The 68,275-nt window shown below is 44.1% G+C and overlaps 4 protein-coding genes and 1 long non-coding RNA gene across 5 annotated transcripts; 3 read left to right on the top strand and 2 right to left on the bottom strand.

Annotated features, from left to right (window-relative positions):
- Positions 1 to 23,234: 23,234 nt before the first annotated feature.
- On the top strand, positions 23,235 to 33,111 carry lamtor1 (late endosomal/lysosomal adaptor, MAPK and MTOR activator 1). Its single transcript, XM_083772719.1, has 5 exons — positions 23,235 to 23,477; positions 29,951 to 30,096; positions 30,622 to 30,699; positions 31,183 to 31,306; positions 32,106 to 33,111. Exons 1-5 carry the CDS (start codon positions 23,436 to 23,438, stop codon positions 32,196 to 32,198), a joined length of 483 nt encoding a protein of 160 aa, XP_083628845.1. The 5' UTR covers positions 23,235 to 23,435; the 3' UTR covers positions 32,199 to 33,111.
- Positions 33,112 to 36,481: 3,370 nt separating this feature from the next.
- LOC310864284 (secreted frizzled-related protein 2-like) lies at positions 36,482 to 40,204 on the bottom strand. Its single transcript, XM_083772918.1, has 4 exons — positions 39,852 to 40,204; positions 38,178 to 38,434; positions 37,782 to 37,862; positions 36,482 to 37,121 (listed from the first exon to the last, which is right to left on the bottom strand). Exons 1-4 carry the CDS (start codon positions 40,118 to 40,120, stop codon positions 36,715 to 36,717), a joined length of 1,014 nt encoding a protein of 337 aa, XP_083629044.1. The 5' UTR covers positions 40,121 to 40,204; the 3' UTR covers positions 36,482 to 36,714.
- A 4,953-nt stretch (positions 40,205 to 45,157) lies between these two features.
- tomt (transmembrane O-methyltransferase) lies at positions 45,158 to 51,077 on the top strand (the record flags this gene model as incomplete). The annotated part of the gene is made up of 4 exons (XM_083773000.1): positions 45,158 to 45,419; positions 46,744 to 46,940; positions 48,484 to 48,606; positions 50,880 to 51,077. The coding sequence occupies 4 exons, from the start codon at positions 45,158 to 45,160 to the stop codon at positions 51,075 to 51,077; spliced, it is 780 nt and encodes a 259-aa protein (XP_083629126.1).
- Positions 51,078 to 52,259: 1,182 nt separating this feature from the next.
- Positions 52,260 to 54,359, top strand: triap1 (TP53 regulated inhibitor of apoptosis 1). The gene has a single exon (XM_083772622.1). The coding sequence runs from the start codon at positions 52,428 to 52,430 to the stop codon at positions 52,659 to 52,661; it is 234 nt and encodes a 77-aa protein (XP_083628748.1). The 5' UTR covers positions 52,260 to 52,427; the 3' UTR covers positions 52,662 to 54,359.
- A 2,864-nt stretch (positions 54,360 to 57,223) lies between these two features.
- Positions 57,224 to 59,887, bottom strand: LOC310863943. The gene is made up of 3 exons (XR_014569698.1): positions 59,748 to 59,887; positions 58,759 to 58,923; positions 57,224 to 57,473 (listed from the first exon to the last, which is right to left on the bottom strand). It is a non-coding gene; the product is annotated as an uncharacterized lncRNA (long non-coding RNA).
- Positions 59,888 to 68,275: the final 8,388 nt, after the last annotated feature.

Raw genomic sequence — 68,275 nt, forward strand, 5'->3', positions numbered from 1 at the left:
AATGCCATAAATCACGAACGGAATGTCCAATCCATCCCACATTTCAATCACATGTCCGGGGTGGTTCAATCAACCAAGTTCTAAAAGCAATTCCATTTTCATCCATAGGGGGCGCCGCAAATGCGAGAAATGTAACCGTTTGTCGCAAAAACATGAATTTCGGGGGTTAAATCCCCTCCGAATTACTTAGGCTACGCATGATCTAAGGCGTGACTTGAAATTGTAATTGGCTGGCAATACTAGTGGGAGGGGCATATGTAAGCCACTGCGGCAACCACACTCTGCAATTTTTTAAAATTTGTGATGCCTTTGACAGATGTTTGTAGAAGTCGTTCAGTTATTGTTACATCATTTTGTAATTAACCTCTTAAGTCCTACATAATATATACACTTAGTCGCACAACAATGTTCAATTGTAAAAATGGCTGATCTACAAACTCACAACACAGCATTGTGAGGCTGTTTTTGAACATTTGTAAAGGATAATTTCACATGTTTCAAGTGATTAAAGGATGGATGGCTTTGCCGGCATTTAATGTGAATCACCACCAGCCCAGGTGAAATGTATGCATAGTTCTTGTGAGGCTGGAATCTATTTTACAGTATGGCTCTAGATGCGGAACATAGAAATGTTATGTCAGATTTTCACATTCAGAACCGTGTTAATCAGACCAGTGTGTGTCCATGTGGAAACCTCGTATGAATCTGATCTCAGGTCAGAATGGGTTAATCAGACCAGTGTGTGTCCATGTGGAAACCTCGTATGAATCTGATCTCAGGTCAGAATGGGTTAAATACTACTGAAGTTTCACTTGTAAGTTTGGGTAAGAAACTGTTTTTTAACTTTTTGTCTAATCACGTGTTCTGGTTCTTTATTTTCTTTACTTTATACGATAAAGCGTCCAGTACAGGAGTTATGTACAATTTGTCAATTTGCAGGTATTTAGAACAAAATTATAGACTCAAAATCTATACATGCTGCAAGTGCTCCGTCTTCCAATAAATAAGGCTTATCAAGTAGAAATACATGTTTGGTTATGGTGACATACATTTTGTACATTTGTACATTTACATGACATTGGCAGTTATAAATAAAATTGATATAAATTAACATGTTTTGAGTACTGAGTTATTTCACCGAGCTGGTCAGTTCATGTGAAGAAGTTTAAATGGTTTAATGTTTGAAATTATGTTAATTAATTTATTAGCCTATAACTCCCCCCCCCCCACCGTACCATAACTAGAGACTGTCTCCTCTTCCCCACTCCCCCCCACCGTACCATAACTAGAGACTGTCTCCTCTTCCCCACTCCCCCCCCACCGTACCATAACTAGAGACTGTCTCCTCTTCCCCACTCCCCCCCACCGTACCATAACTAGAGACTGTCTCCTCTTCCCCACTCCCCCCCACCGTACCATAACTAGAGACTGTCTCCTCTTCCCCACTCCCCCCCCCACCGTACCATAACTAGAGACTGTCTCCTCTTCCCCACTCCCCCCCCCACCGTACCATAACTAGAGACTGTCTCCTCTTCCCCACTCCCCCCCACCGTACCATAACTAGAGACTGTCTCCTCTTCCCCACTCCCCCCCCACCGTACCATAACTAGAGACTGTCTCCTCTTCCCCACTCCCCCCCACCGTACCATAACTAGAGACTGTCTCCTCTTCCCCACTCCCCCCCACCGTACCATAACTAGAGACTGTCTCCTCTTCCCCACTCCCCCCCCACCGTACCATAACTAGAGACTGTCTCCTCTTCCCCACTCCCCCCCACCGTACCATAACTAGAGACTGTCTCCTCTTCCCCACTCCCCCCCACCGTACCATAACTAGAGACTGTCTCCTCTTCCCCACTCCCCCCCACCGTACCATAACTAGAGACTGTCTCCTCTTCCCCACTCCCCCCCACCGTACCATAACTAGAGACTGTCTCCTCTTCCCCACTCCCCCCCCCACCGTACCATAACTAGAGACTGTCTCCTCTTCCCCACTCCCCCCCCCCCCCCACCGTACCATAACTAGAGACTGTCTCCTCTTCCCCACTCCCCCCCCACCGTACCATAACTAGAGACTGTCTCCTCTTCCCCACTCCCCCCCACCGTACCATAACTAGAGACTGTCTCCTCTTCCCCACTCCCCCCCCACCGTACCATAACTAGAGACTGTCTCCTCTTCCCCACTCCCCCCCCCCACCGTACCATAACTAGAGACTGTCTCCTCTTCCCCACTCCCCCCCACCGTACCATAACTAGAGACTGTCTCCTCTTCCCCACTCCCCCCCCCCCCACCGTACCATAACTAGAGACTGTCTCCTCTTCCCCACTCCCCCCCCACCGTACCATAACTAGAGACTGTCTCCTCTTCCCCACTCCCCCCCCACCGTACCATAACTAGAGACTGTCTCCTCTTCCCCACTCCCCCCCCCCCACCGTACCATAACTAGAGACTGTCTCCTCTTCCCCACTCCCCCCCCACCGTACCATAACTAGAGACTGTCTCCTCTTCCCCACTCCCCCCCCACCGTACCATAACTAGAGACTGTCTCCTCTTCCCCACTCCCCCCCACCGTACCATAACTAGAGACTGTCTCCTCTTCCCCACTCCCCCCCACCGTACCATAACTAGAGACTGTCTCCTCTTCCCCACTCCCCCCCACCGTACCATAACTAGAGACTGTCTCCTCTTCCCCACTCCCCCCCACCGTACCATAACTAGAGACTGTCTCCTCTTCCCCACTCCCCCCCCACCGTACCATAACTAGAGACTGTCTCCTCTTCCCCACTCCCCCCCACCGTACCATAACTAGAGACTGTCTCCTCTTCCCCACTCCCCCCCCACCGTACCATAACTAGAGACTGTCTCCTCTTCCCCACTCCCCCCCCACCGTACCATAACTAGAGACTGTCTCCTCTTCCCCACTCCCCCCCCCCACCGTACCATAACTAGAGACTGTCTCCTCTTCCCCACTCCCCCCCACCGTACCATAACTAGAGACTGTCTCCTCTTCCCCACTCCCCCCCCCCCCACCGTACCATAACTAGAGACTGTCTCCTCTTCCCCACTCCCCCCCCCACCGTACCATAACTAGAGACTGTCTCCTCTTCCCCACTCCCCCCCACCGTACCATAACTAGAGACTGTCTCCTCTTCCCCACTCCCCCCCCACCGTACCATAACTAGAGACTGTCTCCTCTTCCCCACTCCCCCCCACCGTACCATAACTAGAGACTGTCTCCTCTTCCCCACTCCCCCCCACCGTACCATAACTAGAGACTGTCTCCTCTTCCCCACTCCCCCCCACCGTACCATAACTAGAGACTGTCTCCTCTTCCCCACTCCCCCCCCCACCGTACCATAACTAGAGACTGTCTCCTCTTCCCCACTCCCCCCCACCGTACCATAACTAGAGACTGTCTCCTCTTCCCCACTCCCCCCCACCGTACCATAACTAGAGACTGTCTCCTCTTCCCCACCCCCCCCCACCGTACCATAACTAGAGACTGTCTCCTCTTCCCCACTCCCCCCCCCACCGTACCATAACTAGAGACTGTCTCCTCTTCCCCACTCTCCCCCCCACCGTACCATAACTAGAGACTGTCTCCTCTTCCCCACTCTCCCCCCCACCGTACCATAACTAGAGACTGTCTCCTCTTCCCCACTCTCCCCCCCACCGTACCATAACTAGAGACTGCAAACGCAACTACAGAAAGCCCCACTACGGTACAATATGCAAGAAATCTACCCCAAATCTCTTCACCGAAAATAGCACAATGTTTATCCCAGAATATTATACCAGATTTCATACGGTTAAACTGACAGATTTTAGTATGAATTTTGACATAATGATCTTTTCCTATAAAGAGAACAGCTCTCATCATAGCCAAGAATGAACTTGTCTCTGAAGGCCCCATCTGGTTTGTAGCCCCTTGAAAGTCCTCCCACTAGCAGTAACCCTGCTAGCTGTTCAATAATTCTGTCTGTTATTAATAACTACTGAATCTGATTGTACATTTACTTTGGTAGAATGTTTGTGATGGCTGCACTTTCACAACGGCACTAATCAATGTAAAATGAATCTGTTACCAGCCTAGCTGAATCTGCTAGAAGAAATGTTACAAACTGAGAAAGGAGTTCATGCTGTACACTTTATACCTGATGTATGTATCTCTTTTGAGAGTGCATCAATCTTTTTTGTATTTTGTATCTGGAAACCTGGAAGCTGATATGGAAAATAAAGTATGTTACTTTGTGTCTTTGTTTTATTGTATTGACAAATGTCAGATTCAGTGTATAGCATATTTTCTGTGCTGGCCTTCAAAACCACAAGTCAAAATTCAAATATAAAAATGTGTATATCCCATTGCATTTAGAAAGGCGATAAAAGCAAAAAATACCATACATACATACCATATACTATATGGTATGTTGTCTTTCATGGTTTAAAAAAGTGTGCCCTGGGACAAAAAAGTTGGGAAACACTGCCATATAGTATGTTGTTTTTCATGGCTTTCGACCATAAAAATAAATGATGAAAAACAACATTGTTTTTCATAGTTTTAGAGTAGACGATAAACTACGAGATAAATGGTTTTCGATAACATACTATGTTGTTTGTATGTCGTTTTTCATGGTTGTCATTTCTATTATCCTTTTTGAGTGATGCAACCACTATATCTTACAGAGGTATTTGTGTAGGGTGACCAGATCAAAAACTGTCCATTTGAGGGACAGAAGTATCACTTGTGTGGGACAAGTGGGATGGGACGGTGTTAGCAACATATTACTTCAATGCTTTGATGTCATATTCTACCATAGGCCTATTATCTATCATTTTGTTATTAAACCTCCCTAGTGTCATTTTGTTTAAAAATTATCATTTCGGTCATGGGTGGTATGGCGGACTTGGTACTGTAGCCTAGATAAACAATGACGTTTGCCTGAAAAGGAATCTTTGAAATGTTTCATAGTTTCAGAAATATAAGGCTTTCAAATTTGAGACATTTATAAATATAAGCCTTATATTTCTAAAACTATGAAACATTTCAAAGATTCCTTATCAGGCAAACATGTATATAGGTTGGAATGGGGTTTCTATAGGTGTAAACCTACCAACCCCATTCTAGCCTACTTAGGTTCATCACGGTGGACATGTTTGCCTGAAAAGGAATCTTTGAAATGTTTCATAGTTTTAGAAATATAGTGTGAATATAGTGCATTTTTGATTTTTTTTCAAATCCTCAAAAATGATGAAAAACGGCGTGCTATAGTATGCCGTACGATATGTTTATTACCTCTCTGTCAGCAGTATGAGAATGAAACAACAAGCCCGCGCTCTGTCTTCCACCCTGAGCATGCAGTAAGTACCTACCAGTGTATAATATGGTACAACATGCAGTAAGTATCTACCAGTGCTTTTTTTGCCTCTGCAACACCATGCCTTTACTTGCATGTGAATTATTTTGTTTTGACGGTAGGCCTACTTCTACATTTTTTTATAAAATATTAATTTAATCAATCAATCAAACCCATTCATTATAACACAGATATGCTAAGCTATTCATGTCAACATGCTCTCTGAGTCTCAATAATAAGTATAACTGCTGTTTATTGTAGCAGAAGAGGCAATTAATTGAACACAGTTTGGCACAATTTTAACATCCCAGATCGATTGAAATATGAATCTACTGTGCTGACTGCTACAGCAGGTCCATATATAGTTCTAATGCCCATTAGAGCTATGGACCACCGCCCCCCCCCCCCCCCCCTTTCCCCTCACTGTATATGTATCTTTTCCCTTTTTGCTTCCTATATGATGAATTCCTGTTCTGTTCTTTAAACTACATAGAAGTGTCTATTTGTATGTCTCTAAATGTTTTGATGAATTGAACAATGTGGACCCTGTTGTAAACAAGTGTAATGCTTAATTGGGTCGTCCACTCACAGTTAAGTCTTTGTATTGAGTTTGTGCTTGAAATGTACTGTAATTCTACAAACTGTTAATAAATATTTCAATCAATCAATCAAACCAGAGCTAGACTACACCATGATATATTATTAGGAGTACAATAACTTTGCATTGTGAATAAAAAGGTATAGCCACAGTGGGGTTGCAGTGTAATGCTGAAGGTTTAATCACAGGGCTGTCTGCTTTATGTACTATGATTAAACGTGCATTCTGGTATTGTGAATCAATGATTGAGAAAAACATCAGAGGGGTTTGAACCCGTGAAGTTCTATAAAGTTTAATTCAAAGTCGGGTGTCTAAACCGCTAGACCACTGAGGACGCTGCCAGGAAGGGGACTCATGTCTGTATTGACTATTTATAAGCCGTGACGTAACCCGCTTCCGGGTCTTACTCAAGAAAGCTCCACGTCCTCGCGGGCGTGGCCCCACGTCATACCCGGAAGGAAGTGCCGCCCCCCCTCAAATCAAGAAAGCTCCACGTCCTCGCGGGCGTGGCCTCACGTCATACCCGGAAGGAAGTGCCGCCCCCCCTCAAATCAAGAAAGCTCCACGTCCTCGCGGGCGTGGCCTCACGTCATACCCGGAAGGAAGTGCCGCCCCCCCTCAAATACGGAAGAGACGCGTGGAGGGGGTTTTGCTCAGTGTTGTTTTGCCACGTCACCATGTCGGTCGTCGTCGTGTCCGCCGCAGCAGCAGGTACGTTCAATGTTATTTAATACTTAACGTTGTTGTTGTTCAAACATCTGTGATCACTTTATATGTTAACTTGTTGTGATGTTTATATATTATGTTCGTGCCACTCTGTAAAACCGTGTTCCAGTAGCCCAATGGTTACTCTCGGCGCCTAGTAGACAACAGGGCCCGGGTTCGAGTCCCCATCGAGGACTGAGAGTTAGCTTCATTCTTACCAAACTAGCACAATTGTTTTAGCTTTTCTCGTCGAGGTCCATTATTCATTCAGTATTTGAGCCTAAAAATGGTGGTCCCGTGGCTCAGATACGGAATGAATAAAGGACCTCGACTTGATGCAAACAAACAGTGTTGTGTTTGTTAAGAAGAAAATAAACTCGGTCATCGACTGGGAAGTGAACCCGGGCCCAGATGTTCACATACCATCGGCTTAACCATTCGGCTACTGGATCATGGTTTTATAAAGTAGTAGTAGTAACATATATGAACACAACACAGTAGGAACAGAGCATTCTGGGATGCACGCTAGTTCGTTAGCTAGCTAGCGTGCTGCCGTCGTGAACGTGCACAATGATAGTCAACGGACCAGCGCGTTCATGTGTTTGGGGCCAGGCTGCAATACCTTCATTCGGCCACTATGTCCATTTCGCCTCAGGGTTTCCTCTGGGTGCCTTCTCTATTCATAATATACTCTATGCTCACAATGGTGGTCCGTGGCTGAATAAATAATCGACTAGAGGTGAACAGAGTAGTGTTTAGATGGTTCTGTTATGACTGCATGCTGTAGTGTTTAGATGGTTCTGTTATGACTGAATGTTGTAGTATTTAGATGGTTCTGTTATGACTTCCCCTCTGCATGTTGTAGTGTTTAGATGGTTCTGTTATGACTTCTCCTCTGCATGCTGTAGTGTTTAGATGGTTCTGTTATGACTGCATGTCGTAGTATTACTATTTAGATGGTTCTGTTATGACTTCCCCTCTGCATGTTGTAGTATTTAGATGGTTCTGTTATGACTGCATGTCGTAGTATTTAGATGGTTCTGTTATGACTTCCCCTCTGCATGTTGTAGTGTTTAGATGGTCTGTTATGACTTCTCCTCTGCATGCTGTAGTATTTAGATGGTTCTGTTATGACTTCTCCTCTGCATGCTGTAGTATTTAGATGGTTCTGTTATGACTTCCCCTCTGCATGCTGTAGTGTTTAGATGGTTCTGTTATGACTTCTCCTCTGCATGCTGTAGTATTTAGATGGTTCTGTTATGACTTCTCTGCATGTTGTAGTATTTAGATGGTTCTGTTATGACTTCTCCTCTGCATGCTGTAGTGTTTAGATGGTTCTGTTATGACTTCTCCTCTGCATGCTGTAGTGTTTAGATGGTTCTGCTATGACTTCTCCTCTGCATGTTGTAGTGTTTAGATGGTTCTGTTATGACTTCTCCTCTGCATGCTGTAGTGTTTAGATGGTTCTGTTATGACTTCTCCTCTGCATGCTGTAGTGTTTAGATGGTTATGTTATGACTTCTCCTCTGCATGTTGTAGTGTTTAGATGGTTCTGTTATGACTTCTCCTCTGCATGGTGTAGTGTTTAGATGGTTCTGTTATGACTTCTCCTCTGCATGCTGTAGTGTTTAGATGGTTCTGTTATGACTTCTCCTCTGCATGTTGTAGTGTTTAGATGGTTCTGTTATGACTTCTCCTCTGCATGTTGTAGTGTTTAGATGGTTCTGTTATGACTTCTCCTCTGCATGTTGTAGTGTTTAGAATGGGGGTGGGCAACTTTGACGATAGAGACTATATTTCCACAGTCCACTATATTTCCACTCTCACTCCAGAGGGCCACGTTGCATATTACTGTTGTAGCAAAAATAGCTGATGTACAAGCTCAAAACGCGTCGCAGTGCAACGCGTTTGGGGCTTATTGATCAGCTATTTTTTCCCCAAGACGGTGGATTGTGGCCCATGCCTTCCTGCTGTTATTTGTCATGTTGGTGTTCTCTATATCTTTTCGTCCTGGGCATGACGTTAAACTGTTCCGTTCGAGAGGACCGGCGACCCTCGAATGTAAACAGCCACGAAAGGAAACTATGTGTGTGTGAGGTGTTCTCTATCATTTCATTCCAGTACTACTACTTTGGGTAGTGGCTGGACGTTTGTGTAGATATTGAAAAGGAGGGGGCGAGCAGGCTACCTTGTGGTAGGCCGTTCTTTTGGGCTTTCCATTTACTCCTCTGGTCATTTAACTGGACATAGAAGCGCCTGTTGTTGAGGAGGCTTTTCCTGACCATTGTGCGGTGTTGGACAGTGTCGTAGGCAGCAGAGAGATCTCTGAATGCTGCTCCAGTTATTTGTTTTCCCTCAAACCCATCCTCAATGTGTTGGTTGAGGTTGAGCTCTGTCCAGCACAGGAGCGGCCAGGACGGAAACCACCTTGGTCTTTAGTCAGCTTGGTGTCTATGAGTGGCATGAGGCGTTGGAGTAGCAGCCTCTCTTCTAGGTGATGCAGAGGAGGGAAATGGGTCGGTAGCTCTTTGTGGATAATGGGTCTTTGCCAGGTTTAAGGATTGCAACCACTTTGGCCTTTTCCCAGACAGAAGGGATGGTTTTCTGTGCTATGCATGTGTTCAGCATCCCCACAAGCCAGGTCTTTGCGTTGGGTCCCAGGTGCTGTAACATTTCTGCCAGTAGGTCATCAATCCCTGCTGCTTTTCCGGGTTTCAACTTTCCCATTGCAGTTTCAAGTTCTTCTAGGTCGAAGGGTTTGGTTTGAGGGCTGGCTGATTGTGCTTGGTCTGATACCACTGCGCAATGGTATTCTCCTGTGGGTCGGTGGCGGTCTTGGTCACAACTGGTGGCCAACAGTTGTAACCAACACTGCCACCGACTCACATAGAATACCATCGCACAGTGGTATCAGACCAACCACAATCAGCCAGCCCTCAAACCAAACCCTTCGACTTAGAAGAACGTGAAACTGCAATGGGAAAGTTGAAACCCGGAAAAGCAGCAGGGATTGATGGCATACTGGCAGAAATGATACAGCACCTGGGACCTAACACAAGGACCTGGCTTGTGGGGATGCTGAACACATGCATAGCACAGAAAACCATCCCTTCTGTTTGGAAAAAGGCCGAAGTGGTTGCAATCCCTAAACCTGGCAAAGACCCATTATCCCCGAAGAGCTACCGACCCATTTCCCTCCTGCATCACCTACAAGCTCTATGAGAGGCACTAACATTTCTGAACAGACTATATTTACATCAATATGTCTGGGTCCCCACCTACTCACTCAGGGTTGACGTGTCACACCTGCAGTGATGGGAGGGGCACCAAAATGTGGTGTTTTGATTGGTTGATGGGGGCACTCCCTTAGTATAAAAGTGTATGTTTTGTGTACACATGACCTGATGAAGATCAAATAGATCGAAACGTTGTCAGTATTTCAATACAGAACGTTTTTTTTATACCTGTGAAGTGCGGGCTCCATCCAATACCTACACCAGTTGTGATGCAACAGAGTTTGCTGTGACCGTTGTGAATTATGGGTGGTGTGGTTTTTGCCAAGACGGTGGATTGTGGCTCATGCCTTCCTGCTGTTATTTGTCATGTTGGTGTTCTCTATATCTTTTCGTCCTGGGCATGACGTTAAACTGTTCCGTTCGAGAGTACCAGCGACCCTCGAATGTAAACAGCCACGGAAGGAAATTATGTGTGTGTGAGGTGTTCTCTATGGGTTGGGTTTCAGGTGGTTGTATTGTAGTAGCTTGACATTTCTTGGAGGGCACTTTCAAGGACAGACTCAATCTTCTGGAAGTCTGCTTGTTGGGTCGTAATGCAGAGGTTGTCGGCGTAGATGAAATGCTGGCATTAGGCATTGGGTAGTGGCTGGTCGTTTGTGTAGATATTGAAAAGGAGGGGGGCGAGCACGCTACCTTGTGGGAGGCCGTTCTTTTGGGCTTTCCATTTACTCCTCTGGTCATTTAACTGGACATAGAAGCGCCTGTTGTTGAGGAGGCTTTTCCTGACCATTGTGCGGTGTTGGACAGTGTCGTAGGCAGCAGAGAGATCTCTGAATGCTGCTCCAGTTATTTGTTTCCCCTCAAACCCATCCTCAATGTGTTGGGTGAGGTTGAGCTCTGTCCAGCACAGGAGCGGCTGGGACGGAAACCAGCTTGGTCTTTAGTCAGCTTGGTATCTATGAGTGGCATGAGGCGTTGGAGTAGCAGCTTCTCATATAGCCTTGTAGGTGATGCAGAGGGAAATGGGTCGGTAGCTCTTTGTGGATAATGGGTCTTTGCCAGGTTTAAGGATTGCAACCACTTTGGCCTTTTCCCAGACAGAAGGGATGGTTTTCTGTGCTATGCATGTGTTCAGCATCCCCACAAGCCAGGTCTTTGTGTTGGGTCCCAGGTGCTGTAACATTTCTGCCAGTAGGTCATCAATCTCTGCTGCTTTTCCGGGTTTCAACTTTCCCATTGCAGTTTCAAGTTCTTCTAGGTCGAAGGGTTTGGTTTGAGGGCTGGCTGATTGTGCTTGGTCTGATACCACTGTGCAATGGTATTCTCCTGTGGGTCGGTGGCGGTCTTGGTCACAACTGGTGGCCAACAGTTGTAACCAACACCGCCACCGACTCACATAGAATAATAACTACACCAGTTGTGACGCAATAGAGTTTGCTGTGACCGTTGTGAATTATGGGTGGTGTGGTCTTTGCCAAGACGGTGGATTGTGGCCCATGCCTTCCTGCTGTTATTTGTCATGTTGGTGTTCTCTATATCTTTTCGTCCTGGGCATGACGTTAAACTGTTCCGTTCGAGAGGACCGGCGACCCTCGAATGTAAACAGCCACAAAAGGAAACTATGTGTGTGTCAGGTGTTCTCTATCATTTCATTCCAGACTTTCCTTCGTTCATTCCCAACTTCACTGTCTATCTCCTGTGTTCTCCATTCATCTTGAGCGATACACAGTCGTCTGATGTGCGGGGGGAGGTGCCGGCTAGCGCATAAAGGCACGGGACAGGTGTTGTCTTGACGCATCCCGTGTTGATGCGACAGGTGTCATTTAGGGCTGTGTCGACCAATTTGGTGTGACGTGATCGGCTCCAGCTTGAGCAGGCATACTCTGCTGTAGAGAAAGACAGGGCCATGGCAGTTGCACAGATTGTTTGTGGGTCTGCGCCCCTCTTGGATTTCACTAGTTTTCACAGGATGTTATTGTGGGTGTTGACCGTGGCTTTTGTGTTCTCCAGGTGTTTTTTGAAGAAGAGTGTCCTGTCCAGTGTAACTCCAAGATACATGGGGTGGGTATGGTTGGAGAGTTTGTGACCATCCCAAGTGACGCTCAGTTCTTTTTTCGCGTCTCGGTTCCTCAGGTGGAAGCTGCATAGTTGGGTTTGTGTGTGTCTTTCTTTTTCTGTCTTTCTTTCTTAGGACGGAGATCAAGGTAGACGCCGTTGGAAGGCTCAACACAAGCCGGTGCCCCTAGAGATCCATCCCAAAGCTTCCCTCAGGGAGCCCAGCAAGCCAGCTAGCCAGCAAGCCTGCCCAGTCAGCGAACGCAGCCAGTCAGCTCCGCCAGTCAGCCAGTGTAGATAGTCAGGCTGCCAAGCCAGAGCATATCAGCCCTTGCAGTCAGCCACTGCAGCCATGCCAGCCTTGCTCAGTCAGCTCAGCCAGGCCTCTCTCGAGGCCTGGCTCTCTGTCTGCCTGGCCCGGTCTGCCCCGCCCTGCCTTGCAGCAACAGAACCAGCCTTTCTGGCAAGCCAGCCAGCTCAGAATGCGAGCTGAGCAAGCCAGTGCAGCAACAAGCCCAGACTAGGTTACTGCAGCCTTACTGTGCAGCCACAGCCACTCAGCGGAGATCAGCAGGAGCTGGCCAGGCTCCAACCCTTGCAGCGCAGCCTTAGGCCGGATAGTCCCCCTGCCTGCACTTTGTTGCCTTCCTGGCCTGTCTGCCTGCCTAGGCGCCTCGGTCTTCCTGTCTGTCTGCCTTGGCCTGCCTGTCTGAAACTGGTTAAGACTAACTGCGTGCTTGCCAGCTGCGCTGGCTTGCTGAGCTCGTATTCTGAGCTGGCTGGCTTGCTAGCAAGGCTGGTTCTGTTGCTGCAAGGCAGGGCAGGGCAGACCGGGCCAGGCAGACAGAGAGCCAGGCCTCGAGAGAGGCCTGGCTGAGCTGACTGAGCAAGGCTGGTATGGCTGCAATGGCGGACTGCAAGGGCTGATATGCTCTGGCTTGTCAGCCTGACTTTCTACACTGGCTGACTGGCGGAGCTGGCTGGCTGCGTTGGCTGACTGGGCGGGCTTGCTGGCTAGCTGGCTTGCTGGACTCCCTGAGGGAAGCTTTGGGATGGATCTCTAGGGGCATCGGCTTGTGTTGAGCCTTCCAACGGCGTCTACCTTGATCTTCATCCTAAGAAAGACAGACAGAAAAAGAAAGACACACACAAAGTCAACTATGCAGCTTCCACATGAGGAAGGCAGGCAGGAAGGCAGGCACGCAGGCACAAGCTGCCTGCGTGCTTGCTTCGCCCTCCAGTTGCTGCTCCAGTTATTTGTTTTCCCTCAAACCCATCCTCAATGTGTTGGGTGAGGTTGAGCTCTGTCCAGCACAGGACGGGACGGAAACCACCTTGGTCTTTAGTCAGCTTGGTGTCTATGAGTGGTATGAGGCGTTGGAGTAGCAGCCTCTCTTGTAGGTGATGCAGAGGAGGGAAATGGGTCGGTAGCTCTTTGAGGATGATGGGTCTTTGCCAGGTTTGGGGATTGCAACCACTTTGGCCTTTCTCCAGACAGAAGGGATGGTTTTCTGTGCCATGCATGTGTTCAGCATCCCCACGAGCCAGGTCTTTGCGTTAGGTTCCAGGTGCTGTATCATTTCTGCCAGTATGTCATCAATCCCTGCTGCTTTTCCGGGTTTCAACTTTCCCATTGCAGTTTCGAGTTCTTCTAGGTCGAAGGGTTTGGTTTGAGAGCTGGCTGATTGTGGTTGGTCTGATACCACTGTGCGATTGTATTCTCCTTTGGGTCGGCGGCGGTGTTGGTTACGACTGTTGGCCACCAGTTGTGATGCAACAGAGTTCGCTGTGACCGTTGTGAATTATGGGTGGATCCCTGAGGTCCTTGATCCCCATGGGGTCCAACAGTGGTGAAGCGTGCACACACACATGCACACATGCACCTACACACGCACAGGCGCACATGCGTATGCACACCTGGACCTTTAAATGAACAACAACACAAAAACTAAGGCACTGGTGTCGGACCTCTGGTTTACCGGAACGGGGTTCAACTCCCTGCAGTGCCCTGCTCAAATGTGTTGTATTTCATTCATTGGTCCATGGTCTCAGGTCATTGAGCGGCGCGCTATTGTGCGCGATTCTTCATCATTTTTGAGGATTTTTTAAAGGTGAAAATCAAGGAAAAGCAAAAGGCTATAGTCCATGGTCACGGACCGCATACTGGTCAAGGTCATTTATACTGGGGAAGATCATTTACTAGTCTTATAAAGGTCATTTACACTGGTCAAGGTCATTTACTAGTCTCATGAAGGTAATTTATACTGGTCACAGTCATATACTGGTCACGGTCATTTCTACTGGTGAAGGTCATTTATACTGGTCAAGGTCATTTGTACTTGTCAAGGTCATTTATACTGGTCAAGGTCATTTACTAGCCTTATTGAAGGTAATTTATACTGCTCAAGGTCATTGATATTGGTCAAGGTCATTAAGTGGCACGCTATAGTGCGCGATTCTTCATCATTGTTGAGGATTTGAAAAAAGGTTAAATCGCAGAAAAGCGAAAGGCTAAAGTCCATGGTCACGGAGGGCATACTATAGTATGTTGTTTTTCATTTTTTGGTGGTGTGCGGGCTCCATCCAATAACTACACCAGTTGTGATGCAATAGAGTTTGCTGTGACCGTTGTGAATTATGGGTGGTGTGGTCTTTGCCAAGACGGTGGATTGTGGCCCATGCCTTCCTGCTGTTATTTGTCATGTTGGTGTTCTCTATATCTTTTCGTCCTGGGCATGACGTTAAACTGTTCCGTTCGAGAGGACCGGCGACCCTCGAATGTAAACAGCCACAAAAGGAAACTATGTGTGTGTGAGGTGTTCTCTATCATTTCATTCCAGACTTTCCTTCGTTCATTCCCAACTTCACTGTCTATCTCCTGTGTTCTCCATTCATCTTGAGCGATACACAGTCGTCTGATGTGCGGGGGGAGGTGCCGGCTAGCGCATAAAGGCACGGGACAGGTGTTGTCTTGACGCATCCCGTGTTGATGCGACAGGTGTCATTTAGGGCTGTGTCGACCAATTTGGTGTGACGTGATCGGCTCCAGCTTGAGCAGGCATACTCTGCTGTAGAGAAAGACAGGGCCATGGCAGTTGCACAGATTGTTTGTGGGTCTGCGCCCCTCTTGGAGTTCACTAGTTTTCACAGGATGTTATTGTGGGTGTTGACCGTGGCTTTTGTGTTCTCCAGGTGTTTTTTGAAGAAGAGTGTCCTGTCCAGTGTAACTCCAAGATACATGGGGTGGGTATGGTTGGAGAGTTTGTGACCATCCCAAGTGACGCTCAGTTCTTTTTTCGCGTCTCGGTTCCTCAGGTGGAAGCTGCATAGTTGTGTTTGTGTGTGTCTTTCTTTTTCTGTCTTTCTTTCTTAGGACGGAGATCAAGGTAGACGCCGTTGGAAGGCTCAACACAAGCCGATGCCCCTAGAGATCCATCCCAAAGCTTCCCTCAGGGAGCCCAGCAAGCCAGCTAGCCAGCAAGCCTGCCCAGTCAGCGAACGCAGCCAGTCAGCTCCGCCAGTCAGCCAGTGTAGAAAGTCAGGCTGCCAAGCCAGAGCATATCAGCCCTTGCAGTCAGCCACTGCAGCCATGCCAGCCTTGCTCAGTCAGCTCAGCCAGGCCTCTCTCGAGGCCTGGCTCTCTGTCTGCCTGGCCCGGTCTGCCCCGCCCTGCCTTGCAGCAACAGAACCAGCCTTTCTGGCAAGCCAGCCAGCTCAGAATGCGAGCTGAGCAAGCCAGTGCAGCAACAAGCCCAGACTAGGTTACTGCAGCCTTACTGTGCAGCCACAGCCACTCAGCGGAGATCAGCAGGAGCTGGCCAGGCTCCAACCCTTGCAGCGCAGCCTTAGGCCGGATAGTCCCCCTGCCTGCACTTTGTTGCCTTCCTGGCCTGTCTGCCTGCCTAGGCGCCTCGGTCTTCCTGTCTGTCTGCCTTGGCCTGCCTGTCTGAAACTGGTTAAGACTAACTGCGTGCTTGCCAGCTGCGCTGGCTTGCTGAGCTCGTATTCTGAGCTGGCTGGCTTGCTAGCAAGGCTGGTTCTGTTGCTGCAAGGCAGGGCAGGGCAGACCGGGCCAGGCAGACAGAGAGCCAGGCCTCGAGAGAGGCCTGGCTGAGCTGACTGAGCAAGGCTGGTATGGCTGCAATGGCGGACTGCAAGGGCTGATATGCTCTGGCTTGTCAGCCTGACTTTCTACACTGGCTGACTGGCGGAGCTGGCTGGCTGCGTTGGCTGACTGGGCGGGCTTGCTGGCTAGCTGGCTTGCTGGACTCCCTGAGGGACGCTTTGGGATGGATCTCTAGGGGCATCGGCTTGTGTTGAGCCTTCCAACGGCGTCTACCTTGATCTTCATCCTAAGAAAGACAGACAGAAAAAGAAAGACACACACAAAGTCAACTATGCAGTTTCCACATGAGGAAGGCAGGCAGGAAGGCAGGCAGGCACGCAGGCAGGCACAAGCTGCCTGCGTGCTTGCTTCGCCCTCCAGTTGCTGCTCCAGTTATTTGTTTTCCCTCAAACCCATCCTCAATGTGTTGGGTGAGGTTGAGCTCTGTCCAGCACAGGACGGGACGGAAACCAGCTTGGTCTTTAGTCAGCTTGGTGTCTATGAGTGGTATGAGGCGTTGGAGTAGCAGCCTCTCTTGTAGGTGATGCAGAGGAGGGAAATGGGTCGGTAGCTCTTTGAGGATGATGGGTCTTTGCCAGGTTTGGGGATTGCAACCACTTTGACCTTTCTCCAGACAGAAGGGATGGTTTTCTGTGCCATGCATGTGTTCAGCATCCCCACGAGCCAGGTCTTTGCGTTAGGTTCCAGGTGCTGTATAATTTTTGCCAGTATGTCATCAATCCCTGCTGCTTTTCCGGGTTTCGAGTTCTTCTAGGTCGAATGGTTTGGTTTGAGGGCTGGCTGATTGTGGTTGGTCTGATACCACTGTGCGATTGTATTCTCCTTTGGGTCGGCGGCGGTGTTGGTTACGACTGTTGGCCACCAGTTGTGATGCAACAGAGTTCGCTGTGACCGTTGTGAATTATGGGTGGCTCCCTGAGGTCCTTGATCCCCATGGGGTCCAACAGTGGTGAAGCGTGCACACACACATGCACACATGCACCTACACACGCACAGGCGCACATGCGTATGCACACCTGGACCTGTAAATGAACAACAACACAAAAACTAAGGCACTGGTGTCGGACTTCTGGTTTACCGGAACGGGGTTCAACTCCCTGCAGTGCCCTGCTCAATGTGTTGTATTTCATTCATTGGTCCATGGTCTCAGGTCATTGAGCGGCGCGCTATTGTGCGCGATTCTTCATCATTGTTGAGGATTTTTTAAAGGTGAAAATCAAGGAAAAGCAAAAGGCTATAGTCCATGGTCACGGACCGCATACTGGCCAAGGTCATTTATACTGGGGAAGATCATTTACTAGTCTTATAAAGGTAATTTATACTGGTCAAGGTCATTTACTAGTCTCATGAAGGTAATTTATACTGGTCACAGTCATATACTGGTCACGGTCATTTCTACTGGTGAAGGTCATTTATACTGGTCAAGGTCATTTGTACTTGTCAAGGTCATTTATACTGGTCAAGGTCATTTACTAGCCTTATTGAAGGTAATTTATACTGCTCAAGGTCATTGATATTGGTCAAGGTCATTAAGTGGCACGCTATAGTGCGCGATTTTTCATCATTGTTGAGGATTTGAAAAAAGGTTAAATCGCAGAAAAGCGAAAGGCTAAAGTCCATGGTCACGGTGGGCATACTATAGTATGTTGTTTTTCATTTTTTGGTGGTGTGCGGGCTCCATCCAATAACTACACCAGTTGTGATGCAATAGAGTTTGCTGTGACCGTTGTGAATTATGGATGGTGTGGTCTTTGCCAAGACGGTGGATTGTGGCCCATGCCTTCCTGCTGTTATTTGTCATGTTGGTGTTCTCTATATCTTTTCGTCCTGGGCATGACGTTAAACTGTTCCGTTCGAGAGGACCGGCGACCCTCGAATGTAAACAGCCACAAAAGGAAACTATGTGTGTGTGAGGTGTTCTCTATCATTTCATTCCAGACTTTCCTTCGTTCATTCCCAACTTCACTGTCTATCTCCTGTGTTCTCCATTCATCTTGAGCGATACACAGTCGTCTGATGTGCGGGGGGAGGTGCCGGCTAGCGCATAAAGGCACGGGACAGGTGTTGTCTTGACGCATCCCGTGTTGATGCGACAGGTGTCATTTAGGGCTGTGTCGACCAATTTGATGTGACGTGATCGGCTCCAGCTTGAGCAGGCATACTCTGCTGTAGAGAAAGACAGGGCCATGGCAGTTGCACAGATTGTTTGTGGGTCTGCGCCCCTCTTGGAGTTCACTAGTTTTCACAGGATGTTATTGTGGGTGTTGACCGTGGCTTTTGTGTTCTCCAGGTGTTTTTTGAAGAAGAGTGTCCTGTCCAGTGTAACTCCAAGATACATGGGGTGGGTATGGTTGGAGAGTTTGTGACCATCCCAAGTGACGCTCAGTTCTTTTTTCGCGTCTCGGTTCCTCAGGTGGAAGCTGCATAGTTGTGTTTGTGTGTGTCTTTCTTTTTCTGTCTTTCTTTCTTAGGACGGAGATCAAGGTAGACGCCGTTGGAAGGCTCAACACAAGCCGATGCCCCTAGAGATCCATCCCAAAGCTTCCCTCAGGGAGCCCAGCAAGCCAGCTAGCCAGCAAGCCTGCCCAGTCAGCGAACGCAGCCAGTCAGCTCCGCCAGTCAGCCAGTGTAGAAAGTCAGGCTGCCAAGCCAGAGCATATCAGCCCTTGCAGTCAGCCACTGCAGCCATGCCAGCCTTGCTCAGTCAGCTCAGCCAGGCCTCTCTCGAGGCCTGGCTCTCTGTCTGCCTGGCCCGGTCTGCCCCGCCCTGCCTTGCAGCAACAGAACCAGCCTTTCTGGCAAGCCAGCCAGCTCAGAATGCGAGCTGAGCAAGCCAGTGCAGCAACAAGCCCAGACTAGGTTACTGCAGCCTTACTGTGCAGCCACAGCCACTCAGCGGAGATCAGCAGGAGCTGGCCAGGCTCCAACCCTTGCAGCGCAGCCTTAGGCCGGATAGTCCCCCTGCCTGCACTTTGTTGCCTTCCTGGCCTGTCTGCCTGCCTAGGCGCCTCGGTCTTCCTGTCTGTCTGCCTTGGCCTGCCTGTCTGAAACTGGTTAAGACTAACTGCGTGCTTGCCAGCTGCGCTGGCTTGCTGAGCTCGTATTCTGAGCTGGCTGGCTTGCTAGCAAGGCTGGTTCTGTTGCTGCAAGGCAGGGCAGGGCAGACCGGGCCAGGCAGACAGAGAGCCAGGCCTCGAGAGAGGCCTGGCTGAGCTGACTGAGCAAGGCTGGTATGGCTGCAATGGCGGACTGCAAGGGCTGATATGCTCTGGCTTGTCAGCCTGACTTTCTACACTGGCTGACTGGCGGAGCTGGCTGGCTGCGTTGGCTGACTGGGCGGGCTTGCTGGCTAGCTGGCTTGCTGGACTCCCTGAGGGAAGCTTTGGGATGGATCTCTAGGGGCATCGGCTTGTGTTGAGCCTTCCAACGGCGTCTACCTTGATCTTCATCCTAAGAAAGACAGACAGAAAAAGAAAGACACACAAAGTCAACTATGCAGTTTCCACATGAGGAAGGCAGGCAGGAAGGCAGGCAGGCAGGCACAAGCTGCCTGCGTGCTTGCTTCGCCCTCCAGTTGCTGCTCCAGTTATTTGTTTTCCCTCAAACCCATCCTCAATGTGTTGGGTGAGGTTGAGCTCTGTCCAGCACAGGACGGGACGGAAACCAGCTTGGTCTTTAGTCAGCTTGGTGTCTATGAGTGGTATGAGGCGTTGGAGTAGCAGCCTCTCTTGTAGGTGATGCAGAGGAGGGAAATGGGTCGGTAGCTCTTTGAGGATGATGGGTCTTTGCCAGGTTTGGGGATTGCAACCACTTTGACCTTTCTCCAGACAGAAGGGATGGTTTTCTGTGCCATGCATGTGTTCAGCATCCCCACGAGCCAGGTCTTTGCGTTAGGTTCCAGGTGCTGTATAATTTTTGCCAGTATGTCATCAATCCCTGCTGCTTTTCCGGGTTTCGAGTTCTTCTAGGTCGAATGGTTTGGTTTGAGGGCTGGCTGATTGTGGTTGGTCTGATACCACTGTGCGATGGTATTCTCCTGTGGGTCGGCGGCGGTGTTGGTTACGACTGTTGGCCACCAGTTGTGATGCAACAGAGTTTGCTGTGACCGTTGTGAATTATGGGTGGCTCCCTGAGGTCCTTGATCGCCATTGGGTCCAACAGTGGTCATTGAAGCGTGCACACACACATGCACACATGCACCTACACACGCACAGGCGCACATGCGTATGCACACCTGGACCTTTAAATGAACAACAACACAAAAACTAAGGCACTGGTGTCGGACTTCTGGTTTACCGGAACGGGGTTCAACTCCCTGCAGTGCCCTGCTCAATGTGTTGTATTTCATTCATTGGTCCATGGTCTCAGGTCATTGAGCGGCGCGCTATAGTGCGCGATTCTTCATCATTGTTGAGGATTTTTTAAAGGTGAAAATCAAGGAAAAGCAAAAGGCTATAGTCCATGGTCACGGACCGCATACTGGTCAAGGTCATTTATACTGGTGAAGATCATTTACTAGTCTTATAAAGGTCATTTATACTGGTCAAGGTCATTTACTAGTCTCATGAAGGTCATGTATACTGGTCACAGTCATATACTGGTCACGGTCATTTCTACTGGTGAAGGTCATTTATACTGGTCAAGGTCATTTGTACTTGTCAAGGTCATTTATACTGGTCAAGGTCATTTACTAGTCTTATTGAAGGTAATTTATACTGCTCAAGGTCATTGATATTGGTCAAGGTCATTAAGTGGCACGCTATAGTGCACGATTCTTCATCATTGTTGAGGATTTGAAAAAAGGTTAAATCGCAGAAAAGCGAAAGGCTAAAGTCCATGGTCACGGAGGGCATACTATAGTATGTTGTTTTTCTTTTTTTGGTGGTGTGCGGGCTCCATCCAATAACTACACCAGTTGTGATGCAATAGAGTTTGCTGTGACCGTTGTGAATTATGGGTGGTGTGGTCTTTGCCAAGACGGTGGATTGTGGCCCATGCCTTCCTGCTGTTATTAGTGTGGTTGCCCGAATGGGCAACCAGACTCTAGTAATTGTAACACTTTATTATTAGTGTGGTTGCCTGAAGGCAACCATACTATTGTTTTAGTGACCTTTTATTCTTTTTATAGATACTTTATTTTGTCGCGTTATACCTCCCACAGTTTTCCTCCGCACCTCCGCACTCGAGCCATATGTCAAAACGACGGGCTACATCGGGAATCGTGTGCGTGTATTTTGCTAAGACATTTGTTGAATAGTTTAATTGATATGAATTAATTCGTGCATTAAATTGCCCCATAGACATGAATGGGAAAATGCAAAGACTCACTTTCAAGTATTTTTTCCTCTGAGACCGTAAGGGCTATACTTACAAGACTTGGAGGAGAGATTCATAATAATTACTAAAATTAATTACCTTAGAAGTATATCGGTCGGCCTCATGGTGGGCGCTATAACAGCCAACTTTACCTTTTGGGGTATAACTCTTGAACCGTAGGTCGTAAAATAAAAAATATTTTTTCCCGTCTAGATAGATTTCCCGCCATTTTGAATTTTGTTCAAAACACACTTTTTGCTCCTCCTCCTACAGATTTTGACCAAATCTCACACAAATCAGTACACATGATCTCGGGACCTATCCCATTAAAACAGCACAGACAGAATTTAGATCTTCTGTATCGTTCGGCCGTAATCGTCTTCCAAAGTTAGTGGGAGGGGCCTATTTTACAAAAAACGCCACAATTCACGCACGGAATGTCCGATCCATCCCAAATTTGAATCACAGGTCGAGGGTGGTTTCATCAACGCAGAGACAAAAGCGATTCCATTTTCGACGGGTGCGATGTGGGCAACCACACTTTGCAATTTCCCAGAATTGCCTCTTTCTAGTTACTACTTACTTTTCAGATTTAGATGACTAATAATAATAGCCATTTACCAGCTCAATGGCCTTGTGGTTAGAGTGTCCGCCCTGGGAGGGAGGGGCTGGAAGGAGCGCTGCGGCTTGTGAATGGGAGACGGGCTGTCAGTGGAGTAGGGACTCAGCGCTACGCTGTGTTCATTGTAGGGGGTGGCGAGGATTTACTATTCTGTGCCTATCGGGTCGCAACTTGGGACAGGGCTGAGTCGGCTCAAGTTCGCTTGAGATGGCGCCCCTCCGACGCAGTCTAAAACTATAAGCCAAAATCCCTCCCATTGCAGGGCAGAAATATAGTTCTCCCCTGGGACTGGGAGATCTTGGTTCGATTGAGGTAAGTCCCTGCGACATATACTAGCATCATGTCCAGGGAGTGTACTTGTACATGATCATGTCCACTGTCCAGGGGGTGTAGGCTACTTGTACATCAAGCCGCCTCATGCTACAGAAACAGGAGATGGGCTCCTGCCCCTAAAAATTAAAAATAAATGTTTAAATGGCAAAATTCTGATCAATCATTGCTATATATTATTGTCATTTGTCGTTTTGTTTTGTTTTATTCTTTATTGTGTAGCATATTATCATTGTGTATGTGATATGGACCCTGAGTCTGAAATAAAGATTGAATTGAATTGTCCCTGTCTCTCCAGCTCTTTAGTACACAGAAAATACATGTTCAGACAGTTCAGGTCAGGCCATTGATTGATTGATTGAAATATTTATTAACAGTTTGCAGAATTACAGTACATTTCAAGCACAAACTCAATACAAACACTGTTAACTGTGAGTGGACGACCCAATTAAGCATTACACTTGTTTACAAGAGGGTCCACCATGTTCAATTCATCAAAACATTTAGAGACGTACAAATAGACACTTCTATATAGTCAAAGAACCAGGGTGAGGTTACCAGTTTAATGTTCCGTTATGAGCCAGCCCAGAGATGGTTGTTCCACTGCCACGTGATCTGGGCATCTGGGCATGGATAAGGGCCCTTTTTTAAACTATCCACGCCACTCGCTCTACACACTTCCACTCTGTTTGAGCATAGATATACAAATAGAGACGGCACCGGGATTCCCCTTCCACCCAGTGCCATCTGCATTATTTATATATCTATACTCAAACCAGTTAACCAGAGGGTGTGTAGAATGTAGGGCGAGCTAGTTTCAAAAAGGGGGACGGTGGCTTCTCAAAGAGCGGACGTGACGTCGCAGTGTTGTTGCTTTATGCGTCCAGAGAGCAGCTGCTGTCATGTGACTGTGGCTCCCCGGCTCCATTCTGTGTGACACTCAGCTGGAAGAGAAGAATACTACAAGGAAACACACACTTTAAACAAACATACAAACTCTCCGTGTGTGTGTTTGTCGTGAAGCTGGAGTGACTGTAGGTTGTAGTGTAGGTGGTGTAGTTGTAGTGGGACGAGGAGGAGGAGGACAGACGCCATGGGTTGCTGCTACAGCAGCGAGAACGAGACCACAGAGCAGGTAATGATGGTGATGCTAACTATGCTAATGCTACCCATGTTCCTCCAACTTCTTCTTATTCCTTCTACTTCTCCTTCCTCCTCCAGTCCTCGGGTGTAATTTGATTTAATCGGAGATGGTATCGATCGATATCGTTGCGTTTTAGTGGTTCTTACGGCCCCTGAAACTGATATGTGATTGATTTTGGTTAAGATTTTTGGGAAGCTAGTTATTTTTTTTACATAGAAGATAGAAGCATCAGATTGCTAGTAGACGCTACAAGGGCCCATGCAACCACTTTGATTTGCAAGTGTTAATCTGTTCCTTTGACTCTGGGGGTGTACAAATGGAACAAGAAACCCTAATGTTAAATAGGCTAGTTTGCTGCTACGGCTAGCAGCAAACTTGCCTACAATATAATGAAAGGCCAGGCCTACAGTGTAATTAATTTAGCCTTGGGTCAAGAAAGACTATCATAGGTGTTTGACATCTGTTTTCAATGCACAAATGTCAAAATGTGTACAATACATGGTTTGATGATCTAAATTCAAGGCTATAACCAACTACTATTGGATTTAGTTATTGTACATTATAGTATAGTATTTGATCAGTAGAAATGTGACCCATTTCACGAATCTGGAGGTTTGTTATTTCTCACTCTTATACAGGTACAAGCATGTTCTGAAGAGACTGGCCTAACGCGACAGTACACATTAAGGATATAATAATAAATACAATTATAAACAAATAATACTGGGTGATAATAATATGGCTTTAGCTACAGTACCAAATGTGCATGATTCAGAAGGCAAGGCATACATGTCTACTTCAAAATCACATGTCTATTGGTTTTACTTTCAGGTCAGGTCATTCATAGTCTATAGTTGCAGCCCTGTGTCTGTGTGTCACATGACATGATGGTGGTGCACAAATGCCATCACTAGAACTCTGGAAATATAACTCATGCACCACCAGACTCGGGAGACATGTGAACATGAAATGCAATCATAATTATTATTCTGTACATTTCATTTCAGATCTACATCATGACTACATGTATATTACTACTACTACTAGAACTTACAGTATATGTTGTTTTTGGTGTTTAATGTTTATACAGATCCCCATTAATCCTCACTGCAGTGAAGGCTACTCTTCCTGGGGTCCAAACATTCACACTTAACAATCAACTTAATACAATGGAATTCTACCAATAGACAAAACAAAAAAACTGCATTCTATGAATTATTACTTAAGCATAATTACTCTTTGATTTAATGGCCACAAAATTACAAACTATCCAATTACACTTTAGTTCAAACATTAAACAAGCCAACTAAACAACTCTTTATTAATTACGGCTTCCTTCATTTTCTTTTTGAAGCTTTATGTATTGTCTAACTATATTATATATATACATATATAATGTTAAGAAGACACAGGAGATGGTATTTGACCCCAAGAGTATTGGTGACCACAGGCCTGTGGTCATCCATGACTCGACCATCTCACAGGTCTCCTCATATAAATACCTGGGGATCTGTATTGACAACTCAATGACTTGGAATACACATGTTGACAGTCTCTGTAGTAAACTACAGCAAAGACTGCACTTCCTTCGGCGTCTCAGGGTTCATGGTGTTGACCAAAGATTTATGTTAGTGTTCTATCGAGCAGTCTTGGAAAGCCTGGTCAGGTTTGGCATCACAGTTTGGTTCGGTAATCTCTCAGTGCAACTGAGGTCCAAATTGTTCAGATTGGTGCAGACTGCAGGGAAGATCATAGGGGTAAGACAACTCCCCTCTCTTCAGTCTATTTATGAGCAGGCTACATTAAAACAGGCTCAAAAAATTGTCAGTGATGTTACCCATGTTCTATATGGCGAGTTTGTACTTCTGCCCTCTGGGAGAAGATACAAAGAACCAAAGTGGAAGTACATTAGATTTAAAAAATCGTTTGTATCAGCATCAACTAAGATGCTGAACGAGGCTCTGAAACAGCGGTAACTACGTGAGGCCTGATTATCCACATCATGTGTGCAATTGTGTAATGTTGTGTCTTCCTCTGTAATGTATGTTTGTTGTCATTGATGATTTATGTGTGGCTGTAGCTGGGGTGAAAGCCCAAGACAAATTTCCCTTGTGGACAATAAAGTTTACCTTGACCTTGACCTTATATGTGGCTGGAGCCCATTCCAATGGGTCACTTCTCTATACATTACAGTTTTCTCAAGCTCATTAGTTCTTGATAAAGACGGAGGAAAGTGACCACCCATAGCCTGTCTGGTGGCATAGCCATATCTAGTATTGGTGGGTTGTATGTATCACAACAAATGTGCAGGTTTACCAGTATGATGGATGTTGAACAGAAATGTCACAAGGCTACAAGGCAGCCAACCTTTGATCCACTTTCACCCAACACAGTATGCTAGCAGCAGCATGCATCCACTCAACAATACTCCTCCCAGAGCCGCGCCGTAGAGCATAGAGCACCAAATTGTTGGGCAATAATCAAGACAGGATAAAACTAGATGTAGTTGGTTTGATTTTAGTAGTGTAATCAAAAATGGGAAAAGTCAATTTTATGTTTTCCTTTTTAAAGTCGCCCTAATATGTAACGAATATAATGTAATTTTCTCCAATCTTTATGGTAGAGTATGTTTATGTAGGTTAAGATTCAGTTTATGCACTGAGAAAACTATTAATGCCCGGCTACTTGATCATGCTACAGCGTCACAAAAGCATCAAGTAGATCCACAAGCGACGCGTTTTGTGCTTGTAGATCTGTTACTTTTTAATTTGAATCCTGAAAAGCAACCGTTTTGGACAAGCAAACGACAGAGACCATATTATAATTTTCTTTCAACTCACTGAATTTCAATGATACCAGAAGCATCAGAAGAGACGAAGGTGGTCTTTACACGAGAACGGTGTTCTTAGGAAACGGCAAAATAAAGTATAATTGGCTGGTGTCCCTTAAACGAGAACGGCGTTTTCAGGAGAACGCAAGTGTAACCACCTCCCAGAGTGGAAATCTTTGAGAACGTTTCCTACGGTTTCCATATAAACAGGCAAAACGGCGAATCCGCAAAACTTATGACATCATGGCTCATGTTGGCTGATGTAAATGAAATGCCTTGTGATAGGTGGCAGGCAGCAGCGTTTATGTAGTATTATAAAATATATAACCATCCCATGGCACGCTCTGCCTGTCAGCCTGTCTGTCACCTCTGGTCTGGAAGCATCATCCAAAACCCTGATGATAGGGTTGCGTGAAGGGGGGGGGGGGGGGGGGGGGTGACTGGTCTATTTGGCCAGCCACCTATAGCGTTTTCATAAAGTGTGTGTGTGTTCTCATGTAAAGGGTCAATAATAAATGAGAATGCAACGGGACTTTGACGTTTTATCTGGAGATGGTCACCGTCTAAAAGAGGCCTAAGACAGCTCTCTGATCATCTGGCTACGTAAGACCAAGAAATCTGTGATACCAATCTAGGCTCTGGGGTGCTGGATCAAAACTAGAACAGTGAAAACACAATAGATCCCATTGTAGATGTTTTTATTGATAGCGTTCGTAACATAGTACAGACAGCTTAAAATTAGGCAGTGTGTGATGATGAGCCACTCGTGGCTAGGGATGGGTATCGGTATCGGATTTGTGTGAGTCCGGTTCCGGTTCTGCTTATCGATTCCGGTTCATAAAGGGGATGCGTCCAAAAGTGTCCTGTGGCACTGAGTGAGTTAACGGTTCCCTATTTCGGTTCCAAAATGGTATAAAATAACTTAAATAAGAGGTCAAATGTTTATTTAACAAAAAAGCTCAATGTCAATTTAAGACATGTAATGAGTAGTGTAACATCCTCCTTTATTCAACAGTTGAGCCATTTGTGGATAATATAGTGAGCTATGTTTTCCTTATTTTAAATATAATATATTATCTATTCTGAATTTACCCAGGTCAATACTGTTGTAGGCTACTTCTCTTACTGCTATAACTACTGACAACAAATAAAAGCATGTTTGAGAGCAGCGCGCAAAGTTTGCAAACACACACACAGCGTTTAGCGTGGATTAAATGATTGACCTCCATTAGCATCGCTAATGGGGGGGAGTGCATCTCTGGCCGATAGGTGAGAACGGGTTTGCTGACGTGCGAATGGAGGGACCATTGTAAACAAAGGCATGCTGTGGTTTGCTACCAACAGAAATTTGCATGCACAAGGGCTGCCAAAGTAGGCTATCATTTGTTGTTTTTCTTGTTTTTCGCCCCCTCTCTTCGAACTTAGACTGGGCAAGCTGGGAAAGCTGTCCGTCTGTAGACTAGAGGAGCCTAGTTCCATGCAGAGAGAGCTCCGCCTCCGCCAATCTGCATTGCAAGCCCAGCCACAAAGCGGCGTTGATGCAACGCGGTGTAGGCTTGTAGATCTGTCCCCTGCGCGTCTATTAAAAGGGTAGAAAATAATTAAATGGCGTGTGACAGCGTGTCTGTGGGAACCGATGGAGAGAACCGAAATTGTAATGAGTACCTGGTACCCAAGCACTTTGGGTTCGGTACATGCTTGGTCCCGAGGTTCGGGACCCACCCCTACTCGTGGCCCAATCAACCAGTCTTAGCAATGCCCATTGAACACCTTTATTTATATATATATATATATATACTAGAATTTCGCGGCCGCTCATCCCAGAGTTACTTTGCCGCGCACTATGGGAAGAAGGAAATTGCGGGAGTTGACTCCACATGTAGTAACGGATGGGTTATTAGTTATTATTATGTGTCCTTATTAGTGTAGTGACGTGTAGTCAACACGTTATGGCTCATACACACTGCCCGGTATTTGCTCCGATTATGCTGTCGGGGAGCATTTTTGGCGCTGGCCGAGATCGTGATCTACCTTTTGGGCACCACTTAACTCAACCTTTTTTGTCCCAGGGCACACTTTTCATAGCCTAAAAATCTGGGGGCACACCTAGATATACGGTTTGTGTACACTGTATATATACCGGTGTGTGTATTATTATATATATATATATATATATATATATATATATATAGAATATTAGTGGTCCATGACATGAAAATGTTTGAGAACCACTGCTCTAAAACAACATTGGACAATGATGTTTGACAGTCAGCAATATTGTTGCTTATTCTAGATTTATTTTCTGACTTTTTCGGATTTTCTGACTTGATCTGGCCTGTTAACATTTTCATAGACCTGGTTGCTTGTTAACCTCTCAGTCAATGTGGCAACCCTGGTCAATGCCGTGTTGACTGTTCTGTATGATGATTTAGCTTAGCACAGGAGGATGCAGCAGGCTGATGCCGTCATGTTTAACAGTATTTTGCGCAATTTATGTCCCCGAATTTATGGATATGGACTTATGGCTCCATCGCTGCCTCTTTCTTTAGTAGAAGTAGAAATTTAACGTGTTGCTGACTGTTAACCTCCCTCTCACACGCCGCGCGCGCGCGCACACACACACGCACACGCACACACACAGCTGATGTCTTCTCCCACCGACGTCAGCTGTTCATTTATCTCCTTATTCATACACGCTTTGAGCTGAGAGAAGCTATAAAGCGCCTTTTAAATATGACAATGCTGTATCAGCTGCACAGGTAAGTGTCTGTGGCATATTTAACTGTAACAAAATAGGTTTGACAGCTTAAATCCGTGCGGCAGTGTTGTGTGTGTGTGTGTGTGGGACACGGGGTAGTGTTGTGTGTGTGTGTGTGTGCGTGCAATCAGAAGTACTGGCAGTAGCGAAATAACAAACGCGATCTGTCTAATCGTAGTAGTTAGGTACAAACCAAGTAGTTTATAAGAACAATGTTAATGTAACTAAGACATTCGCTGAGCGAGCTATATTTTAAATTCAGAGATTTAGAAGGAATAAGCGAAATGGTGAGGCGACTATCCGTGAGGTAAGGTTTCTCTGCGGAGTGCGGAGACGCCGGAGAGGGAGATCCATAGGGGAGATCACATTACAGCAGCCAAAGAGGGAGGGGGGTGGGGGGGGGGTTGCAAACTGTTTTCATGCGCACATCTTTTCATTGGCTAGTTCGCTTGTGCCACGTGACAACTTCTCACTTGTTAATATAGATATATATGTTTGATTATTTCAATATTACATATTTTCACAGAATGTTTCATTATTATACAGACATTTGGGATATACAAATTACCAAAGGATTCAGGCTGTATAACCGTTATAAAGCTACTGTAAAGAGACGGCTCTACTCTAATGAAAGTAAAAATAATAATAACGAGGACAAGAGATACCCTATGGCAACTGGCAAGGAGAGACTTCATGCTTTGGACACAACTCCCAAGGACAGATATGTCCCTGGCCTGTACACAGGCACAACGTGAACCTACTGTCAGAGACCACCATACTTCAGAGATCCATCCATATACACATAGTACACCCATACATCTAAAAACCTCCATTTTCTTTCACTGTAATATAAATAATGTTTTGTGGTTCGTGCAGGATCAAGACGATGAGCATAAGCGTTTGATCGATCCCAACCCCGACAGTAAACCCCCCAACGGGACCGACTGGAGTCCTGCCAACGTGCCCTCGGCACGCACAGACGAACAGGCTCTCCTGACGTCCATCCTCACCAAGACAGCACTGTAAGACATGCTCTCTATACCAGTGGTTCCCAAACTTTTTCATGTCAAGGACCCCCAAATTGACACTAATTAGCCCGCGGACCCCCATTTGAAAACATATGCCAGGGACCCCCATGAGAGAAGAATTTTACGGCTCTAGCAGTGATTCTCAACCAGTTTAATTTCAAGGACCCCCAGTTTGACATGTATTAGGCTACGGACCCCCCATTTAATGGCATCTCTGAGACCCCAGTTTATATTGTAAAATCAATGTGAATGTAACTCTGAGAGTGTACAAATGGAACCAAATGGACCCTAACTGGTCCATTTGGTTCCATTTGTACACTCTCAGAGTTACAGACCCATAAGGTGTCCATTTGGTTCCAAACTATCATTTAGCTGGGGACCCCCTGGAACTCCCTCAGGTACCCCACTTTGGGAACCACTGCTCTATACTGTGAATTCAGGGCCATGGTCTGTCCGTCATGTACCAAAAGAGTGAATAGACAATGTGATTGATTGATTGATTGCTTTCTCTGTCTGTAGGAACATCATCGATGTCTCGGCCGCAGACTCTCAGGGGATGGAGCAGCATGAATATATGGACAAAGCAAGGCAATACAGGCATGTGGATGCTCACTCATGTGGTCATTATTTTTAACCCATTAACACCGGGAAAGCATCTGTGTCATTTGGCTATTCAAAAATAGATATACAAGCTTGTAGATCTGCTATATTTGAAAAATCATGAAAATATACATGCAAAGAGTTTACAATGTGCACTTTAAACAAACTAGGTTAACCCATTCTGACCGGGCACCCATTTTGGTGTCAGCATCATGTTATGCCTTAGCTATTTAAAAATAGCAGATCTACAAGCTCATATCGCGCCACCGAGTGGCGCGATACGAGCTTGTAGGTCTGCTATTTTTGAAAAATCGAAGAACATTTTTTAGAATCTGATCTCAGGTCAGAATGGGTTAATCAGACCAGTGTGTGTCCAGTGGAAACCTCGTGTGAATCTGATCTCAGGTCAGAATGGGTTAATAAAAATAACATGCCGGTTCTGTTTGGGTAAAGCTTTTGTTTTGTATGTTTGTCTTTCAGTACAAAGCTGGCAGTGCTGATCAACACTATGCCGCAGAAGAAGGCCCATGCCCTGCCCTCTCTCACCAGCCAGCCACACCAAGTGCTGGCCAGTGATCTGGTGCCATATTCAGATGTTCAGCAGGTGAATGTTAACACGTTTTATAAATGCAGACACTGTCAGTTATACTTAACCCATTCTGACCTGAGATCAGATTCATACGAGGTTTCCGCCGGACACACACTGGTCTGATGAACCCATTCTGACCTGAGATCAGATTCTAAAAATGTCAGTCGTTCTTCGATTTTTCTAAAAATAGCAGACCTACAAGCTCATATCGCGCCACTCGGTGGCGCGATATGAGCTTGTAGATCTGCTATTTTTAAATAGCTAAAGCATAACATAATGCTGACACCAAAATGGGTGCCCGGTCAGAATGGGTTAACTCTTTTGAGATGCATTTTAGCAGATGCTTTTATCTAAAGTGAATCTAGCATCTATATAAACAACATTATGTCTAAATCACATTCTTAACATTCGTGGTCCGGGAAAAAACAAACTGAAGTAAGAAACGGAACAAGGGAATGGGTAACCAAGAAGTGGCCATGGTTGAATGTTTGGAGAGCCTGCCTGGGAAACCGAAGGTCCGAGGTTCGATTCCAGACCTCAGCAATGTGTTGAGGTGTCCATGAGCAAGACACTTAAGGGGGCCCCCAGCGAAAATAGTTAATATTGCATTACAATAATTTAACCGCACAAGTGCTACACTGCAAGTTTGTACATCAGCTATTTTGAGTTTCGTTAGGGAGTTGAGATCGTTCATGACTTTCTGTAGAACGTCATTCCACATTGTGGGTGGCCGTATAGTAGAAACTTTTTTTAAATGCATGTTTGGTTTTGGCAAACCTCACAGGGATTACCACGCTTTTTTCTTTTCTTACAGGTGTCCAAGATAGCAGCGTATGCATACAGTGCAATATCTCAGATCAAGGTGGACGCGAAAGAAGAGCTGGTTGTTCAGTTTGCCATCCCCTGATTCAGCGTCTCAGGCCTGCATATCCTTGCCACCACTCGTCTCATACCTCTCCCAGGAAATGAAATCACTATTACTATTACTTCATTAACGGACATGCCTGTCAAGTGTCTAAAGCTACAATCCAGAACTTATTTTAAATGAATAAAACGTTTTAACCAATCTGTATGGTATAATATAACTAGCATATCTTCATTGGTTGGAGGTGGTCTCCCTACTTTTCTATTGAGACATTCAGACCCAGATGTTTGGTAGGACCCCAGGTTGACATGTCCTTAAAGTTATTTGAAGAAGTTAGTTTGGACATCGTTGCAATTATCTCTCTGTTTGGAGAGAGACGCAACGGACATGGAAATTAGGGATTGTAGCTTTACAGATGCTCATAGATTAAGGGTTGTCAGGCAGCCTTGGTTTTTTTATATTGTATAATTTCTATGATGTTTCACATGACTGAATATGATAATAAATCACCCTAAAGCATGCTGCGGTTGGCTCTTGCTTCACAAAGAAGCGAACCGAGCCTTTTGTTTAGCTGAATAAACGGGCAAGTAACACAGCTTTACATAAATGAATACACAATTTACAATTTAGAATAATTTACAATACAGAATTTACATTACAGAAGAATTGGTTCTGGACTTCTAGTCACTGTTAGCCAGGATATACATTCTGGTTGGTAAATAAATATTCATTCGTTAAATGTTAGGACGTTAATCAGGATTGTGATGACAAAATGGCCTCACACAAGACCATGGCTAACCATACCGTAGAAGCACCATTTTTCTAATTTACATTAGACTGGGGCTACACAATTATTGATCACTTGTGGATGTCTAATATCCTTGTTTTGGATTATTTTCTGATGACACTATCCACCCATTATTTGCCCTAACGCAGCAAAGGAGAAAAAAGGAAATTGAGGCGATCAAATTTGGTCACTTTTTAAGTCATTTTGGGAGTTGCTCTAATCCTGTTCCTGTCTTTGACAATACATGGCAATCAAGACTTGAAGGAGGAATCTGGCAATCCTGCACACATGCTGCATACAGAAATATACACAAACTCACCACAAGCCCTAGCATCCCTTATTCTGGGTCATAATATGCAAACATTAGTGAAAATAGATCTACAAGCTCATAGTGTGCCATGATGCATTGTGTGCTTGTAGGTTGGATATTTTTACTTTTTGACGCACGTATTTGAAGTATGGAGTCATTCAATTTGGACTAATTTGGCTCATCCAAGTGGAAGATTTATTGTAGATGTGATTAGCACTGAGACACCTTGTTCATGTTGTATTAATTTCTAGACAGCCAATAGTTGTCCCGTTTGAGGTGACATCTAGTGCTCTACGCAGCCAGTCTTTGCTGAGTGAGGGATGTAAAGATAGGTCAATCTGTGCCAATTGGAGGGGGCGGGTTTAAACACGATTTTGGACACCTTGCCTGAGTTTACATAGATCGAAACGATGCATCTTCACTTTTTCTAGCTCAAACTAATTAATCTGTCAGCCCCTTGTATCCATATCCCATAACTTCACATATTTAATTGCAGTGGTGACAGCAGGTCAACAAGGGGTTGCAGGTGGGAGGTTGCAGGGGCCGGACAACATATTGAATAGCGTTTTTTGATGCCTTCTTTGTACAGATTATTGTGGTTCGTTCGAATACAAATAAAGAACATGAGCCTGAAATGGATTGTATGTACCCTATAAGGTCTCCTTAGTAGGGAGGACTTTGTTCAGGATTGGCTTGAGGTCTTGGGATTGAAAAGACTTTTATTAAAAGAAAAACTTTCAGAATCCCAGCTTTGTTAGCTTTTTAAAAAGCTTGAGAGTGTAACAAGTTGTTCATTCAGAGTGGATCAGAAAATAACTGCCATTGCAGCGTGATCGTCTCCCACTCGTCCAGGCACAGATTACCTTAAATGATTTATTTATTTGTTTTTCATTTGTTTATGGTATTTGTGCTCTATGGGGCGAGAGCATAAGAGTATGTGTGGACAGGGAGACAGGGAGAACCTGTCCTGGGTCTGTAAAGGGAAGATCTGCAAGGCTCTGATGACTTTTCAACCACACGTTCAGTTTGGGCTTTTTGTTTGCAGTGTGGTCTTAGCGTTTGTTAGGTTTCTGTTTTTTGTTTTAGTTTTACGTTAAAATGTATAATACTACCTGGATTATGTTTGTCATTTCTTAGGCTAGCACCAAAAAGGTTTTAAGATCTTGTTTTGTTCTTTTAATAATGCATTAATTAAAGACTTTAAACATAAAAACTGTGTGTTAAATAATTGTGTGTCTGTGCATTTTGGGAGAGGCGCTGGTTGACTAATATTCTAATAAAGTAATTGTAATGAAACCAAAGCAATGATATTTGGCTCATCATTCTAAAATAATACACACAGTATATTTAGACTAGAGGTTACCTTCAGACTGACAACTTGACCAATATTCAATCATTAGCCTACAGAAATACAACATATTTAACATATATTAAAGCGTTAAACGCATGTCATTTTAGATTTTGCGTTGGCTATTCAAAAATAGCAGATATACAAGCTCAGCATGTGTGAGAGAACTAACGATTAAGTAGGCATTTGTAGAATCGGCCTCAGCTGATCTTAATGGGTTAGCGAACAGAGGTTCCCAAATATTTTGGGCTATGCACCCCGTTACCTCCAAACCTAGCTGATGCACCCCACGAGGCCTAGACAAAGTTAAATATTTTTCGACATTCGAAATTGGCCGCCTGTATATGTCCATCCATTTATGTGGACATATAAGCTATATACGATATACTTCATATATATTCACATATGCTGCATATGTGTTGTTTTAAAAACATGCCCCCAACCATTTCCTGAAGTTAATATTTTTGACAAAGCTGGTTTCTGCGCAACAGCAAATATACAAACTCAGCGCATCACTTTGTGTCGTGCTTGCTAAAATGCCACAGACTTTCCTGGTTTTAATGGGTTAACAATAGTCTCAATATAACATTCAAGTCTGCTTTATTTTCTGTACACATTTTTATTGTAATCTACTGTAGTTCAACACAAACTCTTCGTGAGACATATCTACAGTAACTAGATTTAAGTATATACAAGACATGATATACAGTATAAGTATACACTCAAAATACTGCGAACATTGTTTTCAAATGATCAATATTCAATACCATGTACAAAGAAATAGTGTCCTGAGCTTAATGGCATGATTGCATGCACCAAATGTCCAAGAAGTGGGTATTTTTGTCACATTCTTAAGTCAATAATTTGATGACCGGGTCACCATCGGTCAGTAAGAGACCGGAGACCACGCCGATCATCAAATTATTGGCTCAGGAATGCGACAAAAATAATCTTCATGGGGAGTGTAATTGATAGAAAAAAGGTATTTTTGGGTAACCTATATATTTAATATCGCTCTGGGTGCTTTGAAATGCATTGTCTGCACCATAATACAAAGGCTGTTAATAGCTATTGTATTTATTCAGTAAGTCTGTTGAAAAACGCATGTTCTCTTGAATAGACCTCAGCAGCACCAGTTATTGACAGAAATCGGAGGTTGCATTAAAGGGACACTTCACCCTTTTTGCAAAAAAATATATGTTAATGACGTTTAGAAGCTTTAGATCACTTTCCTGGGGGTATTTATGTGTGTAATATGTGGTTTTAGATATTTTAGATTGTAGCAGTGAGCCTGTTGTCTCTGATGTCATGGACACTGGTCTCACTACCTTCCTGGACTACAATTCCCATAATTATTTGGTGCACTGCTCCTCCTTGTGGATAGGGGGAGAGCTGTCTTACTGAGACAACATGTAGTCCAGGAAGGAAGTGAGCCCAGTGTCCATGACATCAGAGACAACAGGCTCACTGCTACAATCTAAAATATCTAAAACCATTATTACACACATAAAGACCCCCATGAAAGTGATCTAAAGCTTCTAAACGTCATTAACATATATATTTTTGCAAAAAGGGTGAAGTGTCCCTTTAAAGCTTCTTCCTAGTTTATTATTACTAAGAGAAAATATCTGAAAAAGATAAAATCTGAATAGTCTTTTAGGTGCAAGGCTCAATAATGCAATGGGAATGAAGAAGTAGCCAGCACATAATGGATGTCTGTGGATCGAGGTGTTGGCTCTCATGCAACTATTCCACAGCATCGACGCAGTGTACGGAAACGGAACCTAGGGATTGTTTTTAGACTCCTCTCTCTAGTTACAACTTACTTGGCACAATAGATAATGAAAGCAGCCTAGAAGTGTGCATAGTTGAGCTGCAAATGCCAAATGTTGATAAATCATTATCTTACATCATCTAGAAAAGTAAAAATGTAATCTGTCGACTCGATTCATACTTCAGACGGTTACAGTAAGAATCCCAAGATACTTGTCACTAATAACTATGGTCAATTAGTTACATAGGATCTCAAGCTATTGGTCACTATATGAACCACCAGTAACAGCCGCTGTCAGTGAATATGACAAAATGTCAATGGCTGATGATGTGTATCCACCTATAGCACTGAGCATTGCTGTCTTAACAGAGCCCTGATGAACTTCTTCAGCTCTCTGTCCCCTCTGGTCCATCTCACCAGCCTGCTCAACACAAGGCGTCCCTCGTCAGCCTTAGCCAAGCCCAGGAACCATCCCCCTGCGGCCTTCTCCCCTTCCTCTTTCCTTCCCGAATTCCTCCGCCGCCTCTCCTCCGCCGCTCCTCCGGCCTCCATGGTGTCGTCCAGGCCGGGGCAGATGCAGGCCCCCCCCTCGGGCAGCCAGAGGGCATTGTGGGCCATGGCCCCTCCGACCCCCTCGGCTCTTTCTGCTCCGCCTCCGGCCCACCTCAGGATGCGGCTGCGGCCCAGGGGCACCAGCTGGCGGTCTCCGCCCACCACGGACACACTGCCCAGTCGTAACTTGAACGCTGCGAGAGGAGAAGGGGGAGGGGCGGTTAGAGCAGTGGTTCTCAAAACTTTAAATTTCAAGGACCACCATGGACACCTATTTTGTGCCAAGGATCCCCCATACAAGATTGTTGTTGTTAAAATGTTTCAAAAACATCCCAAAAATGGAAAATTGCAGGAGTTTGCAATGCACAACGCGTTGTGAGCTTGTAGATCGGCTATCTTCAAATAGCCACTGTGTATACATTTTTATTAACAAATGTATTTACTAATTTTGCTGGGGACCATCTGGAACTCAAGGACCCTCAAGGACTCAAACAAACTAGTTAGTGATTTTCTTTAGCACAAATATACATATATACAATGTTTGCTACACAGTGTTAATTAAGCTTGGAAGTGTAAAAATGTAAACAGTGTTACAAATGTATACGCGGACACTAAGGATGTTATGTTTTTCTAAACATGAGACATGAAACACTGTTCTTGAAGACACATGTTGAACATGACATTCATTCATTGCAAGGCCATGTTCAACACCTATATGTCATTTTGAATATGTCATTTGTATCTGCGCTCTGAAACAGCAGAAAATGAACAGTTTAATCTGTATTTTGACAAAAGCATGCCACCGAATTCATGTAAAACAAACATTATTGATGGAGGGCGCTGACTGCTCTCACCATATGGACTTTGGCAGAAGTTGTCCTTGATGTCGGTCTCTCCCTCAGCGGCCAGACTGCAAGCATCACAGATCACAGTTCCTGTAGGATTGAAAAAAAGTTTAAGCTCTATATTCTAAATAAACGGTGCTTTTATATAGCACCTTTATTAACACTAGTAGTTTAACAAAAGTGTGTCACTTCTTAGGCCTACTGCACATTAACCACCAGTCATGCTAGTGTTAAACCCCAGCATCTATACTGTGGCCTGGGGATGGCTCAGATTAGTTGATCAGCTATTTTCTGCGAAAGCCATCCTCACAATAACAGCCAACAGAAAATACACTGGTGTAGAGCCCTGAAGGACACCGGGGAACCATATGGGGTTTAAGTAGTTAAAAAAACAACAGCACAAACCTTTGGACGCCTCCTCGTGCGTGGCCTCCTGTGTCCTAGGGGTCTCCAGCTCCCCGGTCTGTGGGATGCAGAGGTCGGTGTCCAGGGGGAACCTGGAGCAGTTGAACATGTCGGGCCAGGGGAACCCGAAGGCGTTCATTACGGGCACACATCCATCCCGGACCACCTCGCACAGAGACCTGCACGGCATCACGGCTCCACTCAGCTCCGCCAGACACACAGGGGCGAAGAGGGAGCACAGGAACTTCTTGGTGTCCCTGGTGGTGCAAAAGTAAATTGATGTTATTTTGATGATTGGTATATATTGGTATTTTGATTGAAAAGGTGTGTGTGTGTGTGTGTGTGTGTGTGTGTGTGTGTGTGTGTGTGTGTGTGTTGCTGATCTACATAAGCATGTAGATCCACTATTTTCACAATATTTATCTGTGGAACCAACTAAATCTAATCATCAACTTCTACAACAAGTGCTTATCAGGATGGGGTGGGGTTCAAATAGAACTATTTTGCTGGGCGCAAAGTCTGAGAACCACTGGGGTATACAACATAAATATACAACAAATATAAAAGTACACATACTCAAGTATTGTACTCAGGGTTTCTGTAGGTGTATGTAAAATGTAAGCCCTTTTATTAATATAATTTTAAGACCAAACAACAAAAAACAAAGTGTGATGTGTTTATATAGCCAGGGAGGTCATAACGTCTATTGTTCTGTTCATTAAGTGCCAGGAATGCCATGAAACCCCCTGCTAGTCTGTTTAGCACCTGATTAGTTTATCTATTGTATAACCTAAGTACCAGCAATCTGGGGACAAGCCTGTGCTTTTGTGTTGCTAATGCTTACTAATGCAGCCTACTCCTAAAATGTTGAGTGAGAGCTAAAGTAAGCATTTTAAACATTTGTGTGGTTTTATAGTGTTTTGCTAGGTTTCTCTTGTTTTTTTGTTTCGTTATCAGTTTCGTTGATCAGTTTTTGTTTTTGTAGTAGGCCTACTGCAGTTATTGAAAACTGATCTGCTTAGTCCAAGATTTAGGATGTATTTATCGATTCTGACATCGTCACTGTCAGAATCGATAAAAAAAAACATCTACGAGTCTAAATCATAGGCTATCTGCTAATTACTTTGTAGAGGCCAAAACATACATTCACCGGCAATTAAGCCCTGATTTAGGCTACTCTGTCAATTCAAAACTAAGATCTTAAATCTCACAAAGTGTGGCATTATGACAAAATGTATTAGCTTGTAGATCATCTTTTTAGGATTTGTACCACTTTTGACAAAACTTGTGAAAATGTATCCTACTTAAAAATGTGAATAACAGGATTTTAGGCTCACTAGAGTGTAGGCATATTTTCTACACTGTGGCTACTTAAGAAAACAAGAAAGAAGAAAAACTCTTCATTACAATTTTATGCATTTAGCAGACGCTCTTCCAGAGCAATTTACAACACGCTAGGTAAATAATAACGCAGAGAGAAGAGTGTAGCCTATTACTATTGTCTCAATAAACTATAGGATCGTAAACCAAAAAGCTACAGTATCCCTCCCGGCTACCATCGAAAGAAATAAGAATCTGTACATTGATTGAACACCAAGTAAACAAGAGCCTGGTATGTGTTTAACATGCTAGAAGCTAGATAGTAGATGACATCCTTAACGGACGGTAGGCTACCTGTGGCACAGCTTGGAGATCAGTGGCAGCCAGGCGGCAGACTGCTGCTGCGCCTCCCGTAGCGAGGTGTGGTCCAGCAGGTTGGGAACCCGCATCTGTCGGTATCCGACGCCGTGGCACAGGGAGAAGGTGCTGGGGATCGGTTTGCACACGGAGCGCACGGCAGAGGAGCCGCTCAACTGTGCGTAAGTCTGTGCGTCGGAACTGCCAGAAGAACGCGCAAATAGGACCCCAAGGATACATAGGATACAAGCGGAGGCCATGATCATGATGAATGATGGATCGTTGTTGTTGTTGTTAGAAAACAATAACTGAACTGAAGTTCTCTCCAAGCTCACTCACTCGTGTCTATACTCGACCTAACAAAGAGGGGGGTGGGGGTGCAGGCTCCTCCTCTCAGCCATATCCCACCCTGTCAGACAGGTTTCATGACGCCCCACATACTTAATGGGTGGGGGTACTGGGTAGACTAGAGCAGTTGTAAATCCAAATGTAGTCATTCCAAACCTTTTTTCATTGTATTTGAGATTGAGGCCAAGCAGTACATTAAAACAATGTACCTATAACAAAACAAACAAAAAAAGAAATCTGCAAGAGCTGATGCTTTCTGTTCAGTCTTTAATGTTTTCTGTTGGTAATCTGATGTTGTGTATTGTTGTATAGTTATTGTATGTCATGACTTTAGTTTATATCCATCCATATGATCCATCCATCTTTAACCGCTTATCCGTAGTCGGGTCGCGGTGCAACAGCTCCACCAGAGTCCAGAGACCTCCAGACCTCTCCAGAGCAACATTAGTAACTTCCTCCTGGGGGATCCCAATCCCAATGTAAAAACTCCATCTGCAGCTCTCCTCCCAGTGGGAGTCTGGGATGTGCATCGAGGACCTCCCTAGGGAAACCTAACCATGCCCAAAGTAATTAAACCACCTAAACTGGCTCCTTTTCACCCTAACTCTAAGTTTCAGGTTGGTTTACGGAGAGTGTGCTGTGGCCTATCCGTCTCAAACGCTGTTTGAGGATCTCTTCCCCTGCTGGTTTTTGGTCAGTACGTGGCCGCAGTTCTTTGTTGCTGATGGTGTTAGGCCAGCAGATATGGAGCAATGATTGCTATCATAATATAGAGCTACACGTATAAGACCAGTAAGACGCCTAAGAAGCAAGAAGCCTGCATCCGCCTTGTTGACAGTAGACTGCTGGGCGAGCACTTTGGCATGGGGGGGGTCAGATCAACATGGAATTAATTCTGTACTGGCCATATAAGGACTGGAGCATGTAATAACTTTGAGGCAGGCCCATCTAGAGTTTGAATGGACAGGTAGGTCAAAAGGGAGACATCAGAGAAGATAGCAGTAAGGACGATGAGACTAGCTGGCCACTGCCACCGACGCCAATAACTCCCGGCCAAAAAGCTTGTACTGTGGGAACCAACACACGGGCATCGATCGAGAGGACGTCCCACACCTACCTATGTGGACGTACTAAAGAAGGATGCTGGCGCAGAAAGCACAAATGAGCTGGCCAGATGTTTGGAGAACCGAGATGACTGGAGACGCCGATGGAGGGCTCGTAATAAATGCGACCTGCAGTCGCAATAACACCATTATTGATCCTGTGAGGGCCATTTAGTTGCCAAAGGCAATGCAGCAATTAAGATACAGATTACAGGGCAAAGAACAAGTACTGTAGATATACAGCAGGGTAAAAAATTCACCATGCGAATAATTGGCAAATAAAGTCTCTATCTACTCTATCTATGCGTGTTCAGACAGTGCTGCAGACAGTGGAGGTAATAACCTAGCTATCATCATCACACTCAACCACAGGTTGAAAGACGCTCTTTGATGTTGTGCCAGAAAGCACCAGTGGTGGAAAAGTACTCACATTTCTTTACTTAAGTAAAAGTGTCAATAATGCAAAGTAGAAACACTGATACAAGTAAAAGTCTGGTGATAAAACTTGAGTAAAAGTACAAAAGTAGGCTAGGAAGTAAAAGTAGGCTACTCATTATGCAGAATATACCGTTTCATACCTTATAGGCCTATAGGCTTCAATTGATTAAACAATCTTTTGAAAATAGCGGATCTAAAAGATCACATCAGCATGTTGCAATGCGCTGTGAGCTTGTAGATTGGCTATTTTCAAATAGCTAAAGTTTAAATAGTGCTGAAGTGGTTATTCTACATTTTGTAATAATAATCAAAATGTACAAAGTAACTACTATACAGTTTTCAAATAATTGTAGTGGAGTCAAAGTAAAATGTTGTCTGGGAGATGTAGTGGAGTAAAGAAGCACGATAGATGAGAGTTCACACTTTACGGCTGAAACACGGCAACAGAGTTACTATGACGACATAAAGTGTGATTGATGCTTAAAGGTATATTCAGTGATTACACTAAAAAAACCTTAGGTTTCGTTTTTGGCTGTGGGACCCAGCCTTTCGTCCAATCAGGATAGAGAGTCAAAAACGAAACCTAAGGTTTTTTGACCCCCAGGGGTTAACTGGGGACAGGGAGGAACTCCTTATATGGCCAGCACACTCTATAGTAGGGAGGATTATCACAACAAAACAAAAAAATAAGTGATATTTGAATTAAGTGAAATCACTGAATATACCTTTAACATACCGTTGACATTATGGAGAAGATTGATTTTCGAGTGATGGAAATAAGCGAATTAGCACTAAAACCCGAGGGCTTATGGTTGGGTAGTGCAGGAAATAGCCAATAATGCGTTTTTGCACAAACTAAACAACTGCAACTAAAGGTGAAAAAGCCTTCTATCACGAAATTCTCCTTTATGTACAGTATACTAGAGTACTTAGTTACTTTACACCACTGGAAAGCACAAGCCTGCTCCGTTTCAACACCACAACATGACAACACCACCAGTGTTCGTAATGAACTGAACATCTAACTCACACACACAAACAACCTGCCTTTTGATCATTTCCTCTGTGATTATTCTGTACATGTCAGTCAAATGTCATCATGTCATGATGACTCACGGCCAATGCCAGGGCCAATTCATCCATTGGGCCAGTGGGGCCGTGGCCCAGGGGCCCTTGGCTCTCAGGGGCCCTTCAAGGAAACTGGATCGCGCAGAACTGGGTTTGAGGCCCTGAAATTGGCCATTGATTTAGTTAAATTTAGGTCAAAAAGATGATAAAAACACAAACAAACACAAAAATGTCACGTGCTCGCACTCTATGGGGCCCCCAAAAACATTACCGGCCCAGGGGCCCTCGTGGGGGTTAATCCGTCCCTGGCCAATGCTAGCTTATTGTAATGTAGGCCTAATGTAGGTAACTTATTTTGTACATTAGTGATTCTCAACCTTTGTCATTTCAAGGACCCCCAGTTTGAAATGTATTTGGCAAAAGACCCCCATTTGATATGACTTTATTTGTTTTTTGTTTTTTATAAAATTGGGATAAAGCTATAGCCTACTCAGTGTTGTGTGCTTTCTGGACCTTTCTCAGTGGAGTGTGAAACCGAACTCCACACACGCCTGCGCACCTGTCACTGCTGCTAACCCGATACCCCCCCACCCAAAAAAAAAAAACCCATCTCTCACACTGATGTCTCTCTAGCTGTCTCTCTATTCCTCCCAGGCAGCATCATAACTATATTAAAGTGTACACATACAACTTCATGTATTCATCCCATTGTGGCTAACAAAGGCCAATTTCATTATCGTACAAGGTCTATTGTAAGCTTTAACTGGTCATTATGATATAGTTTTATTTGGGACCAATGCCTCATGTTTGAATAGATTCACTGGCTGCGGGGCTATGTATGAATTATTTAAAGGGTCGGCTCATTTACCTCCTCTGTGTTCCAATGACACAACTGTTTTAAAGCTCACTCGCCACTGAAGTGCCACCGCCGTTGTGCTCTTAATGTGCTGCTGTTCTGCGTTCGCCAAGTCCGCTGTGTAACAGGTGAGTTTGTGTGTTTTTAAAACCCATTTTGACCTGAGATCAGATTCTAAAAATGTCTTCTACATCCTGACAGTTTTCTGAAAAAGCTATGTTTCTGTCAGTCGATTTAAAAAAAATAGCAGACCTACAAGCTCGTAGCGCGCCACTCGGTGGCGCGGTATGAGCTTGTAGATCTGCTATTTTTCAATAGCTAAAGCATAACATAATGCTAACACCAAAAGGGGTTCCCGCCCAAAATGGGTTTAAAGGAAGTGTTATACACAGTGGTTTGTATTAGGGACTATGCTTTTAGAATACACAATGCCGGTTCCTTTTTGAGGGGCGCTAGCCCCTCCTATACAGCTTTTGTCCCCTCACGTCTCATATTTGCCATTGACAATTTAGGTCATATGTGCCTCAACACAAACATTAAATGCCATTGACAATGAAGGGAAAATGTACGTCATATGTAGATGAGCAAATCAGCTAAGCAATCACATCAATTCAGTTGTTCATGAGATGATGTATGATGATGTATAATGACTCACTTCACACAGGTGTGATTCTTTTCTCCAAGATGATGGTCACCTGAAGCAGTAGAATGTCTGCTGCTGCAGGTGACCATCATCTTGGAGAAAAAAATGAAAAAAGTAAAGATGATAATAATCTAAAGTTGTTGATGTGTGTAGTTCTTTATAGATCTAGCCTCTTATTTGTGATCTCAAAGTGCACCAGATTGAAGCATTTTCATCGCAAATTTACCCCCCCCACCAGTGTGACAATGCGTGGGGGGTACACATAAGATAATCTTGCATAGGGCCACCTGCCTCCTAGAAACGGCACAGAGTAGAAAGATAGAGGCAGCTCTTGAACGATCACATAGAATAAGATAAATAAAATGTAGTCTCTATAGAGTTGCGTTTACATGAATCAAGATGTGACAATACAATTTATTGTATTGTCACGCATGATTCATCAGATCAATTTAAATATGTGTAGAGTCTTGCCACTTGTATACAGCTACATATACAGCTAATAGCTACTAGCCTACATACTGTAGACTGAGACAGAGTGCAGGACCATGCAGTGTTCATCAATCATTGATTGATCCGCTTGCAGAGCTGATACAAAGCCTATCACACAAACTTTGGCAGCCCCCCTCATAACTCAGACGATCCCCAAAGGGTCCTAGACCCCCTGTTGTAGACCCTGTGTTTAGTGTGTCAAATGGAATCAAATGGACCCTTGCAGGTCTGAACACTGGATTCAACTGTGTAGATCGGGGGTAACAAATGGGGGGCCTTGGCCTAATGCATGTCAAACTGAGGGTCCTAGAACAACTGATCTATGCTAAATGATGTAGCTTTGCTCACACACATCAGGATGGTGTCTCCTGCCATCGCCCTGGCATTCCTGCCTCTGCTGCTGACTCTGCTCATCCGCTACCGCCACTACTTTGCACTGTTCTACTGGGCGGTTCTGGTGCGGATATGGAAGGACTGTAGGACCGGGCTGAGCCGCGAGGAACGCGCATTCCAGTACATCCTGACCGAGGCCACGCCCGGAGACCCCGAGTCCATCCTGAACGCCTTCGATGAGTGGTGCAGCAAGGTGGAGTACATCAGCACCATCGGGCCCAAGAAAGGTGAGGATTAACCAATGAACGCCTCTATTCTTAGTCATAGATATTTAAAAAATCACACCCGCATTAAAGTCTAACTCATGTTGCTATGATTAGGTGATGTAATGGTGACAAAACAAACATTACATTCTCCACTCCGGTCCCTCATTGCTTGCACCACACCACAACAGCTCACTGAAACACAGTCTTGAATGGCTGCTATGCACACATTGCAGGACAAAATATCACGCAACCTCAGTGACAATGTACAAACATCCCTGTGTCATTCAGATTCCATCCATCTTCATCTCTGTTATAACCCAGACATCTTTATGTCTGTGACATCTACCGGTAGGCCTAATACACCAGTTGTAGTGGTTGATGAAGAGTTCAGAAAAATGTCTGTATTAGAGATGGCCTGCACCTAGGGAGCGTACCTATGTTCCCTAGGTTCTATGTTAAGCCTTTTTTTTTTTTTTTTTTATATATTTTTTGTCCCACGATTTTGTAACCCATTTTTCACCCCTGTGTCAATCATCTAATGTGATCCTGGGCTCTACACACCCTCCGCCAACCTAGGGAGAGCAACGGACTTAACTTGCTTCCTTCATGCTTGAGTGTCCAAGTTGCTCCTTTACACCTGACAGGGGGGAGTTTCCCTGGTTGGACGTAGCGCGTGGAAGGAGCACGTTATTCCAACCAGTTCCTTTCCACTCCATCAGGCGTCCCGGCTGGCCAGGGGGAGGCAGTTTAGAGACCAGGATTACTGCATGTTTTTGTGAGGGTACCTACCCTAGGGGACACGGGGAGAACATGCAAACTCCACACAGAAAGGCCCTTTCGCCAACCCCGCCTTCGGGTATGGGCACTGATGACGCGGAGGAGGAAACACGCCGCCAGCACCCACAGCGCCCCGAGCGGGAATCGAACCCAGGACCTTCTAGCTGTGAGGCGACAGCACTACCAACTGTGCCACCAACTATGTTAAGCCTTTGACTATATCCTATAGCTTATGACCAAGGTCATTAAATACCAACCACTTCAACATACCATCTCAGAGCTGGGCTATAGGTGCAGACTATTTGTTTTTATATTTGGTAGCTTAGGTCCTAGGACATCGGCACAGACTGGTTGTTAGAGGGTTTCAACAACTTGGGATGCCCAAAAAGGAGGCCAAAAGTACTGTGCTGTCTCTGCCATAATTGGTCTGGAGAAGAGACACTGTTACTTATACCCATAAAGTACCGAGTCTGAGTGATATATAATGCTCATTGTATTATGAAGACATTTACCATGTGCTTTGTTTCATGTGGACATGAATAAATCCTTAAAATGTGGCTTTCTCTAGGTAAGATCCTGGACAGACTGCTGTTGGAGCGCAGTCCAATGACAGTGCTGGAGCTGGGTGCCCACTGCGGGTACAGCACGGTGCGCATCGCCCGGGCACTGCCACCCGGTGCCAAGATCTACAGCTTGGAGATGGACCAGGGCAACGCCACCATAGCCGAGAAGGTCATACGCCTGGCGGGCTTTGATGATGACATGGTGAGAGGACGGACACACACACACACACACACACACACACACACATGCACACATACTGACACGCACACACACATTGTGCAGTAGTTACTTGCGCAAGCAGAGCGCGCAAGTACTGTAATCGGCTGGGTATGTCGGTGTTGTCTGTCGGCCAATCAGGGATCGACTGGGTATGTATGTCGGTGTTGTCCAATAACCTTAGTTATGTCATTAAGAATGGTGGTGGACTGGGTATGTATGTATCTATGCATGTATGTAAGTACAGTATGTATGTCGGGGGAGGAATGGTACGGGGTCCCTTATTGGCTGTTGATGGTGACGTAACTATGGTACGTTTTAAGGTTGTTATAAGGTCAATAACGGATCTAAAGGATTTAGAACAGCAGTTGTAATAGACATTAGTTAGTAGCAGTACTTGTGTGCTCTGCTTGCGCACAAGTAGGCCATGTATGGCCTACTTGTGTGCAAGGCGCAAGTTGGCACCTTGACAGAGTGCATTTCTAGTTAGCACTATTGCCTCACAGCAGGAATATCCTTACAATTTAGGCATTTAGCAGACGCTCTTAATCCAGAGTGATTTACAGTAAGCAAGAACAAAACATGGCAATACTATACATCATATACATAAAAATCGTCATGATGAATCATACGTAAGCTAAGAACCTAACAGTGGAATATCTATATAATGAAACTATGCATATACTATATGTCTATATAAAATGCTATCTAAGTTAGATAAATTGAGCCTTTGCATACGCCTGTAAGGTCTAGGGCTAGGGCAAGCTGCTACGGCAAGTGCTACGGGAGTACGGGCTAAGTTGGAGTCTGAAGAGGTGGGGTTTCAGACTACGGCGGAAGATTGGGTTCTGCAGTTCTGATTGCAATGGGAAGTGCATTCCATTGTTTTGGAGCCAGACGGGAGAAGAGTTTGGGACGTGTGGAGCGTCCCAAACTCACCCTCCCAGCACATGGAGGGTGATTTCCAGTATGCATGTTCCACTGTTTTTGCGTTGGGTTTGCTACGGTTCCCTCCCACACAAAAATACATACAGTACATGCAGTACATGTACAGTAAGAGTATCTGCCAATGCCCTTGAGCAAGTTACTGGCTGGCATTACTACTGGAGTTGGTCCCCAATCGCTGCACTGTCCACACATTGTCACTCTCAAGCTGAACTGTAGTAAGCTGGGGCAACATCCCACCGTGATGCGTCACCCGCCTGACGAGACGGGATCCCCTGGGAAGCGCAGTTCTCACTCGGACCAAAGTCACAATATTTTGAGGACTCAGATTAAAACAAGACAGGCGTGTCAAGTACGCTTGAGCCCCGTGAGGCACCACCGAGTGAGGCTGCTTCTGGCGACTCATCACCATTTAAGTTCTCCCATCACGTCAATGGCTGACGATGTGACGCTGTCGCTGTGTCTCCTGTGTCAAACAGGTGATGCATGGTCCCGGTTGATGCAACAGGTGTGAGAATATGTTGTCCCTGCTTACCATTGGTTGTGCCAAATAGTAAATAGTTACTGACCTGTTTGTGTCCAGGTGGAGTTGATTGTGAAGCCCTCGGATGAGGTCATTCCTCAGCTGCGCTCTGACTACGGTGTGGAGACGTTGGACTTTGTCTTCATGGACCACTGGAAGAAATGCTACAAGCCGGATCTACAGGTAAGACAACAAGGAACCTTCTGGTCTACAGGTAAAGCATAAGACAAGGAACCTTCTGGTCTACAGGTAAAGCATAAGACAAGGAACCTTCTGGTCTACAGGTAAAGCATAAGACAAGGAACCTTCTGGTCTACAGGTAAAGCATAAGACAAGGAACCTTCTGGTCTACAGGTAAAGCATAAGACAAGGAACCTTCTGGTCTACAGGTAAAGCATAAGACAAGGAACCTTCTGGTCTACAGGTAAAGCATAAGACAAGGAACCTTCTGGTCTACAGGTAAAGCATAAGACAAGGAACCTTCTGGTCTACAGGTAAAGCATAAGACAAGGAACCTTCTGGTCTACAGGTAAAGCATAAGACAAGGAACCTTCTGGTCTACAGGTAAAGCATAAGACAAGGAACCTTCTGGTCTACAGGTAAAGCATAAGACAAGGAACCTTCTGGTCTACAGGTAAAGCATAAGACAAGGAACCTTCTGGTCTACAGGTAAAGCATAAGACAAGGAACCTTCTGGTCTACAGGTAAAGCATAAGACAAGGAACCTTCTGGTCTACAGGTAAAGCATAAGACAAGGAACCTTCTGGTCTACAGGTAAAGCATAAGACAAGGAACCTTCTGGTCTACAGGTAAAGCATAAGACAAGGAACCTTCTGGTCTACAGGTAAAGCATAAGACAAGGAACCTTCTGGTCTACAGGTAAAGCATAAGACAAGGAACCTTCTGGTCTACAGGTAAAGCATAAGACAAGGAACCTTCTGGTCTACAGGTAAAGCATAAGACAAGGAACCTTCTGGTCTACAGGTAAAGCATAAGACAAGGAACCTTCTGGTCTACAGGTAAAGCATAAGACAAGGAACCTTCTGGTCTACAGGTAAAGCATAAGACAAGGAACCTTCTGGTCTACAGGTAAAGCATAAGACAAGGAACCTTCTGGTCTACAGGTAAAGCATAAGACAAGGAACCTTCTGGTCTACAGGTAAAGCATAAGACAAGGAACCTTCTGGTCTACAGGTAAAGCATAAGACAAGGAACCTTCTGGTCTACAGGTAAAGCATAAGACAAGGAACCTTCTGGTCTACAGGTAAAGCATAAGACAAGGAACCTTCTGGTCTACAGGTAAAGCATAAGACAAGGAACCTTCTGGTCTACAGGTAAAGCATAAGACAAGGAACCTTCTGGTCTACAGGTAAAGCATAAGACAAGGAACCTTCTGGTCTACAGGTAAAGCATAAGACAAGGAACCTTCTGGTCTACAGGTAAAGCATAAGACAAGGAACCTTCCAATCCAGTGGAGGTCATGGAAGAAGTTCTCAGGTATTTTACTTAACCCATTCTGACCTGAGATCAGATTCACACGAGGTTTCCGCCGGACACACACTGGTCTGATGAACCCATTCTGACCTGAGATCAGATTCTAAAAATGTCAGTCGTTCTTCGATTTTTCAAAAAATAGCAGACCTACAAGCTCGTATCGCGCCACTCGGTGGCGCGATATGAGCTTGTAGATCTGCTATTTTTCAATAGCTAAAGCATAACATGATGCTGACACCAAAATGGGTGCCCGGTCAGAATGGGTTAAAGGAGCACTTCATCCATTTTTATATCATAACTGGTCCTCACTAAAATGCTCACCGTGGCACAATTTCCGTCTACCCAGTGTCTCATTGGTGGGCTGTGGACCAAACCTACCAGTGTCATCATGGGGATTCAAAACTAATAGAAACTACAGTCTTTCTCTCCCTGTCAAGTTCGCATGCTGAAACAGAAACCATGGATCGTGCATTCATAAAAACATAACACAAAGTTTGAAATCTTGACTACAGATTATCTCATTAGTACAGGCAGGTTTCTGATCCCATGCCTACCTGCCTCCACAGCCCACCAATGAGACAGATAAATGTTGCCATCTTATAATAATGACCAATTATATGAAGATAGGTTGGAAAATGGGTGAAGTGGTGCTTTAAGGCCTGTATTCATTTGAATAGAATAAAAATACAAAATAATTGGCATCAAAATACAATACGCTATACCTGCCTAAAGTAAAAGTACTCATTATACAGAATGTGAGCTGGTAGAAATAAATCCCCAATGTAGGCTATATTATTAGTGTGGTTGCCGACTCTTGTAATTGCAACACTTTATTCCGTATTACCTATTATTATAATTTTACTATTATATCTATAGCTGTCACACACTGATGCAGCATACAGTGGCTAGAGTGACACAACCAGAAATGTGTGAATAATTCCAGACCTTCTTTGTGTTTTTAGCTGCTGGAGGGTTCTGGTCTGCTGGGAAAAGGCTCCATGATCCTGGCTGACAACGTGTTGTTCCCTGGGGCTCCCAACTTCCTGCGACACGTACGCAAGAGCGGCCTGTACGAATGGAGGGTCCACCGCGCCTGCCTGGAGTATAGCCGAGGCATCCGGGATGGCATGGCTGAGCTCATATACCAGGGAGTCACATAGAAAACCACTGGTTCCCAAAGTGGGGTCCCTGAGGCTGTGCAATATTCCACACATGGTCACTCCAGCCCATCATGAACTAATGACTCTTGCTCATGTCCAAAAATCTAATTGAGGGTTGCTTGCTAGGGTTGCTTTTCTAACATCCATTTTTACGACAATACTGTATACTGTAGTTAGTATACCCAGCTTGGATAAACTCATCCAAATCCATCCAAGTTGTTTTTATTTTGGTCCTAGTGTAAAGCAACTTTGAGTGGACCTAGAGAAGAGCTATAAGTCGTTAAAATTGTTGTTGTTATTATTATTATTTAACTGTGTAATTGTATCAAAAAAGACTGGCTAAATGTAATTAATTGGAAATTCACCTTTGAAGCAGCCATAATTACACCCAACCAACTCCATCAACTCCACCACCAATACCCTCTGCTGGACATTATCTTTAATTGCAGCCCCCTTCTTTTGTGAGATTCGGTCTAGTATTTCTCCAAAATCAATAAATTATTTACATAAATGACAGTCACAGAGTTAATTCATGTTTCATCATAATAATTAGGTACACACTCCTCATTCCCAGTGACTTAAGTGGTGTATGGGTATGGACCATGGTTACTTGTATTGTGAAAATAAACAAGAGAGACCAGGAGGATGTATGTAGGCCTAGTTAACTAGCCTCAGGCCCGTGTATTACTTACTACTTGATGTGAAAATTGGTCACATCACATGGTGGTGAATGAATGATTATATATGGATGCGTCCATGCGTGCGCGTGTATGGTGTATGTACCATAGACGTATGTACGCGTGGCTGCTGGCAGTGCTGGCCTGGCATGTCTAAATTGTCTATGGTATTTCACACCCGCTTCCAAGTAGTACCAGCCCGCAGCCGTTCTCGCTGCTGGCCAGCCCCGCAAATGTCACGTGTGTTTGTGCAGTGACGTCTCAGGGAGATCGTGCTGACGTCTTGACGCCCGGTCACCGGGTCCACCAATCAGAACGCACGTTTCAAGGATTGTTGGAGGAGGAGCAAGGAAGGAAGGGAGTCAGGAAGAAAAAATAGCAGACATATAAGCCCAAAACACGTTGCGGTGGTGACGTATTGTGGGCTTATAGATCTGCTACATTCGGCAACGTCGACACGATCGTTTGTATGTACTGGTATAAGGCAGATAAACACTAAACAGTCATAGTACCGTGTCACGCGGAGGACGTTGGAATTAAACAGTATTTAAACGTCATATTCTGTGTTTTTGGAACATTGTCCTTCGTCTAAAGACATTTTCTTTTGTTTGGGGGGATATCTCCGTTGTTTAAACAACATTTATTGTTTCGGGGGACATTTTTGTTTTCCGTAATGAACAGCGTGGGAGAGGGCTGCACCGAGCTGAAGCGGGAGTACGACCAGTGCTTCAACCGCTGGTTCGCCGAGAAGTTCCTGAAGGGGGACCGTGGGGGGGACCCGTGCACCGACACCTTCAAGAAATACCAGCACTGCGTGCGGCAGGCCATCCGCGACAAGGACATCCCCGTGGACGGCGTGGACTTCATGGGGCCCAACAGGGACGACGATGACAAGCCGCAGAGCTGAGGACATGATGACGATGCAACCTCTCTGACAACAACATAATGAGCCTGCCCTGGTGCTTATCTGAATGGAGGGCATCATTAACCACCATAATATAACAATAAACAGAAGTGGGGACAGGCTATGGCTATCTGACTGAAATCACCATGCTATTTTTGTATCCTTGCATTCCTATAGAGGGTATGCGCATGCTTAAAGTGAATGGCACACATCGAGTGGCAAAGCAACATGCAAAGTGATTTTAACATTGTTTAACGCTGCAACCAGATTGAACTTTTCTGTTTGGACTTTGGATGCATGGGTTGTCAAGGCCATAAAGTATTTTTTGCTACTCCGTAGGCATTCCTGCATAACTGGGTTTGATGATGATGATGTCATGTTGGGAAATGTAGGTGAAATGTAAAAAACCCAAAATGAAGAAACTTTAATTTATTTGGCTATATCATGTGTATGAAAAGGTAGACCTTAGTGTTGTTAACCAACTTGAAACCTATCTTCCCTGTTCAAGGGGGAGTAGGGAGCATTCACTGAATATAGCTGATCTACAAAGTCACAATGTGTCGCAGCATGACGGCTGACTGCTGAGCAACTGCCTTGTAGATTATGACATGAACATGAACCGTGGTTGAAACAAAAAAAAACAAATTGTCCTTTAAGTGGTTAAATTTAGACTTGCCAATATTTGTTTACCCCTATTTTAAGCCAATTGATTGCCACTGCTGTTGTGTCCTGAGTGACTCACCTATCACATTCCCTGCTGACAAGCACTGCTCCAGCACGGCCAATAGTGTTCACATTAGACGCTCATCCAAAACTGAAGGCACCTTAACTTTTATCTGATAACAGCGTTGGTCTTCTTGTTGGGGAGTTCTTTTTTCTATATCAGACGTGGATATAAATAATTGATGGAGAGGTGACTGTCAGCCAGTAAAGCATGGGCCAGGACTCAGGAGTACTGTGTTGTTGTGGATCTCTCAGGGGCCCCTTCAGAGCCTGTCGAGATTCCGATTAGGAATCCATTGGAGCTTGCCCAATAGACGCTACATTCAGGAATGCCTACTGTCTGACTCTGACAACTATTCATCTATAGCAGTGGTTCTTAATGTGCGGCCTGGCGACCCCCTAGCGGTCCAGTTGACCCTTTTGGAGTTTCCAGGGGTCCGTGGTCAAATGCATATCAAACTGGGGGTCCTTGAAATTAAAAAGGGAACCACTGATCTATAGAGATGCAGTTTTTAACACTGTAAATGATGTTTGCATAAGATGCTGAGCATTGGCGGACATTATTGAAGTTGCAAACAGCATGTGTGAAAGGATTATTTCTGTCTTTGTAATAACATGTATTTTTTAGACTGTCCTGCAAAAGGCACTGAAAATGCAGCTATACTATGGCCACCTAGAGGTTGCCTTTGTTAGGAAGGGGATTTGTGCCCCTTGTTGTCCTGGAAGAATTCAGCTGGAGGTGATGCTTGCAACTGTAGCAAAGCTGTGAGCAGAGCTGCAAACATTTTGTTTACAGTGAAACTTGGATTTATTTAATCTAGACTTTTGCAATGTGACGGTGTGATCTACTCCATGGATTGCTGGTTATAAAGGCAAGATTATGTGACTACATAAACTGTTCTGATTGCTTCTTTGATGTTTTGTTTCGGTTTATTCTTTATTTTTAGTTGAGTGGGAAATCCATCTGTGGTGGAATTTATAGTAATTAAGTGAAAGTAACACCACATTGTAGAGCATTTTTGGTAACGACAATAAAAGATCCGGAAATATTAGGATTGTAATGAAACTGTACTCATTACATTCTGCAGTGTGTAACCCATTTGTTACACATTGCAGATCACAACCGGACTAGAGTTTAAACAAAACATCACAGCACTTAACTGGAGTAAGTGTAATAATTAGTTACTTTCCACCACTGTTTTTTCATACTGTGGTGACTAACCTCATAGAATATCTTCATCATTCAATGCTGTTTAATTCACTATAATCCCCAAATTATAAAATAGCACACTCATTTATGAGATGTAGGAGACAAAAGATGGGATATGGTGATACAAGGTTTCTGCCCATCATGACGATATGGATGGAACAGTGAAACATGGGATTCACAGGGAAACCATGTGGCTCCATTGTGGAGCTCACACTCGTGATATCACTTTGTGAATTGTGATATCAGTCATCTATGATGTAACACCTGTGTGAAGTGAGGGGCGCTCTTATCATCATACATCATCTCATTCCGGCCAATCAGAATTTGCGTAATCACTAATCACCTTCGTCTTCAATGTTTGTGTCACGCGAATTGTCCATTAACTGTCATGGGATTTAGATTCAGTACTGCTTGTGTAGGACAGTTTGTGTTGGCACATAACATACACTAAAAGCTGGAGCTAGGAGCTCCAACTTGTGGTTTTGTGTGGCCCGGGCCCCCGTGACGCCATGTGGCGGCCAAGTCTATGGACCTTTTACTATGTAGTGGGTGCCACAGACACAATCACTATGACATAGTGGCGGCCAAGTCTGGACCTTTTACTATGTAGTGGTGCACTGGGTGCCACAGTACACGATGACATAGTGGCGGCCAAGTCTTACTGAACTTCTTCTTCACACAATTGTGATCTTTAAGTATTCGAGAGATAACGTCCGCACACCCGGTAAAAATTTATAGCAGGTGCGTATAGGTCCTGGCAGAACAGCAAACGTTTTAAGGAAGGAGGAGAGACCCGCACACCGCCACTTGCTGGTTCAAGAAGTTTATCTCTTAACAAAATAAACTTCTTGTACCAGCAAGTGGCGGTGTGCGGGTCTCTCCTCCTTCCTTAAAACGTTTGCTGATCTTTAAGTATAAAATGTTAATAAATGATACTTCTGTGGCCTATGTTGGCAGTGTACACCAGACATTTGGTGCTGCTTTCTCTATTGTAGCTCTGAACACAGACAGACCCTCTAATACAGTGTTTCTCAGTGGGTCGGGAGTCTACTCGGGACCCATCGGTGGGTCACAAGGCCATTTTTCTTGAATTCTTTATAGTATTTCAAAATATTTTCAAAAATGTAAAATATTTATCACAATTATAAATTATTTACAAAATAATTTCATAACACAAAATCAAAGACTTTCTCCATGATGGATCCACATCATACCCACGTGCACACGTGTCTGACACATGTCAAGGACTACAACCTTGCTTCAACTAATTCAACTAATGAAAAACAAACATGAGCCATCCAACATCCATGCAGTGATGAATACAGTCCACTAGAGGGCATCATTACACAGGAGAAATGCCATAGAGAACACCCAACAGAACATAAATTAGATTGTTCTGCTTGTGTCGTCCTTAAGTTATAAGTCTACTCTTTCCATCAAATGTAGAAGCAGAATTCACACTGTTCGTGACACTGATACCAGTCTGTTTGTAAACACACTGACACATTTTATTATTATTGTTGCACAAATCACATTCATGTTATCATTGAACACAGCCGTTAATTCTGCTGCTTCCCGAAGGGGGGTTGGTCTGAGGACCCCCTGGCATCCTTGAGGGGGTTCCAGGGGGTCTCCAGAAGAAAAAAAAAATCACACTCATGTGAAGTGAGGGGCGCTTATCATACATCACATTCTGTGCTCTCAGCCAATCAGCTGTGCTCACAGCGCCTCTCAAAAATAGGAACAATTTAATTTAAAGTGGCACTGTCACTTTTTAATTCATAAAATGTGATTTTGTCCAAGTATGTTGGACAAAGCAGCTTTAAGTAGTATTCAGTGCGTGGGGAAAGTAGCTAAGTACATTTACTCAAGTAGTGTACTTAAGTACAATTTAAAGATGCGTTTATATTGTTTAAGTATTTCAGGGGTCATCGCCATCTTGTGGTGGACATTTGTGTCAAAATTCCATTTTTGCCATGGACAATAATGCCAGAAATACATAAATAGCTAGCCCTGATTGACTATAACAGGTCTGTAACTCTGAGAGGACCAATGGGTCCATTTGGTTCCATTTCCATACACTTAAGTGTATAGTGGGGGTCCACTAGAACTATAGTTGGACTCCTAATGTGCAATAGTGACGTAGTAAAATAAGTGTCATACATATATTCAGAAGAAAAGCTGGAGACTTAATTGAAATTCAGTATAGGTAGCCTATAAGTAACTATAATGAAAATCTAAAAATATGCCAAGTCTTTGCCATTTCTTGATACAAATTTACCTCTGAGATGTGGTCTGCTTATGTATGCTGACGCTGTGTGTAGATATTTCATATTTTGTTTAAATGTCTGATACTATTTTTCCATCTGCTGTCAAAACATATCTTTATGGTGTTTATGTTATACAATATCTTTAAATTTATATGAAATGCAATATTATGACACATATTTACATCATGCAATGTATCATGAAATAGCTTTACATTATGGAATATTATATTTTGGAACATTGTTAGTTTGTTACTACATACATACATACATACTGACATCTATGCATTATTAAATAAATCATTATGAAATGTCACTTTACAGAATATCTTTACATTATGATATATCTTGTGTGCAAAGAGGAATAGAGTGCATCTAAATTGGTAGACAAAGACCCAGGGGCCACCCGAGTGTTCAGGGGCCACACGGAGGGACCAAGTCATCTGAGTGTCCATGCATGGGGCCCCCTTAGGGGCCCGGTTAAGTTCAGCGACGACATTTCTGGGAGTTGATGCTGTACAAAACGTCCAGCAGGGCATCGAGGAACATCTCCGCTGATCTCTTCACGTAGAACTCACACTGTGGACACCCTGCTTCTACAGTCTGAGAGAGAGACTTAGAGACAGAGAGAGAGAGAGAGAGAGAGAGAGAGAAAGAGTCACTACTACACTACCTCTTGTCAATCATCTTTAGGCACGGTGGCACAGTTGGTATAGTGCTGTCGCCTCACAGCTAGAAGGTCCTGGGTTCGATTCCCACTCGGGACGCTGTGGGTGCTGGTGGCGTGTTTTCTCCTCTGCGTCATCAGTGCCCATACCCGGGCATCTCCCTGTGTCCCCTAGGGTAGGTACCCTCACAAAAAACATGCAGTAATCCTGGTCTCTAAACTGCCTCCCCCTGACCCTGAGGGGAAAGGAACTGGTTGGAATAACGTGTTCCTTCCACGCGCTATGTCCAACCAGGGAAACTCCCCCCTGTCAGGTGTAAAGGAGCAACTTTGACACTCAGGCATGAAGGAAGCATGAGTTCAAGTCCGTTGCTCTCCCCATGTCCCCCATATATGGGGACTAGGTTGGCGGAGGGTGTGTAGAGCCCAGGATCACATTAGATAATTGACACAGGGGTGAAAAATGGGTTACAAAATCGTGGGATAAAAATTATACAAAAAAAAGAAAAAGAAACAATCATTCAAATCACAAATAAATACAATGTACATGAATCCATAAAAGAAAAACACATCCAGTTAATCATCACCCAGATCAAGACACCCAGATCACATTGAACTGATCAACACCCCTTTGCAGGATCACAAATCAATCATTCTGGCATTCACCATACCATTAACACTGTCCGCTCCAGCCCCGCCCCCCGGGGACTGCCCATAAGTCTGACATCCCGTTAGTCTGACCTACCGGTTAAGACTGAGGTTTGGGTTAGCGACCTACGTGGCCGGTTAAGACTGAGGCGTGGCCGGTTCAGACTGAGGTTTAGGGTTGAAAATGTCACGTTTGCGACGGCGTTGTGAGCTTGTGCTGTAGACCAGCTCTTTAGTCCTAATGTTCACCCCCAGAATAGGAACACTGGAAATTCACCAATGATGACAAAAATGTGAATAAATGAAGTAGGGAGGCCAGGCAGGTTGACAGTGATTAAGATTTGTAGCAGTGACCACAAAATTACCACAAAACTATTTTGAATAAATGACAAAGTGCATTCAGCAGCTGGATACAATTCCAGAAGGGGAACAAAGGACATAAAAAAGAATGATCAATGATTAGTTGTTTTTAGTCGATTAAGGTTCACTTAATATATTTACCATGCAGTTCATAACTCCTAATCTATGTTTAGCTTCCTTGTTATTTACTTATTAGCTGCATGCATCCAATCATCTCTCCCTCACCTCATTGACCATCTTCTCTAGAATGGCTAGGCGATAGGCCAAGCGATAGGCAGGGGTTCGGTGGGGAGCTCTGGGTACGGGTGGTGATGTGTAGCTGGTCCATTCCCATCTGAGTACTTTAGCTTCTGCAGCAAAGCAGCTGATTGTGGAGCTGGGACATTTCTGCTGGAGAAAACATAATAGTCATAATAGCATTAATATCATTGTTGTCAGGCAGAAACTTTCCGTATTTCAACCTTTCATTTATTTTATTGCCAAATCACAAGAAGTTGCCTCAAGACACTTTACATAGCCTATACAGAGCCAGAAACCCAACATGTATTGTCAGTTACTTCTTAAAGCACCACTTCACTCATTTTCGACCATAGCTTCATATAATTGGTCCTCTAATCAATTATTAGATGGCATTATTTCTGTCAACTCACTCTGTGTCTGAGTGTCTCAGAGGAGGGCCATGGACAGTTCAGAAACCTACCAACCATTGACATCATTGGTATAGGCAACCAAGGCAGGCGTGGTCATTTTAAACCATTATCTCCCAGGTGTGTAGCTTCCCTGCCTAAGTTAATGGATCATTACCATTTCCCTTTCCCTGCTCTATATCTCACTCTGCCTCTGTCTTCTCTCTTCTCACAGAATACTATAAAACGATGGAGCGACCGTGAAACTAATAACCTGGTAGCAGTCATTATGCATCTGTTTTCATGGGTAAGTTACTTTTGTTTTTACCCTATGTGTGTTAGTGAAAAACCTGCTGCTGCCTGCATGTTCTTTCCTAATGGTACCAACTTTGTGGATAAAATCTTATCCAACAAAAAAACATATTCTAAGTTTAAAGTTTTAGGGGTAGGGTTAGGATTAGAGAGGCTAAATATCATCAAATGGTGGTCAGTGGCTCAAATGCAGAATAAATAATTGATGAAAATGGCTGAAAACCACCCTTGTAGAAAACATACAGTGACAAATGACAATATGTTGTAAACACATACGTGATAGTTGAGCAGCGTAGGGGTGTAAAGTGTGGAGTCAAACACGTACGTCTGACTCTGATGAGAAAGACACACAGACATGCACACACACACACACACACACACACACACACACACACACACACACACACACACACACACACACACACACACACACACACACACACACACACACAGTTTTTTAAGAGTAATAATAATACAAAGGGAGGGGCGCTCTTATCATCTTACAACATCGAGGAGGGAATTCGGTGCGTTCACTTACACAGGTGTTACTTCACATTACAGTATATCACTTTACAAATTATTTTATAGAAGAATAGCTACTTTGATTATTGACTTTAATTATTGTTAGTGTAGTCCATGTCATGAGTAAAGCTATTGTGAATGAAAGGATACTTCGTGCTGGTAAGCAATTCCAATCAAATACATATATTTTTTTTAAATTTGTTTTGCATGGTGTACAGGGAGGTTCTGAATAATGTGGGACAAGTCAAATATTTGTGTGCAACAAAATCAATCAAGTCCAAGGCCAAGACAGTTTCGGGTAGCCTGCTGGGTATGCAGATGTACTACGTTGTCTGTCATTACGTGACCAGAACCACTCTATAGTCATCCTCCAAGGCTTCCCAAATGTTTTCAACCCCTTCTTTGTTCCCCCACCTGTACATATCTTTGGTATATATAAACCTTTTATGATGATTAGATTTTTGTTGTTATTTTGCATGTCATGATTATGAATTGAATACCCAGGACCTGAATGGAAACAAGACCGCAAGGACTTAAAAAAAAATATTCTCTTGTACAAAAAGCCCTAATTGAAATGGACAATTAACGTCACATCCAGTGCAGGTGTGATTATTAGCACAGGTGCACCGTGCTCTTGATTTAATTCAGTTCAGAACAAAGGACAGGACAGGAGAACATGCCAGCAGCAGAGATGAACATTTCTATTTTATTACTGTCTTACCAGTCGACTACCTGTCAAATGTTTAAGTCGTGTGCGCCCAAAGTAAGTTACCAACATTATTGTTATTTGGTTCTGATTCATGTAAATGGGAAGACTAATGATTAGTATGATTGGTTTGATTTCCCCATGTCAATGTGGCAACCATATGTTACAGAATATGGGTGACGATATAGTTCCCTTATGTTGTATTTGATGATGGTGATAATGTCCTTTCATGAAGCTGATATACTTAAGTGATTATTTGTGAATACTTAACTGCTGCTGTGTACATGGTGTATATTGTAGTGAGTGTTATGTGCTTTGTGGAGTAAGTAGCCTACTGTTTGCAGTTATGGAGGAGTTTGCTGTATTGTAAGCAATACATAGTTGCATATTGTGATCTCCTTTGTCTCCCTCCCTCCTTTAGAACCACACATATGAACAGACCCAGATTGTTGTGTTTTGCCAATTTGCCATACTGTGCTGTTTAATTGTGCTGTGCTACATTCAACAATGTAGGGGGGGGGGGGGGTCTGCAGGCTAATAAGTGTCATTTGGGGGGTCCTTGGCATGAAAAGGTTTGGGAACCACACTGCCCCAGGGGACTATTCTTGTCCACCTAATGTTTTCCCTCTACATCAAATCTCTTTGCTGATAGTAGATCTAGTGAGCCGAACTGTTGCCTCCCCCAAATTTCAAATGCTTCCGTCATACAGTCTGGAGCATGGTTGGATGTAGCCTGGTTAATAAACCAGACCGAATCAGCCGTTGGCAAAACAAAACTTGCCTGCCGGCGGATTACGGTCTGGAGAGGCTCAATTGTACGCCCATTTCCTACACCAGAGAAATGGGGTGGCCAATCGGGACACGGTATGCAATATGGGCGGGCTTTGTTACAGTGACTTTCAATGCTTGAGACCTTTGACTGACAGTAGCTCTGACCAATTGCGTCAAAGAGAAATTGTTTCAACCCGCCCCCCTGGAAATTAAATCCAAGCTGAGCCTCCCCAGACTAATATCCTGCGGTCCGTGCGATATTAGTCTGGTTTATTAACCAGGCTAGGTTGGATGATGGAGAGGGCCACTATTTCCACACTCACTCCAGAGGTCCACATTGCATAGTGTCGGGCAGAAACAAAATGACGTTGTCATTCTATGTCACACAAAAGTAACACAAATAGCCGATCTACAAGCCCAAAACTGAATTCTGAATTATTTTTATTTTTATTATTGGAATCCTGAAAAGTTGAAAATAAAATGTAATTCAAATGCATCTTCTGTACTACTTCTAGTAATACTTAGTTAACTTTATGAACTTAAATACAAATACATTGTACAAAAAAAGACAAGATAGTAATACTAGTCATTATGCTACTAATGTAGGCCTAGACTAAAGTGGGCGTGCATGTTTGCAATTGTAACAGTTGAATTCAATATCAGTAGGTCTATTTGGCTATTAACCATTAACCGCATTAAGTGAAGGTTGGGGTATGGTCTGCTTATCTAAAATAGTTTATTTTTATGTAAATATATTTTAACTTGGGGTAAGTGATTTCCTTTGGTTAAAATAAGTGTTTAAAAGCTCTTGACTATTGTGATAGTACTCGTTGCTATGGAGTGTTTGTTCAGGAGTCTCCATGTCTCTCCAGCTTTTTATTAAACAGAAAATACATTTTCAGGTCGGGATACCAATTTAATCCAAACAGGATGGAGATTCAGATTAAACAAGTGGAATTGTAAGTGATGACACAAAGACATGAGCAGACACCTACCTGAAAATGTATTTTCTGTTTATTAAAGAGCTGGCGAGACAGAAACAGAAAACTTTCCGTATTTCAACCTTTAATTTATTTTATTGCATTTAAATTAAATGTTATTTTAGTGCCAAATCACAAGAAGTTGCCTCAAGACACTTTACATAGCCTATCAAATCGGCAACTAATCACTGGAGTTTTTTCCAATTTATCATGGGTGTTTTCCCACGTACTTTCCAGTGTGAAGTGTAACTAAACTAAAGAGGAGTGAGCCGTCTCTTTTCCCTAACAATCTGCTGATAGTTGCACATGCACAGTAGTGACTGCAAAGCAAAATTCGGGTTCTCATGTCACTGTCATCTCATCTTGTCATTTACAAGCTTGCCGTGCCTTTTGCTTTGAACATAGCTTGTATGATGACATGCACAAAATAGGAATGCAAGGTTGTAAATCAGGTAGGTGCTCCTAAAATGAACTGGTTGAACAGGAACTGAATGTTAATGCCAAATGATTCAGTGAAATCTAGTGGTAGAGAAGGCTTTCGCACAAAAATATTGAGGGTGAATTATTTCTGTATAATATAATGATTGTATAATTTGTTATATTGTACAGTATCTGCAAAGGAAAAGAATACAAGTTCAGATAAAGCCAAAACTCCTAAACCAGGAATTTGGCAAGAAGCAGCTTGCGGAGAAGTTATTTACATCTGTAATTAATCATATTATATATGCTATAAAACAAGACAAGCCGACATCAATTATTTCCCATTCACAAACGCATGTCATCCAACCAGGATTCAACAGATATGTGCACAGATTACTGCGCACACACACACACACACACACACACACACACACACACACACACACACACACACACACACCTTTCGTTGGAGGGACACCAAACCGGATCGATGCCATGGGCACCACAAAGTCTTGATCCGGCACTGCTTTCAGCAGCTGTTTTAAACAAATGTACTAGGCTTTTTTTTCTTCTCAGAAACAGAATCTACGGAGCCCCTGAATGGCCATGCATTCAAAATATATTTTATCTTGTACGTTCAAGATAATATCTCGTACGTACATGATATTATCTTGTACGTACGAGATAATTATTATCTTGTACGGACAAGATAATATCTTGACTTATTTCAGCTAAACTGAAAGTGAAACAGTTGGGCTACTTTTATTTGAATTGGCCTCTGCAGCTCTGGATAGATAAGAAACAGCAATTCCTGTAATCTGGTCACACCCTATTGCTGCAGTGGTTCTCAAACGGTGGGGCGAGGCAAGCCGGTGTGCCATGAGACAAGTCCAGGTGTGCCTAGGATTTTGTGACAACCACATTATTGTTACAATACAGAGGCAAAGTCGACTCTACACCCACATTTATTTTATTATCGAACTTTAAAACTATCATCCCTAGTTTGAGAAATGTGGGCACATTTCAATTTATTTATTGTTTGTGTTTGTTTGTTTGGTTGGTTGGTTGTTTGTTTGTTTAAATGTTTTAATTTATAAACATTATTAGCTTGTTATGTCGATTTTGACGAAGAGATTTTGTGTAGATGTAAAATAGATGTAAAAAAGTGGTCCAAGCCTACTAGCTTAGTATGTTATTTAGCATACCCAATGCTAATTGGGCTAATAGAATTTTTATTTTATCCATTATTATGGTATTTAACCATATACTGGCCCATTTAATATTAGATTAATTGCAAACGGACCACTAGGGGACGAGCCCAACTCGTTTGCGATGGTTTTTGAAAATTCTTGAAAATTCTGCCTTTCCAGAAGTTATTTTCACCCACATTTTTTATGTTATTTAGCATACCCAATACTAATATAATCCATTGGAAAATCTCTTATCAATCAAGAAATCAAGAATCAAGAAACCCAACATGTATTGTCAGTTACTTCTTAAAGCACCACTTCACTCATTTTCGACCATAGCTTCATATAATTGGTCCTCTAATCCATTATTAGATGGCATTATTTCTGTCAACTCACTCTGTGTCTCAGAGGAGGGCCATGGACAGTTCAGAAACCTACCAACCATTGACATCATTGGTATAGGCAACCAAGGCAGGCGTGGTCATTTTAAACCATTATCTCCCAGGTGTGTAGCTTCCCTGCCTAAGTTAATGGATCATTACCATTTCCCTTTCCCTGCTCTATATCTCACTCTGCCTCTGTCTTCTCTCTTCTCACAGAATACTATAAAACGATGGAGCGACCGTGAAACGAATAACCTGGTGGCAGTCATTATGCATCTGTTTTCATGGGTAAGTTACTTTTGTTTTTACCCTATGTGTGTTAGTGAAAAACCTGCTGCTGCCTGCATGTGTCTCATAGGAGGGCTGTGGGCAGTTCAGAAAACAGTGACATCATCGATTTGGAATCCAAGCTAATAGAAACGGCAGGCTTTCTTTTCTTGAAAAGTTGCAATGTGAAAATTGAAGCCATCATTCTCACGATATTAAAATCTTGTTTATTTTTTTTGTTTTTTAATCTTCCCAACGATGATGTTACTGGTGGACAGGATTCTGAACTGGCCACAGCCATCCTATGAGACACAGACTGAGTAGAAAAAACCCCTAAAAAATAGAGTTAGGAGGTTTCCTCCCCCGACAGCAACGATTTGAGATTGTGGAATAGTTGTCTGACTACGAAAGGCTACTGTATACCCAGATTACACGCTGCGACACGATGAGAACTCATAGGTGTCAGCTAACTTCGGCATGTAAAGCTAAATTAGGCAATGCCAGAGCAAATGAAATTCATACGGGAAGATTGGTCATGTTCCCAGCCTAGTGTATCAATTGCTATCAATTACTCACCCCTTGAAGCTTTGAATACATGGAGATTTATGAGTGCTAAAATACGGAAAATAGCCGATCCACAAGCTCAGATGTGTTTGCAAGCTGCAGGGGCAAGCGCACATGAAGGCTACTTTGACTTATTAGAGCCAGAGTCCCAAAATTGGGCTATGATTACAAAATTAGTCCATGGTCAAAGCCATATACCTATATTAAATAGTTTATAGGGTCAATATATGTTAGTAATCATGAAGACATTGATTTATTGTATTACAAGTTCTCTGAAATTGTACATTTAAATATGCAAATTAGGCATTATATAGGAAAATATGCCTACATTTGCATAACTTCCCAGAATCAAAAATGTAAAAAACCTGAGTCAACCTTCTTATTTAACTTGGTTTACATTGGAGTCAAATGTTTTAAACAAGGGAATATTCAATATCCATGTATGACTGGTATTGGTATCACTCCATCTCCACTATGGGGTGAATTGTCTGCCTTCTGCGTTCCCACTCTGTGTATACATTTCCACATAAGTAACTAACTCATCTTACTTGATAAACTGATCATTTGATTTGGTCCTTTTGTGTCATATGAAACAGCGCCTCATTAGTTAGTTTTGACTTGAGGTGTATAAAAAGGTTTAAGTAAGTAAGAAATTGTCCCCCTCTCTTATTTATTATTTTAACAAATGGAACCCTTATTGCTCAATACAGTAGGCCTATTTGTTAAAACAAAAACAATAATAATACAGAATGACACTATAACCCATTCTGACCGGGCACCCATTTTGGTGTCGGCATCATGTTATGCTTTAGCTATTTAAAAATAGCAGATCTACAAGCTCATATCGCGCCACCGAGTGGCGCGATACGAGCTTGTAGGTCTGCTATTTTTTGAAAAATCGAAGAACGACTGACATTTTTAGAATCTGATCTCAGGTCAGAATGGGTTCATCAGACCAGTGTGTGTCCGGCGGAAACCTCGTATGAATCTGATCTCAGGTCAGAATGGGATAAAGCAGCCCTACTGTACCTTGACTTTGATTTGCTCCCTGAATTGTCGTGCCAGTTGGGACGTCTCCTCCGAGCCCAGACAATGCCCCACTGACTGCTGTCCATGTGTCTGTCTGGGCCTGTCTAGGACACACAGGCAGACGGACAGACGCAGTAAGATGGCTCCGCTGTGCTGTCGTCCGGTCGGCATGTCACCGCCGTCTCACATCTTGTTCTGTCTGTGCATTTGTATCCGTCCTGGCAATTAATGGGTTCCAAATTCCAATGTGTTTATTGTTGTTATAATATTTGTGTTGTTATTATCCACGGTCTGCTTACTACGGTGGAACAAGACATGCTTACAAATTGCTTTTTAAATTTATTTCTTATAATTGATTAAGTCATTGATTGAACTCATTGATTGCAGCCCTAATCTTAATCATCCTAAACCCAGCCTGCTTTAGTATAGGCACTGAGTGCTTTGGGTGGCTGCTAGTAGGACACTGGTTTTATGGGGTGGCTCCCAGTGGCTGCTAGTAAGACACTGGTTTTTACGGGGTGGCTCCCAGTGGCTGCTAGTAGGACACTGGTTTTACGGGGTGGCTCCCAGTGGCTGCTAGTAGGACACTGGTTTTACGGGGTGGCTCCCAGTGGCTGCTAGTAAGACACTGGTTTTACGGGGTGGCTCCTCCAGTGGCTGCTAGTAGGACACTGGTTTTACGGGGTGGCTCCCAGTGGCTGCTAGTAAGACACTGGTTTTACGGGGTGGCTCCCAGTGGCTGCTAGTAGGACACTGGTTTTACGGGGTGGCTCCCAGTGGCTGCTAGTAGGACACTGGTTTTACAGGGTGGCTCCCAGTGGCTGCTAGTAGGACACTGGTTTTACGGGGTGGCTCCCAGTGGCTGCTAGTAGGACACTGGTTTTATGGGGTGGCTCCCAGTGGCTGCTAGTAGGACACTGGTTTCACTGGGGGCAGCTGTTCTGGTGTTCAGCCGACAATCGTTGAATATATCAAAGGTTAAAAAAGGAACCCTTTCCAAAAATGTGAATAATCCCAGTTACACAGCGACTCCCAGATGGCCTCCTGGTATGTGTTCCACCTGTGTCCATCCAATGTGTTCCTTCATCAATGTCACACTAATGAACATACCAACCGTTATCCCACGAGCCTGTTGGAAGAAACGTTGATGACATTAACCCATTAAGACCTGAGGCCGATTCATTCTACAAATGCCTAATCTTTTCTATCTTTCTATCTCTAGCCTATACTTCCACTTTCCTGAAAACTACAGTACACACCACTGCCTCCTGTAAACCAGTGGTGTGACAATACTGCTGATTCAGATTATTGTAAAATATAAATACCTTGTGCTTGCGGTCTCTGTTCTTCACTCCAGTACCTGATCTGTGCCTGCAGGCCACGGACGTTCCTCAAAATGTGGGGAAATGTTCCTCCAATGCCAAAACTGGAACAAAAGAAAAATAAATTCTATATCTTGTGTTCCGATCAGTGTGGGAGGATGATGCAACAGTGCAGGAGGAAAAAATACATATGTCTGAATGAGAATACCAAACGCGTGCGTCTCTCTCTCTGTCTCTCTCTCTCTCTCTCTCTCTCTCTCTCTCTCTCTGGCATTCTCTTTTTTGCATTTTGTTACATAAGCAACAGTACAACAACCCCACAATGGTGACACACACACACACACACACACACACACACACACACACACACACACACACACACCATCATGGCCCTGCATCACAACACGTTGTGAGCTTTTAGATCGGCTATTTTTGGATAACTAAGGTAATCAAGGCTTGAGTGGTTAACGTATGTTTTGGTAATAATCTAAATGTGCAAAGCAAGTTTTCAAATAATTGTAGTGGAGAAATGTGCCTCTGAGATGCGGAGTCGAAGTATGAGGAAAGTATGAAAAAATGTAATTACACAAGTAAAATAAAAGTACCTGGAATAAGTACCTAGTACTTAGAGACCTGCACTGGGCTCCCCG

The sequence above is a fragment of the Protomyctophum parallelum genome (genome assembly GCF_964188405.1).
Source record: "Protomyctophum parallelum genome assembly, chromosome: 9".
NCBI classification, from domain to species: domain Eukaryota; kingdom Metazoa; phylum Chordata; class Actinopteri; order Myctophiformes; family Myctophidae; genus Protomyctophum; species Protomyctophum parallelum.

Excerpts from the sequence above, each read along its gene's own strand:
- triap1 (XM_083772622.1), top strand. The coding sequence starts at position 52,428 with ATGAACAGCGTGGGAGAGGGCTGCACCGAGCTGAAGCGGGAGTACGAC.
- LOC310864284 (XM_083772918.1), bottom strand. The coding sequence starts at position 40,120 with ATGATCATGGCCTCCGCTTGTATCCTATGTATCCTTGGGGTCCTATTT. Across the intron at positions 37,863-38,177 it reads GCACGAGGAGGCGTCCAAAG|GAACTGTGATCTGTGATGCT; the intron begins GTTTGTGCTGTT and ends TCAATCCTACAG. Across the intron at positions 37,122-37,781 it reads CTTCTGCCAAAGTCCATATG|CGTTCAAGTTACGACTGGGC; the intron begins GTGAGAGCAGTC and ends CTCCTCTCGCAG.
- lamtor1 (XM_083772719.1), top strand. The coding sequence starts at position 23,436 with ATGGGTTGCTGCTACAGCAGCGAGAACGAGACCACAGAGCAG. Across the intron at positions 30,097-30,621 it reads ATCCTCACCAAGACAGCACT|GAACATCATCGATGTCTCGG; the intron begins GTAAGACATGCT and ends CTCTGTCTGTAG. Across the intron at positions 31,307-32,105 it reads CATATTCAGATGTTCAGCAG|GTGTCCAAGATAGCAGCGTA; the intron begins GTGAATGTTAAC and ends CTTTTCTTACAG.